General features: G+C 33.2%; 7 protein-coding genes and 1 long non-coding RNA gene across 15 annotated transcripts; 6 read left to right on the top strand and 2 right to left on the bottom strand.

The window, feature by feature from the left end:
- Positions 1 to 4,160: 4,160 nt before the first annotated feature.
- LOC129323047 (beta-amylase 3, chloroplastic-like) lies at positions 4,161 to 7,809 on the top strand. 2 transcript variants are annotated; one of them, XM_054969586.1, is made up of 5 exons: positions 4,161 to 4,321; positions 4,453 to 5,022; positions 5,996 to 6,206; positions 6,306 to 6,416; positions 6,643 to 7,809. In XM_054969586.1, exons 2-5 carry the CDS (start codon positions 4,478 to 4,480, stop codon positions 7,423 to 7,425), a joined length of 1,650 nt encoding a protein of 549 aa, XP_054825561.1. In that variant the 5' UTR covers positions 4,161 to 4,321; positions 4,453 to 4,477; the 3' UTR covers positions 7,426 to 7,809. The 2 variants fall into 2 exon arrangements, with proteins under 2 accessions (XP_054825561.1, XP_054825563.1); XM_054969588.1 differs by having other exon boundaries at positions 4,175 to 4,356.
- Positions 7,810 to 13,670: 5,861 nt separating this feature from the next.
- Positions 13,671 to 17,761, top strand: LOC129322706 (protein KINESIN LIGHT CHAIN-RELATED 1-like). Its single transcript, XM_054969041.1, is given in 4 exon segments — positions 13,671 to 14,627; positions 15,219 to 15,733; positions 15,736 to 16,126; positions 17,261 to 17,761. Coding segments are annotated over 4 exon segments (1,785 nt in total). The 5' UTR covers positions 13,671 to 13,983; the 3' UTR covers positions 17,496 to 17,761.
- A 14,550-nt stretch (positions 17,762 to 32,311) lies between these two features.
- On the top strand, positions 32,312 to 36,833 carry LOC129323089 (bidirectional sugar transporter SWEET4-like). The gene is made up of 5 exons (XM_054969645.1): positions 32,312 to 32,559; positions 32,685 to 32,721; positions 35,752 to 36,130; positions 36,217 to 36,336; positions 36,419 to 36,833. The coding sequence occupies exons 1-5, from the start codon at positions 32,511 to 32,513 to the stop codon at positions 36,626 to 36,628; spliced, it is 795 nt and encodes a 264-aa protein (XP_054825620.1). The 5' UTR covers positions 32,312 to 32,510; the 3' UTR covers positions 36,629 to 36,833.
- Positions 36,834 to 37,522: 689 nt separating this feature from the next.
- On the bottom strand, positions 37,523 to 41,267 carry LOC129323090 (uncharacterized). Its single transcript, XM_054969646.1, has 5 exons — positions 41,027 to 41,267; positions 40,627 to 40,697; positions 40,414 to 40,520; positions 38,323 to 38,357; positions 37,523 to 37,885 (listed from the first exon to the last, which is right to left on the bottom strand). Exons 2-5 carry the CDS (start codon positions 40,627 to 40,629, stop codon positions 37,818 to 37,820), a joined length of 213 nt encoding a protein of 70 aa, XP_054825621.1. The 5' UTR covers positions 40,630 to 40,697; positions 41,027 to 41,267; the 3' UTR covers positions 37,523 to 37,817.
- Positions 41,268 to 41,609: 342 nt separating this feature from the next.
- LOC129321680 (uncharacterized) lies at positions 41,610 to 50,852 on the top strand. Of its 7 annotated transcripts, none has more exons than XM_054967537.1 (14): positions 41,610 to 41,751; positions 41,963 to 42,188; positions 42,363 to 42,434; positions 42,815 to 42,889; positions 43,199 to 43,296; positions 43,540 to 43,780; positions 44,648 to 44,745; positions 44,999 to 45,239; positions 45,693 to 45,812; positions 46,252 to 46,308; positions 46,419 to 46,526; positions 46,650 to 46,714; positions 47,011 to 47,187; positions 49,302 to 50,852. In XM_054967537.1, the coding sequence occupies exons 1-13, from the start codon at positions 41,647 to 41,649 to the stop codon at positions 47,182 to 47,184; spliced, it is 1,680 nt and encodes a 559-aa protein (XP_054823512.1). In that variant the 5' UTR covers positions 41,610 to 41,646; the 3' UTR covers positions 47,185 to 47,187; positions 49,302 to 50,852. The 7 variants fall into 7 exon arrangements, 5 of the variants coding, with proteins under 5 accessions (XP_054823512.1, XP_054823513.1, XP_054823514.1 ...); XM_054967538.1 differs by lacking the exon at positions 49,302 to 50,852 and adding an exon at positions 47,788 to 48,140 and having other exon boundaries at positions 45,696 to 45,812; XM_054967539.1 differs by lacking the exon at positions 49,302 to 50,852 and adding an exon at positions 47,788 to 48,140 and having other exon boundaries at positions 46,659 to 46,714.
- Positions 50,853 to 51,863: 1,011 nt separating this feature from the next.
- On the top strand, positions 51,864 to 54,201 carry LOC129284327 (probable E3 ubiquitin-protein ligase RHA4A). Its single transcript, XM_054919754.1, has 3 exons — positions 51,864 to 52,630; positions 52,763 to 52,848; positions 53,471 to 54,201. The coding sequence occupies exons 1-3, from the start codon at positions 52,412 to 52,414 to the stop codon at positions 53,703 to 53,705; spliced, it is 540 nt and encodes a 179-aa protein (XP_054775729.1). The 5' UTR covers positions 51,864 to 52,411; the 3' UTR covers positions 53,706 to 54,201.
- Positions 54,202 to 58,570: 4,369 nt separating this feature from the next.
- LOC129321350 (uncharacterized) lies at positions 58,571 to 61,430 on the top strand. The gene is made up of 3 exons (XR_008595981.1): positions 58,571 to 58,701; positions 59,335 to 59,397; positions 60,718 to 61,430. It is a non-coding gene; the product is annotated as an uncharacterized LOC129321350 (long non-coding RNA).
- Positions 61,431 to 65,004: 3,574 nt separating this feature from the next.
- On the bottom strand, positions 65,005 to 69,775 carry LOC129322853 (auxin response factor 9). Its single transcript, XM_054969286.1, has 14 exons — positions 69,205 to 69,775; positions 68,983 to 69,101; positions 68,659 to 68,754; positions 68,388 to 68,444; positions 68,135 to 68,287; positions 67,952 to 68,036; positions 67,768 to 67,858; positions 67,473 to 67,637; positions 67,250 to 67,369; positions 67,107 to 67,179; positions 66,867 to 67,020; positions 66,177 to 66,781; positions 65,890 to 66,077; positions 65,005 to 65,758 (listed from the first exon to the last, which is right to left on the bottom strand). The coding sequence occupies exons 1-14, from the start codon at positions 69,245 to 69,247 to the stop codon at positions 65,620 to 65,622; spliced, it is 2,088 nt and encodes a 695-aa protein (XP_054825261.1). The 5' UTR covers positions 69,248 to 69,775; the 3' UTR covers positions 65,005 to 65,619.
- Positions 69,776 to 70,686: the final 911 nt, after the last annotated feature.

The raw sequence follows: 70,686 nt of genomic DNA, 5'->3' as shown, positions 1-70,686 counted from the left end.
TAGGCAAAGCCATAATGGGAGGTTTGAATTCACATGCATGTTATGCGAGATATGGGTATATCCTTCATGATATGCAAGAATTGGAATTTATTGAATTTTGCCTATGCTTATCTTTGTTCTTTGAATAGAAAACAAAGGTGGAATACATATAGAATTAAGGAAATTTAAGTATACACAAACTCCTTTAAAAGACATCAACTTAATGAGAGAGATGAAGCCCTAGCCCACCTTTTTACTAAGGAAATCCAATAGGTCCACTCATTGATATGTAAAGGCTATGATATTGAATTACAATATGCTTGAAGAGAAGTGCTAAGCTGTGTGAAGGCTAACATCTCACTTTTTCATTTGCCTTTAAATGTTCGTCTCCTTATCTTTCACGCTACTCCTTTCCCCCACAATTTGTTTATTCATGTAAATAATCTTAAAACATTAAATACAATTCTTTTCACAGTTCCATGATCATATTTTTTAATGACATTATTATTGAAATTTTAAAGTGAACAGTGATTGTAGTTTATTATTTTTAAAAAATATTTTATATTTATTTCGCTAGTTGCGATGTAGAAAGATTTTCATTGATCATAATCTTTGAACTTCTCCATTCTTGCCTTCCTTCTTAATTTGACCCCATCGGAGACATGACATAGGTGATCAGAGGGGCATGGTTGATTGGGGGCAGAGCTTTTTAAGGTGATACAAAAGCTTAAGAATAAGGTTGAAATAGTTAGTGTTAGTGGACTTAGAGAGAGAAGGGATGTGCTTGTGGTATTAACGTCGAAGGGAGGGAGGCTATTAGGGATGTAATGCTTTACTTATCAACATTCCTGGTCAATTTGAGGTTTATATATATATATATAATTTGTTCTTAACTTTCAATTTCACATACCAATGCCTTCAACAAGAAGACTCTCCAGGCAACCTTCAAGGTAAGAATCATCAACATCAGGAAGACACGGGTCATGTTTCACAACTTTTTCCTTCTCCTCGTTGTTATTTATCAGCTTGCATTGAGCTTGGTAAGTGAAAAGGGAGAGAGATGAAGTGAGAGGGGAAGGGATAGGTAGGTGGAGAATTTGTTGGCCCACACACAACTAATATTTGTTTAAAATCAACTATAAGGGTTAGATTTTTTCACACTCAGTTCGAAATATATAAATTATGAACTTAAGTTTTAAATCGTCCCTAAACTATAATTTAGGATTCATATTATCATTTAACTTTAATACTAAATACCTAAATCCTTTCTTTTATCCAATATGTATGACACCCTAGTTTTTACAACACATTTTTCCAAAAATCATTAACGTAAAAATTTGTCAAGATTTTTTTTTTGGACAATTTTTTTTGTCAAGATTAAACATTGAGATCCCAGAAATATGAACGAATAGGCCCATGCGATATGAAGCCCAATAACATTGGCCTACAAGCCTAGCAATACAAAAAGTCTAAACAAGAAAAATCCATAGCATGATCAGGGTCCTAAGCTCATTGATGGATAAGGAAATAAGTTCTCAAAGCCAGTTATAGAAGTTCACGATGTTCTAGGCCATGGCAATAAAACCAACAAAAGCATACATGCCATGCTTGAAGATAATTAAACGCACACGCTCAATTCAAATTACTTTTGTTTATAAGCTTGAAGTTATGAAAACATGAAATAGAAAAAATAGCAGGAGATCATGGATTCAATGAAAGTTCCAACATAACAAAACTAAGGCAAGTGTGGTAAGAAAGATCTAGACATGGGTATTTGAATCTAAATTTAAGATGTCACGAAGGGAGAGAATGTATGAGGAAAACATGCTTCCATCAATAAAGTGAAGAAAATAAATAGTCTATCATTAGTGTTGTAACACTATTTCTTAAAAAAAAAAAACTTATATGCTTATCCTTATATACTTAATTTATTTTTAATTAAATCAAGACATGTAGATTTTTTATAAATTATTTATTCTATAACAAACTCTAATTATTAATATTACTAATATATTAAAATTTACTTGTCTTAAATTAATTAAATAAAAACATATTAAGTATATAAAATTAGATATTTAAATATTGCCCTTATTAAAATGCTAAATATGGAGAAGATACGAATAGGACATGGAAAAAATTATTGTATTATCAACCCTCCGGAAAAAAAGAAAAAGTTAAGCAAAGAAAAAGCATTAGGAGCTGGTGATTCGAGGGTGGGATTCCAGTTCCTCCAATCTGGTCCTGAACACCATGACACTCACCGCCATTTTCAAGGCTGTAGGCTTTCTGCTACATGTTCTTATGTAAAACAAAATAACTCAATCAAAACAATGCGAGCTTCAATTTTTTTTTTTTTTTTCTTTTGGGTACAATGCTAGCTTCATTTTGTGGCATATATAAATGAAAAACTTTTTTCACCCAGAAAAAGAAAAACTTTTGTGCACGGGAAACCAAAAGATCAGCGCATGTCCAAAAGATTTACGTTATCGGTAAAAACGATTAAGAGACAATAAACTGTTTTTTTTTTTTAATTAAGAGACAAGGATCAATAATCACGTTATCGGTCCTTGGAAGCCGGCTATGGGACCAATAAGAACATGTTATAGGCCTTGTGAAGCCGAAGGTAGTCCACTTTATTTCCAATAACACCCTTGGGAAAAAACTAACAAGATCTAAATTCAACATTACAGGCTACTCTTTTATAATATAATAAATTACTATTTAAATTCTCTTTAAAAAAGACATTTATATTTAATACCCGAAAATATTTTTAATTAAACGATGCATGTAGGCGACTAAAAAAAATAGTTTTTTGATGAAATATCAATAATTAAATAATTTTTTATTTAAATTTTTTTAAAAATAATGAAAATCATAAAATTATTTTAAAATCTTTTTTTTTTATTAAAATTGTCAATTTTTGCCAGATAGTTGTTGATGAAATTGTTCATTTAACGACTAAGCAATGATAATTAACAATTATTGAATAATAATTGACAACTTCAATGAAATGCGTGAAATTTTATAGTAATTTTATATTTTCAAGAGATTTTTTGTATTTTTACTACTTGTACGAGATTTGTGAATGATTTTTCCTAAATGAAATGGAAAACTGGATAATTGATTCTTAGTGAGTTTTTAAAGCATAATTATTCAGTGTTCATTACTCGAGTGTTCTTTGTGAACCTCACAGCCACATAAATTGAAATTAGTCTTGGACGAGCTGAATCTAATGTTATGTTGTGTTTATATTTTCAATGAATTTTTATTTTCATAAAAGCTAAATTTAAAATGGAAATAATCTTCTAACTGTCATTTTTTAATAAAATAATTTTGTTAGTTGAAAATGGATGTTAAAATTTTCAATCTAGCCAATTTAGATCTGACCGCAACAATAAATACTGATATCCATTGTTGGAATGAATACCCAAAAGGATGTTTAGATCTTATATTTTCAAACTTTGGATTTAGTTGTCGTCTCTTGCATTATTATTATTATTACTTTTTTTGTCAAATAGAAAGTCACCACACCTTTTGTTTTTTTACCTCAAAGTCACCACCGTTTTGACTCCTTAATAATATAATAATATTATTGTGCGTCGCCTAGTCAGCTCTCTCGCTATCTCATCAATAGCCATGTTGGCGTCTCATCTAACACCGTGCTTCGCCATTTGAGGGCGTGTCTGGCAATAAATAAATAAATAAATAAGTCAAACTAAAATTACCTTTGATCAGAAGCAGTAACTTGTTTCCAAGCATAGAAACAATGCACTCGTGACTTATTTTTCCTTCTTGTGAATTTGTTTGTCATGAAATGCAAAGGAATGAATTTCTGACCTTTTCCCCAACAAAAAATAGAGTCACGTTATTTATGATTCATAAATATTATAACTTTCCACACTTTTTATATTTAAATAACGTTTAAGGGCTAAAATACACTTCTCAAGGAAAAGTAGAATGAGTATTTCAGTTTGGCCGAAATCATAGAATTAATTTTAAAATCGGTGTAAAATAAATACTGGGATTGAAGACTTGTAATTTTATGAGAATTTGTTTAAATCAAAATTTATGAATTCATTTTATAAAAAATCAATTAAATTCACTATATATATATATATTGAAATTAATGTCCATGATTAAATAATATAGTATGGCCAGAGGATCAATGCCTTTTTAGTGCTAACCATTTCAAGTCACACGATTCAACGAAGGGGAGGAGGGGAAGATCCGGTTCGGAGCTTGTCCAATCTTGGCGGTCGGAGTAACGAGCTCATTCGCTTGAAAGAAGCGGAAACAGATTAAATAATGGTTTCTGGTACACAGTCTTCCCTCTTCATCGCAGGTGAGGGATACTGAGTAGTGCGAATACTGAATACTGTAAATCTTCCATGCCTTGCGCACGCTGCTTTCTCTGTAACTTTTCTTTCTATCACTTCACACTCACAGATTTTTTGTTTTGGTCCAATTTTGCAGACTCCGTTTGAAACCCTAACTTCCAATGGCGATCGCTTCTCCCTCGACTCCGAGCTTCTCACCTTCTTTCTGCTCCACTCGGACCCAATTCACTGGCCTCTCGCGCTTTCCCTTGGTCACCTTGCCTCAGTCTCGTGCAAACCAAACTCGCTCTTTGACTCGTCGGCTTGTCGTATCGTCTCGGCTCAATTCGTCTAAATTCTCCGATGCTGATGGCTTTGTCTCGCCGGGCAATGGAGATTTCCCCTATGAACTCCAACACGATTTTTCACCTCAGCGTCAGAGGAGGGGATCGCCGGTATACGTCACGCTCCCGTTAGATGCCGTGGGCTCGGAGGGGCGAGTGCTGAGGCCGAAAGCTATGACGTTCTCGTTCAGGGCGCTCGCAATGGCTGGAGTAGAAGGCGTGGTCTTAGAGATTTGGTGGGGCTTAGTTGAGAGGAATGAGCCGATGGTTTATAATTGGCGAGGCTATTGGCAACTCGTCAAGCTGGCCGGGACGTGCGGCCTGAAGGTTCGAGTTGTCCTTGCGTTTCACCAGTGCGGCACGGGCCCTACTGATCCTAATTGGTAAGTATTCATTGACATGATTCCACTGATAAGGTCGTGGTGTATCAGGACTTGCTATTTATTTAAACGACGTTTCTATGGAGATTCTAAGATATAAATAATAAGGTGATTCTATGATATCTGATGGAATTACAACTGTGTAGTCATCGGTCTGAATACTTTGGATTTTGATAGCAATGAATATGGGAATTTGGGATAGTTTTGGTTGAGGTTCTTTATTCAAATAGTCCAACATCTCTCCGGTCGTATGACAAACTTGAATATATTTTGGTTTTTATCTGCATTACACTTTGTTTACTGAAATTCCCTGGCTCATGCTGCCAAGAGGGATGGTTACTTTATTAGCTGAGTATGTTTGGAGACAGGGAAGCAAAGCATGACCTGATGAAGTCTATCAGATTCTGTTGCATCTGGTTTGTAGTCCATGTGGGCAATTCAGTGCTATTAAATTTATCGGTTTAGAGAGCACACCCTATAGCTATTGCCCTTCTTGGGGAGTAGTTTCAATGCTTATTATTGAACCACTGCATTGATTAATTTTCATAGTTAATATGCTCTTCTTCAGCTGGAAGAAAAGGGAAACAGTCAAACAGCGAAGGGAGAAATAAAATTAAGTATTGACCGTTCACATTTTTATTTTCCGTCGTTTGGCCATTTTTATAATTTTCTTATAAACGATCCATTTTGGTGGTTGTTCATCATCTGTCACAAAGACTGGATCTTGTAAATCTTTAGATTTTAATGTCTGATTGACAGATAATTAAATTAGTATTTAATAGTGGGTACTGGATAGGAAGGCAATAACCATAACCCAAAGCTTTTCAATCTGATGTTGTATGCCTGCTGTTACTGGGGCAACTGTGATCTTGAAGTGGATTGTTTTAAGGTCTACTCTTGCTGGCAACTACTTTCAATGCCCTTCCTTGTTTCCAAGTTATGAACCTTAAACTCTGGAAGTTTGTCCCCTGTGTAGGATACCTCTTCCTCTATGGGTACTTGATGAGATAAAAAAAGATCCAGAGTTAGTGTATTCAGATAGGTTTGGGACAATAAGTACTGAATACATTTCACTTGGATGTGATACACTTCCTGTGCTCTGTGGACGATCTCCAATTCAGGCATATGCTGATTTTATGAGGAACTTCAGGGACACCTTCAGGCCTTACTTTGGCAATATCATAACAGTATGCTTCTACCAAAACACTTTGGGATGTTAATCTGACAAAAATTGAGGTTTTCTCCTATTAGGATCAGGTGCTCATTATAGTTTGTTCATTTTGCAGGGAATACAGATTGGTATGGGTCCTGGTGGTGAATTAAGATATCCTTTATGCCCTTCCCAGTTAATCCATCCTAGGCGCAGTGAATTTGGAGAATTTCAGTGCTATGATAAGGTTGATTGAAAAATTAGGCTTCTGCAGTTCTGCTGTAAAAGTTTTTGGGTTCTAGTTAACACATTTATGAGGTCTGGGTAATTTCGGCATAACTAACTCACATGCATCATCTTTTTTAGTTTTTCTATTTTTTTTTTCAGGGTCTTGAATCATCCTTGTTTTCAACATTTTTAATTGACCGTCATTCCTTTTTTCTTTCTTCCCTCTCTCCTTGGCTACCTGTCAGTATATGATTGCATCACTAAATGCTTGTGCGAGAGATATTGGAATGCATGCATGGGGACAAGGTCCTCCTCATGGCACCGGAAGTTTGAGGCACAATTTGTTTTCTACTAGTGATTATGGCCCTTGGAACTCGCCACAGGGTAAGTTTTTTCTTGAGTGGTACTCGGGGATGCTGCTACTGCATGGAGAAAGAATTTGTAGGGAAGCTGAAACTATATTTAGGGGTACAGAAGTCAACATATCAGCAAAAGTGGCTGCTATTCACTGGCACTATCTGACTGATTCCCATCCATCAGAGTTAACCGCAGGATACTACAACACTTCTGAGAGGGACGGATACTTACCTGTTGCTCGTATGTTTAGTAAGTATGGATTTGGCATGTGCTGCTCATGTTTTGAAATGCAAGATGCAGTAGAAAATAAGATTAACCCAGTTGGCAGCCCTGAAGGTTTTCTCAGACAGCTGCTGTTGGCTGCCAGGCTCTGTGACATACAACTGGAAGGTCAAAATTTTTCATCCAATTTCAATGACATAGCATTCGAGCAGGTGTTGAAGATGTCAAAGTTTTACGCAGAAGGGGTTGAAAAGCGTCCCTTCTCTTTCAACTTTGTGAGAATGGGAGGGAAAATGTTTGAATCCCGTTTTTGGGATCGATTTACTCGTTTTGTGAGGCAAATGTCAGATGGGAATAGCTTTCGAGCCAGATTAAATTCTGTTGGTGACGTGCGTCTTAAGTCCTTTTCTGGGGTTGCGGAAGTTGGACTGTTGTACCAGCACTGTTAAAATCAAGTTCCGTCTGCTGATATCAAGGTAAATTTTGCTGTAACACATCATTGGATGCATATAATCCGATGACCTCAGATATAGTGTCGTGAAATGTGTATTGTCTAGTAAATGCATATTCTTCTCATGGTTCTTCAATTGCTTTGTCGCAAATAGTTGCTTTTACGAAGTATCGATTTACATTACCCTCCTGATTTTGTAAAAGGGGGGAATATTATTCATCAACTTGTTCCCGCATTGCAAATGAGTTTAGATAGAATATTGAAAAGAGTCTTTGTAATACTTATGCTACATATAAAAGCATAACCTCCCAGCTTCTCAGCTGTTGTATCTTTCTTTCCAACTGGCTGGACCAACTTTAGGATTTGAGGATCAGAATTTCAATTATTGTCTTTTTTGTTTTTTGTTTTTTTGGCTCTTGTCGAACTGTATCCAGGTAAGCTTATATTAACTTATGTACATACTATAATATGCTCACCGGAATGATAAAGTCAGCTAAAGCAGATTCTTTTCCTCATCTGATCTCAGCAGTCAATGTCCTGCGGATCCCTGGGGATCTTATAACCCTAGCGAATGAGGTAAAGTAATTGAACCTATGCTTCTCATTTATACATATGTCCTGTACTCCTTTCTACGTGAGAAAGATCAAAGGCGTGTTTTGATATCATTTCAGGGGATGATTACTAGTTACTACCTTTGACCTTTTTTTTTTTTGGGCCAAATACTACCTTCGAGCTTATTTGCAAGTAACTCTAGCATGTTTTATAATATAAGGTTAAAATGTATATAGTCTTTCAAAACTTTGAGACAGTTGTATATAATTTTCTTCCTTAAACTTTGATCTAATTAATGACTTTAATTGAGGGTAATTTTAAAATTTTAATTGAAATAATTAATTTTAACTAATTTCATTAATTTACATAAAGCTGTTACTAGGGGAGTATTATGTTATGAAAGGGGAAATTTTTAGGCAAATTGGGTGCATCACGTCATTTTTTGGTTTGTTTAATTAAAATGTTTTAAGTTATCTAAATAAAATTTTATGTGATATTATTTTAATTAATTTTATTCTTATAATAAAATGCATATTTAATTTTTTGCTTTCTCTCTTTACTATCATTAATATCATAATTAATTTATATTTAATGTTATCTGAATGTGATATTTTTAGTTATATAGGCCACATAGTGCATTTGGTTTATCTAAAATTTTTTTATTATAAAGGTATTATGATTTAGATTTATATTGCTTTAGGGTCTAAGAATATAATTCTAATCTCGAGAACGGCGCGCCTTGATTTATCAAATTCTTCTTGTCCTTTATATATATATATATATATATATATATGTAGGATTCCTTTATTATAAAATTTTTGTGCGTATATATGTACATGTGGGAAAATAAGTTTCTTTTATACTCTTTACATTAAAAAATATAATATATTATTAATTGAATCTCACCCTTAATTAAATAATTATTTATTTTTAAATTAATTTTATATTTTTATATTTATTCTTATTTAATGTAGTGTCTCATTATAAAATAAATATAAAATAATTTTTTTAATAGGAATATTTTTTTAAAAATAATGATTATATTTTAAAAAATTAAAAATATTTTATATTTTTAAACATTCAACTTTTTAAAAAATATTTTATATTTTTAAATAAAGTGAATATCTCTTTAAAGTTTTCAACCTTAAGTTGGTAATTATTAGCAAGACTAATAAATCCGAACCCTATTTGAGGTAAAGTTAAATGAAGGATAAATCTCTATAATATTTGTTATTATCATGTGCATTATTCTATGGTGTTTTATATTTGTAAAAAGCATATTATTTTTGTGATAATTTTTTTTTACCAGCCATGTGACAAAATTTGGCCCGTTAAATTTATGAAAATTTGGCATATTGAATGTATCAATAAAATAATTTAAGTGAACGGATAAAATTGTACAAATCTAGTAGTACATGGGACAAAAGGCGGCATGGAAACATCTTATTGATTGCACGGTGGACATTACAGATAAGCAATGTGCAATGATATGACAAAATAGGTTAATCAATTTAATTAGCTGTAATGAATGCTTTGCAAAGGGAACGAAACGGCGAAGTTAGTAAGTCAACTTCATGGTTAGTGCTGTGGGGCTCCAAGATGGGACCACCTTCATCCTAGCATTTTCTATCATTAATCATTCACATTAATGTAGTCTCTAGCTTTTTTTTTTTTTTTTGGTTGGTTATACCTTAAAAACCATGAAGTTTGTAAAAGTTAACAATCCATGCATGACTTATCAAAACTAGAGGTTTCATACATCACGTGAAACCTTGTAAACTGTTTCCGTTGTGTGAGAGTAGAATTGAACTTGACATTCCTGTTGATATCAAATAACAGAAGATTTCTTGAAGACAGCCATGTACTTGACAAATAATGTGGTATTATCAAATACAAAACTCAGTTTTGAAAAGCCTCCTATGGAACCTGTAATGACGAACACTTTTTTTTTTAATTCCCATATTTATTGCTTCAAAACACCTTAGCCAAGAAATACTGTGATTCCGGGATGAGTTCTGTTCTTCCAATTTGACTAGGTATTCTATTTAGTTTGCAAGTGTATATCCCCTCTTATAATCATAATTAATTAAATAATTATACAAATCTCGCATGTTTCTTTTGGTCCGACAAGTAAGAAGGAGAAGAAAAGAAAACATGATAGATAACAGGAAGAATTTCAATAAAGATTGCTTGACTACATTTGTTTAAATTCAAAATTTTTAAATTTTTAAACTTATACTAAAGTTTAGGAGTACTAATTTGATATTAAATTTATGAAAAAAAAATAAAAAAATTACCTCTAATTTAAATTAATATCATAAATTTTCTATTTCACTTGTCAATTTATTTATGAAATATTGTTAATTGTCCCACTTAAATTATTTTCATTTTAGGTGTTTAAATCATCTTAAGACAACTTATTAATTTTTATACTTTGTGTTGTTTATTTACTCACGAATTGTTATTCATTACCTTAATTCACTTGTTTATTGTTAGACATTCACTTGATTTTATTTTTGAGAAATGAATAGGTAAAATAAGACAATTAACAACATTCTATGAGTGAATGAGTAAATGAAGTAAGACAGTTTTCATATTAATTTAAATGAAGAGTAATTTTATCATTTTTTTAAAAAAAATTTAATATTAAATGAAGACTGCAATAAAATTTTAAAATTTTAAAGACTTCAAATTAAAATAAGTGTAATCAAAAGGTTTTTTTTATTGAAATTCTCCGTAGATAAAAGATGGACTAGGGATATTTTTTTCACTTAACATGTCAAACAAAATACTTCAATTCCTATCAACAAAGGTTTTCGCTTTTAGTATTTAATTATATTTTAAACATAGTTACCTACAATAAAAAGATATTTGCCGGGCTTGGGGGGGGCTCCAATCATTACTGTATTTTTCTTAATTTATTTATCTATTTCCTTCTATTTATTTGTTTCTCAATTTTTTAACAAAGAAATCATATTGTTGTGTATTGTCCAAAAAATAATCTTAATGATTGCGTAACCTGTCAGGGGGTAGATCCAGGCTCCAGCTGTCTTACTCGTTAAAATCAGCAGTTTGCATGACTACCGCACGAGTACATATTGTAAGCTCATATATCATATATGTATCATCAATCTTTTTTTTTAATCAAATATATGTATTATCAATCTCAACGTGCACTTAAATACAAATTATATTTAACTTCCAGCGTGCAGTTATTATTATAGTGGCATAAATTAAGCTAGGATCTGTCTATTTAATTGCAAAAGGGATAATAAATGCAATACCATGATTGCAAATGTTCAGCTGCATAATCTATTAATCTCTCTGATCTAAAAAAAAAAAAAAAAACTATGAATCTCTAATATCGACTTTGGCTTTTTAACACGAACTAGGGATCACTTCGCGTTTAGGGGAAATAAAACTTCCTTAAAAAATAAGTGAATTGTTTCTGCTTCATTCATTCAATAAAAAAGTTGAAGTTTCATGGAAGTTTGTTTTCTTTTTTGTTTTTTTTGTAAGGGGGCCAAGGAGTTTTAGAAGTTGAAACTTGAAATAACTTTCTTAGTAAAAGTAGGACACAGCATAGCATGCATCCTAACTCCTAAGTGCCTGTTTGTTTTGCGTCCAGAATCAGTTTTTTGGTGTTTGATCGATTTTTAAAACAAAATTAGCCAAACATCCTATAATTACCATAATCGACTTAACATGCTAAAATCAATTTTTTTAAAGCTATTCATACCTGTTTCTGGTTCTCATTTACCATATTAATTTGTCAATATTTTATAACTGTGTTAAATAAAATTTAACAAATTTAATAATATTATATATAATTTATTAATAATTTAATTTTGTATGATAATTGATTATTGAGCTAAAATTAGGTTTTGAAATAAGCTTTGGGAGGTTGTTTACATATTCAATTTTACTATTAAATAGTATATTTTACTTCTTAAATAAATTTTAACAAATTTATTAATATTAAATACAATTTTATTAATTATCTAATTTTAAAAAGTAATATTTTTTATGATAATTTATGCAGTTAAAATTAATTTTAATATTCAAACATATTGTGTTATAACATAATCAATTATAATTAAAATTAACTATATTAATCAATTATTTTTATAATTAATTACATCCAATTGAAATTGAAACAGGCACTAAGTGCTTTATGTTAATCAAAAAATATATTCTAAAGTTGAACCTCTAAAATTTAAAATAGAGATATTTATGTCTTTAATATTAAAAATCAGTATATCTATTTTAAAAATATGTTTAACTTTTTGAGAAATAAAATATTAAACAAGCGATGCATAAAATTTTTGAGAAGTTAATAACTTTCAAGGAACCCGGATAATCTTATAACTTGATGTGTACATAATCACTTTATAAAGTGTAAATGTAGCTAAATATTAATTGTTCACATCCGTTTGTGACTGTGTGTCTCTCTCTAATAAACAAATGCAACTAAATCCGGAATGATATCATTATTAGTTGAACAATAATTGATGTTGATTTGCCTTTTACTTTACTGTTCATTTTATGTATTGGAGGGATGAACGTTGATATGAAATTATGGCCAATGCGATTCACGAGTGAATATCTGGTCGATTGGTACACCTATCTCACTCTCCGAAACTATTTTCAATTAATTATTGAGATTATACTTTATTATATATGTACACACCTTTTTATCAAATGATTTTTCGAATAGAAACTTTGCATGATATTGGATAAATTAAAGCCCCCCCCAAAAAAAAAGAAAATTATAATTCTTTATAAATATGCTATTAAAGAGAAATTAAAAATATGTACAAAATATAATTACTTTACTAGTAATTAAGAAGCTAAGTCAAACTCTTTCACTATTTATGTCTGAAGATACAGTTACAATCTAGTTGTTACTCTACTTCATATATTCCAAATATAGGGCGTGTTTTGCAAAATCTAAGTGTAATTAATATCTTTTTACCTATGATGCTTCTGAGATTATATTAAAATTACTTGCTTTTTACTACTATACTTCACTAGTATGGACCATTCCCCATGCATTTAATGTACACAGTTAGAAAAAATTTTAAATCTCAGTCATCTAATTGTTTTTATTTTTTGTGGATGTGTATTAAGTAAAAGTACCTAATTATATTTCAAACAAAGACAACTTTTACTAAGCAACAAAAATATCATAATGAATTATATAAATTCATTACAGGACTAAAAAATTCATTAGAAGTGTAACATTAAGATTTCTAACTTCTAAGAATAGAAATATCTTTTATAGAGCATCCATCACAAGGGAAGAAATATAATATTTTGTATATTAAATAATTATAAAAATAATCACCGTTTGTTAAAACCAAAAAGAATAATTATAAAAATAGCATAATTAACATTAATAAAAATATTGAAAAAAATATTGTTGTTGATAATCAAAATTAATCTAATAATCATAAATTAAAATTAAAATTTTTATAGAAAAAAATAAATTAAAATTAAAATTAATACAAAAGGCAGATACTTTCCAACTCCCCATAGAAAGGGGGAAAACGTATAAAATGGTTGATTTCCCGTTTACGCTTATCATTTCACCCCCATCCCCTCGCCGACGCAGAAAAGAGAGCAGTGATATTACCGAAATGACCTTGTACAGTGTCATTAATGACATGTTCAGGTGAAAGTGAAACTGTGAAACCTCCCTCATACTTTGATAGCAGAGACATCTGATCTGCAAAACCCAAAACTCACAAATATGGTTGAGAATGGTGCCGTGTTCTAATCGTTACTTGTGTTATCCTCAACATTTATAATCCTCACCTGTTTATTTATTTACTTATTCCCCTTTTTTGCAACCCCGTATTTAAATTTTAATTTAATTAAAGTTTCACTTGTCTGTCTGCTCAGCTTTTTTATAGATTTCAGTCACTGAAACTCATAATCTTCTCTGTGCCTCTGATCTGATCCCAATTTCGGTTTTCCGACTTCTTCCACGATCACGGCCACCATGCCTGGTTTGGTATCCGTTAAAACGCCACCGGACGCTACTCCGCTTCGAATCGCAGTGCCGGAAGCTCAAACTCCACAGAGATCTGACTCCTCTAACGTCAAAACACCGTCTCCACTTCCCAAGAGACCACCTTCTCCGTCACCTTCCCGTGCCAAACCCTCGCCGGATCGCAAAAAGAAGCTCCTTGATTCCCCTAATCCAGCTCTTTCCGAGGCTTCCCTTGACAACCCCGATCTCGGTCCTTTCCTTCTCAAGCTCGCCCGAGATACTATCGCCTCCGGCGAAGGTCCTGCCAAGGCTCTTGACTATGCCATTCGGGCTTCCAAATCTTTCGAGCGATGTGCGGTCGAAGGGGAGCCCAGCTTGGACCTTGCCATGAGTTTGCACGTCCTGGCAGCTATATACTGTAGCTTAAGCAGGTTTGAGGAGGCCGTGCCGGTGCTCGAGCGGGCGATCCAGGTTCCCGACGTCGCCAGGGGTGCGGATCACGCTCTTGCTGCTTTCTCTGGTTATATGCAATTGGGGGATACCTTCTCTATGCTTGGGCAAGTCGACAAGTCGATCTCATGCTATGACGAAGGCCTGAAAATTCAGATCGAAGCATTGGGTGAGACGGATCCAAGAGTCGGAGAAACTTGCAGGTCTGTTAGTTTTCGTGCCTTTTATTATATTTCCCATTCGACGCACTTTGGTGTGTAATTTGCACATTCTCGTTGTATAAAAATTATACACGCAAGCAATTATGAATTTTAATTTCAAAGCTGGAAATTTATGTGGATTACCAAAACCCTTTTGATTTCTTAGACTTCGTTTTAGTATTACTGGAAAAACTCAACTACCTGACTTCCTCTGTGAGTATGCGTGCGCTTGTTACCAAGCGGTCTTCACAAGTATTTATAACGAGAAGTCATCAGAGCATATTTCAACTATCTTGAAAATAATCTTGAGCAGTTGCATCTTCTGGGAGATGTTTGTCACTTCCCACAATCCACTATTCTTTTGTGTTTGTTCAGTTTTGCTTTTGGTCTAAAGGCTAGATGTGCAAGAAATGTAGTAAATTGATATATTCTAGACATATATATCTGCCATTCCCCATCACCAACTTTGTCAAGTGTTTACAGACCCGCACTTGGGGATACTCGTAGCTGCAAGATACCTGTTCAGTTGTAATATGAGGCTTGAATTTTTAAATGAGCTTTCTAATTGAATCAAAATTGTATTTTATATGGCAGATACTTAGCTGAGGCCAACGTTCAAGCAATGCAGTTTGATAAAGCAGAGGAACTGTGCAAAAAAACTCTTGAGATTCACCGAGCACACAGTGAACCTGCATCTCTTGAAGAAGCAGCAGATAGAAGGCTTATAGCACTTGTATGCGAGGCAAAGGGAGATTATGAGTCAGCTCTTGAGCACCTTGTCCTTGCCAGCATGGCAATGATTGCAAATGGACAAGACAATGAAGTTGCTTCCATTGATGTCAGTATTGGGAACATCTATATGTCTCTTTGTCGCTTTGATGAAGCTATCTTCTCCTACCAGAAGGCCCTTACTGTCTTCAAATCATCAAAGGGGGAAAACCATCCTTCAGTGGCATCTGTTTTTGTACGCCTTGCTGATTTGTATCACAGAACTGGAAAATTAAGAGAGTCCAAATCCTATTGTGAAAATGCTCTAAGAATATATTCAAAACCTGTTCCTGGAACGACACCAGAAGAGATAGCTACTGGGTTGACAGAAGTTTCAGCCATTTTGAATCTGTGGATGAGCCAGAAGAGGCTCTGAAACTCCTGCAAAAGGCAATGAAATTATTGGAGGATAAGCCAGGGCAGCAGAGCACAATTGCTGGCATAGAAGCACGAATGGGTGTGATGTTTTACATGATTGGGAGGTATGAAGAAGCAAGGAACTCTTTTGAGAGTGCTGTGGCAAAACTTAGAGCCAGTGGGGAAAGGAAGTCTGCCTTTTTTGGGGTTGTTTTGAACCAGATGGGATTGGCATGTGTACAACTATTCAAGATAGATGAGGCTGCTGAACTATTTGAAGAAGCTAGGGCAATTCTTGAACAGGAGTGTGGTCCATGCCATCAAGATACTCTTGGTGTATATAGCAATCTTGCTGCAACTTATGATGCTATGGGAAGGTGATGTCATTTATAGAACATCCTTGCTTTGTTAAATAAGTGTTTCCATAAGTTATTCTTGTTTGCTGGTGGATTAAAGTAATCTTCTTCTAGTTGATTTCATCTATCAATTTAAAGTTTATCAAGGATAGTATTGTGATATGTGATAGCCTTACGAGTTCAAGTCAGCAAACTAAGTGGTGTCATTTTTTGGGTACCATATTGTTATGCCCCATATTAGAGGGATTTGAGGAGGATCCTGCCTATATAAGTGGGTGCGTTGCACACCCCACTGAGTTAGTTTTTTGGAGAAAGAGTGATAGCCTTGTGATAAAGTGGTATTAGAACTATTGAGTTTGCCTAGTCGGTGAGCTCTTCTAGCTGGCCGCCCGTGACGGGAGCATCATGGATTGGTTAAGGGAGCTGTTAGGTCCCACATTAGAGGGACTTGGAGAGGGTTTTGACTATATAAATGGGTGCACTGCACATTTCATTGAGCTAGTTTTATGGAGTGAGAGTAATGGCCTGTGATAATATGCTTTGCTTGATGGTTGCAGATCTTGTGTGTCTGTGTAAACTGAAGGATGTGACATCTCGAACACCCTCCAAAAAGAATAAAACAAAACACGTCCACTCAAAACTGGAACAGTGAAAGAAGAATTTTATGAACATGTATCTCTATCTTTGATGCTGTATTATTTTTGCATGAGGTGTATCTTCGGAAATCGAATTTGAAAGCTTTTGAATTTTGATTTCATTTAATTTTCGATTTTGAAGCTGATGATTCTGTGCCCGACTTGATCATTATTGGTTTGGTACTCATATCCCAAGACTTTGTTAAGAATCTGTGTATTGCTTGGTGGTTCAGCTGTCTCATCTTTTATACCTGGCTTCCATCACGGACATGAAGCAGGATTTATTTATTTATTTGGGTGAAAATGAAACTCGATTTACAGTACTGCTTCTAATGTTTTGTCTGTGGTATAATTTATTTATTGAATACATCTAACGTCTTTCAAATAAGTTTAGTAATTTGATGGTGCTTAAATTCTGTAATTTCATGCTGCTTAAATCCATGGTGCAAAGGTTTGGATTCTTTGATGCTGAACCATACATCTTTAGTTCCTAACATAATTTGATGGTGGTGTTCTTCAGAGTGGGAGATGCAATTGAGATCTTGGAGTATGTCCTTAAATTGAGGGAAGAAAAGCTAGGAATAGCAAATCCTGATTTTGAGGATGAGAAGCGAAGGCTGGCTGAGCTTCTGAAAGAAGCAGGCAAGACACGAGACAGGAAAGCGAAATCTCTGGAAAATCTCATCGATCCCAGCTCAAAGAGGACAAGGAAGGAAGGGGCAAAGAGGTGGCCAGGCTTGGGTTTTAGAATTTAAACTAGATTTTCACACCTATATATCCAATGCACGTTCTGTAACATAGAATATCTTGTATAGGTTTAAAGATGTAATCTGGGAGCTTTCCTGTTTCTTGTTCTTTGGTGCATTTGTTTTTCTTGGTTCATTGTTTAATCAAATGATTGTGTTGTGACCTTGTAGCTGTACCACAGAATCCCTCCGCTGTTCTCCTTTCTGGCAAGAAAAATGTTGGAGAGAATTTTTATTCGAGTGAATAAGCTGATAAGGGCCTGTTTTATTCTCTATTTTTTCCCCTTCCGTGACAAATTTGCATATATTGATTTTGGTGACATGTTATGTTCTTTCAATGATTTTCCAGCAATTAATTTTCACACGATTGCTGCATGATCTACTCATCGTCATCACTGGGACGATAAAAGCATTAATGCCTTTCATGATTTATTTCCCCCGCTTCATTTTCATTTTCTATTGAAGCGACGTCAAAATATATTAAACATTATAGAAGGTTTATTTTCAAAATTTTGATAATATCATTTTTGTGATATTTTTTTTTGGAGCGCAGCTTTTTAATGTGTATTTTTTAACGGGAGATGATCATATTTTAAATATAGTTGGCTTTTGATTGTAAGTCACTTTTTTAAGGAGAATTTAAACTTTAGTTTATTATATTATAAAGAAGGTAAATATAACTTTTGATTTCCGTATTTTATTTATATTTTGTTTTTGATTTTTATATTTTTTTTTATGTTTTAAGTTCCTACATTCTTGTTTTTTTTTTATTATTTTCGATCCCTTTATGAGTAAAGTATAGAGACATTTGAAAAGATTTAAAATGATAAAAAATAAAAGTGTAAGGGCTTAAAATATAAAAAACTGTATAAAAATAAAAATAAAACGTAAATAAAGTACAATGATTAAAAGATATATTTACCCTTATAAAAAAATAAATCCTTTCACTTGACCTAATATCTATTCAATATAACAAGAGTTTTATTATATCATTAAACAACATATAAAAATAGTAGGAATTTCTAGGCATTCCCTCAAGCCACCACTGAATTAGACATAAAAATGTCTAATGATGAAATGAATATCTACAACAAAAAAGACAAGTATATCCGCCATTATAGACATATGAAGGCACCCACACAAACACACCCACCCGCGAGAGAGAGAGAGAGAGAGAGAGAGAGAGAGAGAGAGAGAGAGAGAGAGAGAGAGAGAGAGAGAGAGAGAGAGAGAGAGAGAGAGAGAGAGAGAGAGAGAGTCACATCACTCGGACGAAGTTGGTAAACATCAACCTTGGACATGCCTCAACCTCTTAAAAAAAATTATTTAGTCAAGAGCTTTGGCATAAACAAATTGATGATGGAAGGCACAAGTGAATTTGTGTTTTTAAAAAAGGTTTTATAGACAGTATTTTTTATAATTATTTAATTTACCTGAAAAGTGAAAATGCATTTTTTTACCCTCGATTACCAAATAACGCATTGACTAATCAAAGTTTTACTGAGTTTCTTTTGGTCTTATTTTATTATATTTATTTTGTCGTTTGGAGGGTTTTCAATTGATGTCAAAATTAAAAACAAAATAAGGTTATGAAAGTTTATTGGGGTTTTCTGGAAAGATGTCAATAATTTTACCAACAAAGAATAGAAATCATCAATTTATCTAGAAAATCATCAAAATATATATGTTATAAAAATATCATTATCATAATTTATAATTCATTTCCAATTTCATACAAAAAAGTGAATAACAAACTATACAAAATCTATTCTATTGCTCGCAATGTCACTATTAAACAATACGACGGTAATAGTATTACACGTGCAAAATAATATACTATAAAAAATTGAGTATACTATATTTTTTAGAAATAGATATATACTTAGCAGTTGAAAAAAATTAGAATTAATTTAAAGTGTATTAACATCTTTTTTTTTTTTTTTTTGCTTTTCATATGTTTTATATTAAAGTATCTATCTTATGGATATAACATTCAAATTAAATCTCTCTCTGATCAAATATTTGACAGTAGGAAAGGTAAATCAGGATTTTTGAAGTTTTTATAGTAAAATTGATATTCTCAAAGTGCAACTGTTTTTTTTGGGGTAGAAAAGAGGGCAAAGGCCAATAGTATTAATTAACTAAATAGAAAGGGGGATTGAGATCCCATACAATCTTTGAGCACTAAATCCTTAACAAAGTAAGGGATACTATGAAAAAAGAAGAGGTGTTTAGTGCCTCTTTGGCAAGACAATCAGCCACAACGTTTTGAAGTTGACATTTGAGAAGTCTTAACCTCCCAGTTGCTATTGAGAAGCTTTGAAATTTCAAGGATGACAAGGTTGTGAGGGGAGAGTTTTTTGGGATCAAACTCAATAGCATCTATTAAGATTTTGCAATGAGATTCAAGCATGACCTTTTTAAAGCCCATGTCCTAAGCAAATTGTAAGTCTTTCGAACAAGTTTAAGATTCAGCCTTTAAAGAGTTACACTAACCCAAATTAAAAGAGAACCTAGCAATTCGAGTTCCTAGATGGTCTGTAATGACATCATCACTCCTTGAGCTGACTAAATAGATAGAACCATCAACCTTCAACTTAATTTAGTCTGGGAGGGGAAGTCCACATAGGATCAGTCAACTTAAAATCTATAGGTTTTGATGTTGTTGCTAGAACCTAACGCATTGAAGGAAAAGGATTTCCAAATTGCCATGAGGTGTGATATAGGTTTTCATGTCTCGGAAGAAAAGCTATTCCTCCATTTCCAAAAATGCCAAATAGAAACACCCTAGAATAAAATCCCATTCGAAATTAAGGTGCAAACCCATATTACTAGTCAGATTGGTATGAACCCAATTAGTAAGGGGATATGGAAAGAAAGTAGAATGGTACCTCAGGTGGATCACTTTAAGCCAAAAACATTGAGCAAGCATACAGTCTCTTATGATATGGAGGACATCTTCATGCTCATAATTGCACCAGTCGTAGAGTGAGGAGGTGTGAGCTCAGGAGCTTTGCCAGAGACTAGTAGGAAGTCTATTGTGGAAGACTTCACATATAAATAGATAAATTCTTTCCACTCCTTTCCATTTCCCAATGAGCGTGAAGGTAGGAGGGTGAGCACAAGGATGGTTATTCTCAATAAGAAAATAAGCACTTCTAAGAGTGAAGATTTCTGTTTGGGTAGCGTTCCAAGTCATAAGATCATTGCTACTTTATGGAGAAGGAGGAAGGACAAAGATTCATTTAAGAATAACGTCGCTAATACTTGCTAGTTTAACAAAATCCCATGAGCCATACGCGACCCAATTAGCCACTCTGCTCCGCTCTTATTCTGAAGTTAAAGGCCTCATACTCAAATATCTTTCAACTTTGCACCAGGAATAAGCCAGAAAGCATCAAAGAAAGCCACACTCAAGCCATTGCGAATTTGCCACTTCATACCATCTTTGATTAAATCGCCTTGTTGACAAATAAATTGCCAAAGTTGGGAATCGCCAGATTTGGTTTGTAAGAGGTTGACCTCATTTCAAATCATGTAGTTATTTTAGAGAACATCAACCCATAAACCATGAAAACTCATAACCAATAATCAAATGTTTATATTTTAAAAATAAAAAAATAAAATGAAAATAACTGCAAGTTGTTTCTTTTTTGTTTTTAAAAACAAAAAATAAAAATATTTTTGAAAACAATTAAATTGAAAACACAGCCAAACAAATTTTTAAAAATTTATATTTTGAAAAACAAAAAATAGTTTTTAAAAGCAAAAAATTAACAAGCCCTTAATTTCTATCACTACATGGCTCTCATCTCCATGTATCTTTCCCTCCTCTCTCTATTAATTCATGATTTTATTTTAATATATTTTATTCTTTCTGACTTATTATATTTCATTCCATTTATTTTCGAACATCTAAACAGGCTCATATTTTTCAACCCTAAAACTAGTTTGAATTGATTGAACTTTGGGGGGGGGGGGGAAGAGAATGTGTGCAATCCATATTTTTATGAGTGCATCATCATGCATATCACTGACTAAATTTGGATTCATTATTTACTTAAATTCACTTATTTAATAAACGTTTCAATTATAATCATTAGATTTTATCAAAAAAATTATCAATATATATTTGTTTTTTGAAAAATTCAAAACAGTTCTCACGATTAAAATGTCCTTCACGAGCATCATCCCTTCCAAAAATTTAGAATGGTTACTAATTTGATTTGCGATTTGATAGAGGTGAGATTTGGTGCTTTCTAAATATTAAATGATAAAATTTTTGACAACTGTCCAATTAAATTGACAATTATTTTGCCACCTGAAACATTTAATTGAATGAGTAGATTTGTACTACTCAATGAATCTAAATTCATCACTCTACCAGCTTCGTTGTGAATCTCAAATCAGAATTGCTTCCTGTTATCTTGATAGATGGTTTGGCAGACAACCTCACCCAACATTATCTCATGTTCCAAAAATTTAGTATCTGCAATCCACATTGAACACCATGTGTCATTATCCTTTTAGTTCCATTCCACCACGCTTATCATTGGCTATTCTCACTACTCAAACGCTCATAGATGGTTTGGTCTAACAGCATTGCCATTCCTGTATATTAATCATATACCCTCCTTTTCAGTTAAACGGTGCATGAACAGAAAACCGACTACAACGATATCATCTTTATGTCACACACAATAATTTTAAAAATCATATGAAAGATCTCCTTTTGATCAAATCAACAATCAATGATATATAGAAAGGAACTAAGAAAGAAGCATCATTAATTAATAATTATCGTTATTATTTCGCTTCTGTATGTCAGTCATAAGGGCGTAGCATTTGAGATTTTTAATTTCTTTTGCAGAATCATCGGCCTAAAAGAGGGGTGGGACATGATCACATTCCAAAGTTAAATCCTCGTTCATGAACTATATATAGGTTTTATGCGTATAATGATATCAAAGTTTCAAGAAGAATTGGCGTACCGACCGTATATATGCTCGCTGGATTGTGATGAGAAACTAATTTGTTGATAAGATCATTCCGAGGAATAAGCTTTCATTAATTTCCCCCTTTTTTTAGGAGGAAACTTAATTTGGATAATATAATACACAAAGAGATAAGGTATTGAGCTGGGTATTACTGCTCATGGACAGAATAAATTACGTCAATTATATATTTTAATAAGAGGCATGTTGATGCGGTGTCAGTATCAGGGTAATTACGATTTCTGAGACGATCAGAATATGTTTGATGGAAAGATGTATCATTTGCCCTTTTGAATTCTAAGTCTTGCACATTAATTCATTTTGGATGCATTTAACTAAGTTAACAAATATTTAGTATTGAAAACCAGGTTAACTTTATCGGTTAAATCGGCAAATCATTGAACCAGCCCTTGGATCAAATTTAATGAAATATTTTGTTCATAACCCGTCTGAACACAGTTGACTATAGGTTTATTAAAACCCTTGAATGGGTTCCATATAATCGATTCAATTATTGATTTGGTTTTTAGTATCTAGCTGGGTAGCTCATGAATGTTTATTGCTTCTTGTAGCTTGGTGTTTTGTAAGCACTGGTTCTTCTTGGTTTCAGTGGAATAAGCAACCATTTCGAATCCCACAAATTTCGCTTCTACTCTCTTACCCATATGATTATCTACGACTACTGTTCTCCCCAACTCATCTCACCACTTGTATCGTTTGCTTTGTTTTATTTTTTTAATTCAAAGTCCATACACACAGTGTTTGCTCATATTATTATATGCATTAGTTTAACTAGCTATATGATGTAAGTGCACGGAATTAATATAGTAATAAATTCAGAGTATTCAAAGTCAAATTCATCAAAGAATAGTGATCTTTGTTATTATAACACAACAAATAATAACCAATTTAAAAAACTGAATAAAGAATAATAAAACGATGGTAATTTATTCAATAACAAAACGTTAAGGATTAGATTCACCTATTGAGACGTTCTACTCTTACTTATCAAAAATTATTTCTGTTCAATTAAAGTAAAAAATGTTATAAAAGTGATTTAATTATCTTTTAGTAGATTAAGTTGTATTTAAGTAAAGTTAAATCAACTGTTGCTTAATTTTAACCCTTTAATTAAACCATTAAATTATGATTAACGATGCCATAAATTTCTAAATTATTTTTAATCTAGTTATTTATAATTATTTTATTAAGTCTAGGCTCACTCTTCTTCCATTAGTTCATCAAGTAAGCCCATGGATAGAGAATATATTAGCCAAATATAAAGTTAGAATTGAAAAATAAAGAAAAGTAAATAAAATTGAATAATTACTCTTAAAAATTTATAAAACAATAAATCCAGAACAACAGGAAATAAAAGCAAGGCAAGAAAAGAGTAGAAATATCTTAGTTAGGATACTTTCTACCTTGACTGAGAATTTAAAAACCCAACATAAAATCAACCATAATAATTCTTAAACCTATTAAACTATTAATAGAACAGGACACAGACAAATAGAATCACTCCCAAATCAAATAGATCAGCCTCCTACTCCTTACTCAACCCTATTAATTGAGTCACTGTCAAAGCATACCTTTCTTATGTGTTACAAGGTCATATTTATAGCCTTTTGCACCCCAAAAAGCCCTAAAACCGAGTGTTTTACGTTTGGTTTAAATTAAATTCAAGGGTTCATATTATTTCATACAAATCAAACTCTCCACATGTTAAAACATTCTATTTATGTGTGGTCATGAGTGTTCGCTCTCAGACAAGAGGGGAGGCGAGCTTTCTTCTGGTGTTTGTTTTGTCCACACGTAGACGTCTTTGTTGGTGGTGTGCCCTGTTGGTATAAGCAGTGTAAAATTTGTTCCAAGTCGTGCCTAAGGACATTGTCCTTAAGAGCAATTCCGGCACAATTGTCAGAGCTCCCTAGGATGAAGCGGAACCCTCCTGTAAAATTGAACAGGGTGATAGAACAGTAGAAATAATTCAAAGAGAAAATTAAACTCAGGAAGCAAGACACTTGAGAGGAAGAGAAAGTGCCCAAGAACTCAAAAAATGCTTAGCCCCTTTTTTTTTTCATGCACACGCACACGCGACTATTTATAAGAATGATTTATGCTTCATGAACAGCACCATGATTTCACCGGTTTCAATAAAACTCTATAAGTAAACATTAAAACAATAACGTGTAAATAAAGACAAATTCACTGTTTAAGGATATTGGAAATCAATACGAGCATATCCGTTTAAAATTTCATCATTGCTTCACATTTTGAATGGAATAAAATATCATCACGGCATGCGGTTTTGAACATTTCAAAAGAATTAAAAGGCTTATTTGAATGTAGTAATTAGATGGCCTATTAGGATATAGCAATGGAAAGTTAAATTATGGCTGACGTTTTCTGACAAGCTAATCAAGGACAATAACTTTATTATTTGAATTTAAATTTAAAGTAAGGTAAATGAAGGGTTTTTTTAAAAAACTTTTTTAAATAAATATTTTTGAATTTTGTCAAAAATATTTCCATAAATATTGTTGAGACCTCTCCTCTCATGTAAGTAATGGGGATTTATCTTTTGACACACTTACACAATAATTACAACATGCCCATGCACGAATGGACTTGAGGCAAGGGGTCTGCTTGAATTTTTGCTCTTTTACTCATGACTGAGTCCTTGGATGATTCATCTGCCCTTGTCAAGTCCTTAAATGATTCATCCTCCCTTGGTCAAAGGTTCTTGGGCCTATTCGTGGGCCTTGAAATGAAACCTCCTGTTGTAATGCCGATTTTGGGCCCTTTTTCCTCTCTTTCCTACATTTTGACAAATAATGAGTCGGTAAGGAGGTTACATGCATCATTTTCCCTTCAATTCACCACAATAAATTGACAAATTTAGATCCAAATAGACTAACAATTAATATAAATAATAAGTTTTATCACTACAGGTTTCTCCAACATTTTTTGTTCCATGTTTTATTAATGGTCGTGTTATTAATGCACACACACATTTTGACAAGGACATACAGATTCTTCGTGAAACAAAATCAAAGTCCTATCTACAAGAAGCACACAAATGCAAGAAAATCTACTCTGAAAATATTGCCTTGGATAATGACATTATCTTCTCCTGTACTCAACAAATTATTAATGACTTGAAACTTTAATCCAAACTCAATCTTCCGAGCAAAGTTGACACCAAACATAAATCTAGATGAAATTAGCCAAATCTTGGGTGGATTAGATTTGATATTGATGATTCTATTAACTTTGATGGTGTAGCTGCTTGTGGAGGCTTTATCAAATATGATAAGAGTGATTGGATTAAGGATTTTTTTAAAAAATTTTGATTATCAACCTAGCATGACAGCTGAGCTTATAGGGATATTGGAAAGATTAAACTTTTGTTGGAATACTAAGATTTTTAGAGTTAATGTTTACTCAGATTCCATAAAGGCTCTGTCACTCATTGAATACAATTCCTTTGATAGCCACCCTCTCTCAACAGTTATCAAAAATATCAAAGATCTCACTATGGAAGACTGAGAGAAAACTTTTGATCATATTTATAGAAAAGCAAATAGACCTATTGACCTTCTAGCTTATAAGGCTTTAAGAGAGAATTTTGATATTAGATTATTTGATAGTCTGTCCACCAATTATAAAAGCCTTTTAGCTTCAAACATGACTTAATCTTGGTCTTTTTATACAGTTTTTACCATAATTTTGTGTTAAAATAAAAATCAAAGTCCTATCCATAGTGTAGTTAGCTGGGCTCTAATTATAGAGAGGATTTTTATCTATAGTAACTTTAATTTCTCCTCAACCAAACATAAAATGTATAGCTTCCATGAATTTTAATTGATTAACAGTCCAATGTTGAATTGTATTGCCCATTATTCGTTCCACAAAAAATACAATTCATTTAAGTCAAGACTGGTCAGTAAATATCACATTGCGTATAGGACTTTATTTCTAGATATTCCAACATATTAATCTATAATATTTGTATAAAAAAATATGAATTAATTCAATTAAATAAGTCATGTCTAATATGATTTATACCCACAAAAAATTTCTCCTTTTTCCTTTTTTTTTTGAAAAATAATATGGGATAAAGGAGCTAACCCTAACTCATCAGGGTAGCTTATATGATTCATGGGTTATATGGTCTGAGCTAAAAAAATTTATTTTTATTTGGATCAATTTTTTAACCCGACTTGACTCTTATGATTGGTTATTCGAGCCAACTTATATAATTAGACCCATATTTCCAGCTCTTCTTGATACATTTATGACTCTCGTATCTTTTTTTATCTCTTATTTATTAAAAAAAAATAAAGTTGTCATTTTTAATTTTTCATTTTTGTTTTAAATCTCAGTTCATTTCTCTTCTTCATTTGAAATTTTTTAAACTATCCAAATAAAGAATTTTAAATATATGGCTTTCAGATGTGATATTTGAAATGTCATATTTCAAATTTAAAATTCAAATCCAAATTTAACAAACGCTAGCTAAATGATTTATGCAAATGAAAAGATTTGTTCCACAGTCACTAATCAAGTTCTGCAGTTGTCCCTTCCTGGTTGAATTGTTGCATATATGTTCTTCCAATGGGCCATTGCTTTACAACTAAGTTTTGAATTCCTACAATCGTGTTTCATGGGATTGGTTTCTTCTCTTTGTGTGCTTCTAATTGTATCAGACTCTACAAGCCGCACTACCATGTTTCTTCATATTTAAACTCTTTCCTTATTCATAATCTTCCCGATAAAATCATGATGATGAGGTCGGAAAACCATTCCTTTGAGTTCATTCTTTTTCTTATTTTTTGCAATGCTTAGTCATAATCTGATGTGGCCAGGATATTTAGTTGATGGTGCACAATCATTGCCGCCTGGGATGAGTTATTAAGGAGAAGGGCCAACTTATAAATGGTGCAAACACTAATGACTGAGATTTGAGAGAGTTATTAGTTTAACAATTGAGTTATAATGAATTATAGTTGAAAAATTAAGTTTTAAGTGAGTCAACACTAAAAGATTAATTTTCCTTATTAATTATTAAGAATAACGAAATACTTTGAGAAGACATCTTGTTAGAACTAGAGAGGGTAGTTTCCTTTTATCATAAATGTACTACCTTTCTTTTAACGTATAAGAGAAACTATTTGTTTTTATTTATAAAAAAAATTACATTTATCAATAAGCATTTATTATACTTTTTTTAAATTACTTCTCATAAATTTATAATTTTCATTCATAAGAAACAATTAATACGGCCTTATTTTGATTAAATGCAAGGATATTTTAGTCTACTTTTTTTATTTATAAACATAACCATTATAGTTAATCAATTTTTTTAAACTATGTAATACAATTATGTTCTCTTATATATAGAAAATAAGGAAATAGGAGTTAATTAGGAAGTTAGTTTGATCATATTTGATTATTTGTAAAACTTCAATATTTTTTTGTCTGCCTTGTTAATTAAATTTTTGTCAAACTACCCCTATCATTTACTCCTTCCATTTAATATTATAAAATATTTTTTTGAAGAATTATGTTAAAAAATTATAAGATATTTTGGGTTGTGTAATTAATAATATTTTTTTTGAAAATACCTTTAATTGGGGATGTAGTTGTTAATAGGTTTTCTAATTGATACATCTTTTTAAATAAATGCAAAACATGAAAATAGTTTATACAAATTTTTAAGATTATTAACTAATTCATTAGAAATGTAACTTAGCTAAAAATATTTTATAATACTGAATGAAGGAGTATTACGCAATTTTGTCCATGCAAAATACTAGAATGAATTAAATTTTATCTTTTCTCTTTGGGAGGGGTATTAATGGTTGATTATGCAACGTGATCATTGTAATTGATTGCCTATAATAATGTGTATTTCCTTCATTAAACAATATAAAATATTTTTAACTGAATTATATTTAAAATAAGTTAGTCAATTATTTTTACAATGATATCATATTTTTATATTTACCCTTAATTAATATAAGATGTCTCACTTAAATGTGAATATTGGTTGAGTAGTTTATTTAATAGAGGTATTTTTGAAAAAAAAAACTTAATTAAAGACATATTAAAAACTTTAACATCTAATCTAAAAAAAAATGGAATACTTATGTTTTTTAATAGATGGAGTACTTATTAGGGCATTTTCACTCGGTGTGTGTGTGCCCTCATACAATGAAAATTGAATGACTTAGCAAAATTTATCATAAGGAAAAAGCAAGCAAGGACCACTGATCAAGACTTATATCAATTAGATTATTTATTGTTAAAATTTAAATAAATAATTACTAATTTAGGTTAATATTTTATTCACAAATATTCATTCAAGTTTTAACAACGTTTTAATAACTCATTTTAAATTAAAAATAATTCATTTAAATTTTTATAACAACTGATCCTTTATTAATATAAGTCTTGATCAGTAATTTTTAATTATTATTTTTCCATTTATCGCACTGTCTTTTGCTCCCCTTCTTGACTTTATTCTCTAGCTTTCTTTTTCTAAAATCTAGTCATTCTAGCACTTTGGTAGGGTAAAAAAACGTAAATTAGCTATAATAACACACACACACACACACAAATTACTGGTTCTCTTCTTTTCTTCTCCTCTCTCTTTTCTCTAAAATTGATATATTGGCTTTTGCTATTCCGAGTACACCTTTCAGTCAATCACATCGAGAAAATTGTGTTTTCTAGGTTGGAAGTTTGCAAGGTAAACGATGATAAACCTTTTGAGAAGTGAAGGCTACAATATTCCCCTCTGAAGTCTCCATCGATCTGATGTAACAAACCAATATATAGGATTTGTCTCAAGATTCTCAATGTAGCAAATGGAACAAATAAATTAAGTGGACCCAACGGAAAAAATGTGTGTTGTTAGGTGGGGAATGAATGTGAGGGATGTCAATATTGAGTGACATTAAGCGCGATTCATGGATGGCGACTTTACTCCCTGTGCCCACACTAATCAATTGACACTCAACATAATTGTTACTTCTCGCTTCTATTATGGCTAGGGAAAAAGTAGCTGAAACTGTTTGTTTTGATCTTATATATAAAAAACATATTAATAATTATTATTTATTTTTATCACTTTACTTTTATTAAAAATGCTGAAAAGATTATTAAAGAATAAAATATTTTATTTTAAAATATGTATATTTAATACTCCATCCGTTTTCGAATGTAAGAGAATTTCAATTAATTCACTTAATTTAAAAAAATTACTTAATTACAATAATGTCTGAAATTGAAATGTTTGAATTAAAATAGCATTGTATTTAATGTTTAATTTCCCCCCTTATATAATTTAAAAATGTAATTAATGCTTCTTAAAATTTGTAATTTTATTTATAATAAAAATATAAGAAAGTTTATTTTATATTTAAAAACTGAGGGAGAATATAGTGGTACATACAATATAATTCACTTTTCACCTCACCAATAAGTGAGATTCTTAGGGGAAAAAAAAAAATCTTCTATCGTAAACTGAGTAAAACTAATGAGCCAACGCGTATAAAGTTAACAAAAAAAAAGTCCAATTATGAGAAAATTGATTTTTTTTTTTTTAGTCAGACTTTTCGAGCTAGCTTGAATACATTTTTTTTTTTAAAAAAAGGCACGTTAAGTTCGTTGAGGTCCGGATTGACTCGTAATCCAAAGCATGCATCTAGTTTTTTTTTAATGTTATTTACTAATTCTATATTGTTTATGTTATGTATTTTTTATTAATTATCATTATTATTATGACCCCACTTCTTTACCACCTCAAAATACATTTTTAAATTTATTTATGAAATTTATTAATAACTACCATTAAATTAAAATGAATTATTTTAATAAATATATAGCTAAAGTAATCACATGTTAATTATTATAATTACAAATTATAAATGGAGATATAATCCAAATTATTTTAAGTATAATAGTACTTTTTCTAAGAACGGACCATTTAATTTTTTTAATATATTTTGAATGTAGAAATTGAGACAGCACTGAAAAAATATTTAAAAAATATCGACAATTTTAGGGCTGGTTCCAATAAGTCGACTCACCGGATTCACCCTCTCTAAAAATGTCTACCTGGCCTACTATTTTATACTGTTCGCATCTAATGATTAATTTTGCATATATGGAATCTGACTGTGTGAAGCAGTTATAGTAATATACTCCGCCCGTTTAGCATAATATTATAATATAATGTACCTTTTTAAAGTGTTAAAAATATGACGCATTTTGATTATTTCAAGATATATAATTAATACTGTTTTTTTAAATGCATTCAATTACAAGTGTAATTAATAAATTTTTTTAATTCAGACAACTTAATAAATAAGGATAAACAAAAAAAAGGACCATGTAATTTTAAATGTTATTAATTAATTTATTGTGAGGTATAAATTAATTAAACGTGCCTCATATTTTTTAATGAAAGGAGTAATAAATACTACTTTCAGTTCAAAATATAAAAAACTTTTGACAATAATTCATGCACACCAATGAAATTTTTATTCTCACGAATATATATTGTTCTTCCCTCTTACTTTTGGTTTCAATTTATGATAACTGAAAAGAACATGTTTAATTCACAATAAATACAAGAATCTAGATTAATAAATATAAAAGATAAAATAAAAAATTATAAATACTAATTTATTTATATTTTGAATCAAGATTAGTTAAAAAAATGACCTATATTTTGGACAAAAGAAGGTAAGATTTTTTGACATGAGTCATTCTTTCATATTCTTTTTTAACATTTATCTTATTATATTGAGTAGAAATTTAAAGTATTATATCAATTTTAAGAAATTTGAACCTTCCACCTTGCATAAAACTAAAGAAATTATTTTTTTTAATCTTGCTTACTCCACATTGGATTAGATTTTTATGATAAAGCTAATTACGTGGAACTTTATACCTTGCTTATAGTTTACAAAACCATTAGAGCTAATAATTTATGTCAAATTTGATAAATTAACTTGAATAAGTCTAATAAATCTTATGATAAAGTTTGAGAGTTAAAAAAAATTCTTTAATTTGAGTTTATTTAAACCACCTGAATAAATATGAAGAAATTTGAGCCACACTCAAACTCATATTCTTTTTATTAATAAAATAATATTAATTTTTATGTTAGTCTCCATTTTACATTCACAAATCTTCTCTCAAATTTCAAATTCTAAATGAAGTTATAATATCCTTTTGTTTTGAATGTTTTTTTAAAAAATTTAATGAAGAATAACTACAAAAAGTTACGTCACATTCTTTCGGTTTTACCTTTTCAAATGCTTGGTTTCATCCTGCTAAGGATAAAAAAATGTTTATAGTGTTATATTACTTAAAAAAAAGTTTATTTTCAAGATGAAAAACTTGAAATTAATTCAAAAACTAAAATAAAAAACATGACAATTCAAATAAATTTATGATGGTATGGTTGAGTTTGACTATATAAATTTTGTATACGTTTGGATACTTTAAACCTCTCTCGGCATAAACTAGAGCAAGAGTGCGCTGAACCCGCGAGCATGTAACAACTAACAAGGATGAAGCAAGCGGCAAGGGTTGAAGCTTGAAGGCTGACAAGACAAACAAAAGTCAGTGGAGGAGAGTGATTGAGCTGATCAATTAAGTCGCTTTCTGGGGAAATGTAAGAGCACCTTAAACACAGTGCCAAGAAGGAAGAGAGAGAGAGAGAGAGAGAGCGCCAGAGGAACTATTGTCTGGCTAGGCTCTATATATAAGAAGACGTGCATCTGCAAGTCACATAACCAGATAACCTTCATCTTATTATTACATGTCATGCATCTGAATATATGCCACCGAACTGCAATTAATCTCTCTCTCTCTCTCTCTCTCTCTCTCTCTCTCTCTCACCGACCCCATCGGCCCATCTTTTAATTTCTCCTCACTTTCAAAACCTCTTTGTCTGTCCACTAGCAAGTTCAATTCCTCTGAGACGACGGCCTCTTCATCATCGGCCACCATGACTGCTGCTGCTTCAGACGTTGCTCGAACAGTTGTCGGTATCTTAGGTACGTTCAATTCACTTCCATTTGATCTGCTTCTTCTCCTGATTTATCCAAAACCCTTCAAAATTTTCTGAGATTTTGGTTACTTATTACTGTGTGTGCATGTTTATTTTATTACCCTACTTCAGGAAACATCATCTCCGGCTTCCTCTTCTTGTCTCCAGTGTAAGATTCATTTACTTGGTACTTAGCTGATGATCCATGATCTTCCTCCCGTCGAAATGGATTGACCGTTTCTGTTTGTGGTTTTATTGGGTAAACTTACACCTAAATTAAAATCTTATTAATTTATTCTCTCAATTTCTATTTATAAATCACCTCTAATATTTTTACTAAAATCAAAAAAAACTTTAAATTTTATTAACTTTATTTAAAAATTTAACAAGCAATTTTTAAATTTATCCTTATATAAAATATTCTATCATTTAATAACATTCTTAATATTTTATATCGATACAATAATTATTGAGATACTCTATAAATAGAACTAAAACAAATACTCTTTTAATCCTATATATAAATAAGACTAGAGGAATAAGATGCATGCACCATACTCACTGACTGAGTCCCTTTAAGATGGATTTATAATTATTAGGGAAAAACTTATATATTTATAATATTTATTTTCAATTAAATTGAGACATATGAATATTTTATAAATTTTTTATTTTATATAAATTCTTGTTATTAATTCAATTAACACATTAATATCCACTTGTAATAAGTTAATTGGATATAAACATATTAAGCACTTCCTCCGTTTAAAAATATAAGGTATTGTTAATTGAATCTTAACTCCCAATAAAGTAGTTATTTACTTTCTAATTAACTTTATTTTTTTATATTTATCCCCATTAAATATTCTATAATAAATATAAAGTTATTATTAATAGGGGTACTTTTAAAAAAAGACGATGATTACACTTTAAAAAACTAAAAGTACTTTATATTTTTTAATATTTAATTTTTTTAAAAATATTTTATATTTTAAAACGGAAGAAGTAAATAAGTTTTACCCTTATTTACTCTCTCATGCGGAAAGCAAATGATTGTTTTGATCTTTTAGGTATGTTGTTGACTTTTTATCATTACAGATTTTACTTCTACTTTTGTTAAATGTTGGTAAGAAAACATAATCATTTCAATTCTTATTATAAAGCACTTTTTAAAAGAAATTGATAGTCATTTGATGGGATATTGATTAAGTTTTTTCAAATGATAACACTATTTAAAGTTATTAACTATGAGAAATAATGTAATGTAAATTTAAAAACTTAATTTCATTTAGATATGAATAAAATTAAAATTTTATTTAATTTGAAAACTTTGATTTTAGTAATGTGGTTAGAAATGCTTTAAAATTAAGATATGATGTTATATGTGATTAAAGCATGAATATTTAATATAAATAAAATTTAAAAATTATTTTAAATTTTTAGACAAAATTATTGTTTTCCTTTTCTTTCTTTCCAAACCCTCTCCTTTAAATTGGAGGGTTGAGAGACATCCCTCCCTCTCTCCCTCTCTCCCTCCTCACCCTTCCTTTCATTTCATTAAAATTTCTCTTTTTTTTTTAACCAAACATAGTGTTAAGGTTTCGCGTGATTTCACTAACAAAATATATTGAAAGTTGGAAATGGTATCACGATATCACAATATTTATTTTAAAAATGAATGCTATAAATTGTATATATATAATAGAATTAAGAATAAGAAATGATTTTGACTCGCGTGTTGCTGCATTATACGTAATCAAATTCAAATTAGACAGAAAAGGCATTGACACATGAGCGCGCATAAGTGGATTTGTCTTTCTTGTGGTGGATTTTGCCGAAGTAAAGTGGCTGGGCCTGCATAACGTTTCTAGATCGATGGTGAATATTACCCCCCTTATTTACTAGACAAGTCTCACATTCATTTTTTTTATTACCTTCAATGCTTCATTAGCAGCGTCATTTTTCATTTAGTATATAATTTTGAATTAATTTAATTAATGGCCATGGAGAATACAATATAGGCTGGCCGGGACCCAGGATAGCCTTTAGTCTATAGAGCTAGACGTTTAGATTTTTAATAATGTTAATTTTATTTTGTATACTTATTAATGTAGTAATTGTTAAATTTTATAATTAGTTTAATCATTTTAACTTGAACTTCTTATACTTACGTGTTAAAAAAAATAATTACAATTAGGTTTCACATAAAAAATTAATTATTATAAGATTCATTAATAATTGAACTAAACTGCATTGACTGTTGTTTAAAAAAAAAAACTGCATTGACTGATGACTATCAATGCAATTTAATTCAATTATCAATGGACATAATCATAATTAATTTTTTTATGTGGGACTTGAATATAATTCTTTAAAAAATATATATAGTGCAATTTACACTTTCTTTTTCATTTTTCAAATATGTGTTGTTTTTATTATAAATAATACAAACTACTAATCATTTCACATGTAATTATACACACAGCAAGCCCGCACTTATATGCAACTTAAGAAGAGTCCACTAGTCATAGTGTTTACGATTAATGAACAATAAACTCGGTGACATTGCGTTCAGTTTTATATTGCAAACCATGACTTATGAATAATATATTTTTCTGTAAACTTATTATATATATACACATATATATGATGGCAAAAATGTGTGCGTGTGTAGGGTAGTAATTAATAATTAAAAAAGGAAGAAAGAAATTAATGGCTTTATGAATCATGACCTTTTAAAACAAAGATGACTAGTTAGGGTAAAACAACATAGAAAATTTGGACGAGGTCAAGGAAGACAAGACAGAAATAGGGATAATATGTCACCCAAAAAGAAAAAAAAAATAGGCACAATAATTAGGTTTTAAAAGATTGAATTAGTGAAGATTAGGTTCCAAACAAATTTTTTTTTTGGAAAATTAAGAGAAGATCTATTTATACAATCATAAATTTTGACTTTTTAATTGTAAATAAAACATTTAAGTTTCAAATGCAATCCTTAAATTATAATTGAGATTACATCTTTTATATGTATGAATAGATATTTATCTAACTCAATTTTTAAAAAATTTTAATGAGAATATAACTATTAATTCAATCTTTTAAGAATTAACTATCATTTGACCAAAAAACAAACAAACTGTCACTCTCTCTTAAAAATATGGAAGAAATTAAAGGAATAAAGGTGTACCCAATGCAGGCCAACATTTGTGGGAATATGGAAGAAAGGGTCGGTGCAGGAATTCTCGCCGGCACCTTACCTAGCGACGCTGGTGAATTGCATGGTTTGGACGCTGTACGGCCTTCCCATTGTCCACCCTCACAGTATCCTTATCGTCACCATCAATGGCTCCGGCGTTGCGATCGAGATCGTCTACATCGTCCTCTTCCTCATCTATTCTCCCCCGAGAAAGAGAGGCAAGGTCCTTGCCTGGTTCGTCCTCGAGCTCGTCTTCATCTCTGCTCTCACCATTCTCACTTTAACTCTCACTCATTCTCACAAGAAGCGCTCCACCATCGTCGGAACCCTCTGCATTCTCTTCAACATCTTGATGTACGCTTCCCCTCTGGCCGTCATGGTTCGTTCTCAACTCTTCATAATCTCCATCTCTTATATGTAGGCACTTAATTAGTAATCTCATGTGTCGTACTCTGAATTGGGCAGAAGCTGGTGATCACCACGAAGAGCGTTGAGTTCATGCCCTTCTTCATCTCTCTTGCCGCCTTTGGAAACGGCGTCGCTTGGACCACCTACGCTCTCATTCGTTTTGATCCTTTTGTCACTGTAAGTGATCTCTCTTTCTTTTCTCTTTCACCGTAAGTAATCGCCGCCTTTAGCTAGTGCTTGTTTCTCTCATTAATTCCAGGTACCGAATGGGCTTGGGACGTTGTTTGCGGTGGCTCAACTTGTTCTATACGCTACTTATTACAAGAACACAAAGCGGCTGATGGCTGCGAGGAAGGCCGAAGGAGAGATGAATCTGTCGGAGGTGGTGGTCGGGAATAGTACACAAGGCCCCGACAAGATTGAAGCTGCTGCTTCCGACGGACTTGGTTCGGAGGTCCGAGCCAAATAATATAATTAACAGAGTGACACCTGCTATGCATAAAATCTAATAATCCTGATGGATCTAGGCAGTCCAATCATGCACCATTATTTTAAATTTCTATATATAATTAGTCCTGCTTAATCCTCCATTTAGCTTTGATCTGAATATATATGAGGTTTTGTGTAAATGCTGAGGAAGAAAAATATAAATAAAGGAAAGCGTGAGTGTTCATATATGCTCCAAGATATATTGAGTGATTTAACTTCTAATACCATTGAAAGAAATTTTATTAGCCTTCTGTATGTTGTGGAATGCACTCTATCAATAACGATCGAAAAACAAACAAGTAGAGCGAGAGGGAACGTGAAAAATGTATGATACAAATAACTGCACGGTTTAGAAGCTCGAGTTACAACTATAGCCTTAGTGAAACAGCTTCTCATCCCTTGGTAGAGAGATCTCTATAATTGTAAACTATTGAATTATATTTGGAGGTTTTAGAGATGCAGTGAGGGGGGGAAAAGGCAGAAGCAGAAGAAGCAATCCAACGCACATCAGGCAGCACGCAAGGCAACCAACCAGTACTTCGTGACAAGTTTCTGCGTATCCCAACTATTCTGTAATTTCCAGACTGCCCCCGTTTTCCTTTTCTGTTTTTGTTTTTGTTTTTGTTTTTGTTTTTTGTTTTTGTTTTTTGGTGTTTCAGAACTCTGGAATCAGATATATCGGGCCAAGTTCATGGCCCTCCTTTGTAAATATCGATCATTGATGTTCTAGTTACATTTCAAGTTTTCCGAGTACTATACCTTTGACGGCTCAATTTATGACTTTTATAGAACCCGAATGTTAGGATTATACGAAGCATCCAAATTATGACAGATAATTGGCCTCTTGCACCTACCAAGAGGAACATCACAAAGAAGCCACAAACATCAACGAACTTTATCAAAGCTCGACAAGCACCAAGTTAACGATCTTAACGAACATGTTCCCCTGTTCAGGAGGGGAATGAACGTTAAATATGCAGAACCTACCTATGAGGTTGCGCCGCAATACAACAAGAAAAACACACTAATAAGCTTCAACCATTCAACTCAGATCCATAATCCTCGTTACATAATATGATTGGGATTTGGGATCGACAGGGCTCAATAGACCACACTAGTCAATGGATGAAGTGACAGAACTGTCTACAACTTTTGCCAACAAAAACCTTTCAGAAGAAAAGGATTGATACACCCATTGTAAAACACCCTGCTGCCACCCAAGGGCTCAAACGTTCACCTGCACAATGTCGCATCACAAAACTAATCAATTACCTACAGTTTAATGAAGACTTCAGCCACTAGAAAATCAACAAACTTTTCACCCTTGCTCAAATAATAAGTGGACTTTCCAAGAAGAAAACAAAAACAAAAAGTAAACCTAACCATGAAATAATGAATGTTCCTAGAATTCACATGCATGCGAATAGGGCTGCTAATAAAAGTATGCTGCGAAGTCTTTAAGACACAAGTAGCATTACATTTTAGGGTGACAAAGGATAGCTGGTGCAATGATCTGCGTTTTACAGGACAAAGCACCAGAGAGCAAACATTGAACAATAATAAAGTCAAGCGCAACAAGAAGCAAAACACCAATTGACCATTCAAGACCTATTCACTATTAAGTCCAAATAACTGACCATTATAGGAATAATTACAACAATCATAAAAACAAACCTATTCTAGCTGCCTTCCAAAAAAATCCCCGAAACCTGCAAGTTGACATCAAAAAATGGTTTATAAAAATAGAACATTACACATGCAACTATACTAATTACCTTAAGCAAGACAAGATTGTTGCATAATTGGAGTCCTAAAGGTACATGAAGGAACACCAAAAGTAAAGTATCCTGAGCTCAAACTACTTATTTTTACGTAAACATGTACATGCATGACACATTTTTCTTGTTGCTTTAAGTCAGAGCATGAGGCTGTGATTAGATTTTGTAATTTAAGAGGGAAAAAGTAATTTTTGGGGATATTTTAATTCTTTATTAAAGAACTAGATATGGACCCCCTCTGCATACAAAGTCTAAGGAATGAATCATACAATCATGGACCATGAATAGTACAATCTGTCATAAATTTTATCTTTTACATTGATTAATTGATTCTTTGCTTGGATTCTGAAGGATGGACTTCTAAATTTTTACTTTTGAGGCAATTTAGTAAGTTAGAAAGAATTGAAATGGTGCGCTACTATGTTCATGACTATGTTAAAACTAATTCTATATGGCTTTCAATCATCAAGAGAAATTTAGTTAACTCTGTTTTCACTCAGGCAGACTGATTTGATTGAAATTAACATCACCAGTCACCGATAGCATTGCCACAAATGAAGAAATCCGTTGGATATTGCTCTTCATTGATGCTTGCTTGCGGGTTTGATTCTGGAGGAATAAAAAGACCTGCAATACAGATTTTGTGCCTCACTTGGACCTTCTCACGACCTAGCTCTTGCATGATTTCTCATGACTAGCACCCATCTCTCTCTTTCTCTCTCTCAAGCATTTTGTCAATGTTCACTTGCCTCCCCCCACCCAACACAGGGATGAGCAGATTAAGTGCTTGATCTTTGGGTCATTTTGAGATAGCAAATGGCAATGCTGTATACATCAGTGGAGTAGGACTTTAACCATTGCTTTGTGTGATAAAACCTGACTCCATTGCACTCAGGTGGCCTTCTTTTAGTCTCATATTACACTTACACTTTATATGTATACTAACCTGATAAACCTAAGTCGATGAATTTTCCTTAAATCCTTCTGCCTTTGAAGCCTTTGTCAAGATTCCTCTCTTCTTATTGACACTAGTCACACTGTGTCATCCATCATAGCTCACTAGTCTTGTCATTTCCAGCCACTTGTATCATTCTTGTGTTGCAATCAAGTGTCCCTGATATTTGATCTCAAGCATTTCTCAAGAGTCTAAGGTATTGATTTCATTTATTTGCTCCTGCTGATACAGTATTGGGAGAAAATCCCTCACATAATAACTCCCTCTCACGTTTCCTCTGCTTTGGATTGTCTCTCCTTCATAGGACACACATCCCATTCAGCTGGACAAACATTGATTAAGGCAGAATAAAAGAAAGAGAGAAAACCCCATCTGAAGTGAAAATCCCCAAAGAAGGGGCAAAAAAGGTTTAATCTTAGAGCCTATTCATTTCCCTCTCTTTGACTTTACCATGTAATTTTTACCATGAGAAGAATGGAATATCGCTTTGTTTTAGTATGTATTTGGGTGAACTTCTGATGGATCTTCAGGTAGAATGATCTAAGGGAAGTAAATTTAGTTCGTACAATTGATACATTTTTCACACCTTCCTCTTATTTTTATTTATCAAGATCATTAAAACTCCTGCATTCTCTCGCTCTAATTTGCAGTTAAGTTTAATTGGATTTATTTTTTCTTTAAAAGACTCCCGTCCAAACCAAACTGACCTAGGCTGGATTGATTAGTTCAATTTTAACCAAAATGAATAGATTGATAATAGAAGATCTCAAGCCATCCAACTAGATTAATTTGCTTGGTGGTGGAGAGCCCTAGAAAGTTAGAACAGACCATTTCTCCAATAGAGTTACATCAAAATTGAAAGGCTGGAAATTACATTTAACTAAGTGTAGACAATTTAATGCAACTGAATATTGAGGAATGGATTACATTATTTAAATCCTATGAGTACAAGTACATTTCTGGGAAAGTTGAAATTGGCAACAGGTATATGATTCATGAAATCACACAGACGAGAAGAGAAAGCAAGCATACCCAGTTTTCTGTTCGAGGATGGTGGGAAACTGCATCTTTAGAAATGTGCACGTACAAATCACCAACAGTACCACCGTCAGAAACGAATGGAAATTAAAAAGAGCAGACTGTGACCGTGAAAAACGGGGGAAAAAGGTAAACTTGTAAATGCCAGCCAGAGGTTGAATCATATGATGATGAAAACAAAATGAAACACTGAGTTAGTGGCATTACCATGCCTGAGCAGGTGGATATAAATTTGATCCGATGCTTCCTTCAATACCGCTTATTGTCTCCCACTGGATCTGCATGGAAGATCGGGGGAAAAAACAGATGTAATCAATTAAAGGTTGAACTTTTTATTATTAAGGGAATCGTAAAGCTAGTTCCATAGGCCTATGAGTTACGACAGATTCCTTTCGCCCCGACACAGATCCGGGGGGGGGGATATTATTCCCGGGCCGACAGCCAAGGGCACAAGCCCCAACTACTGAATTTAGAACACGAGCGTGAGTGAAAATAAAATTTGAGAGAGCAAATTCTTTGTTCCCATTTGCTAAATAATGCTTCTGCACCTCGTGTAAATCCCGTTTCTTGAATGATTCAAGAATTTTTAAGGTGTTAGATGACTAACCAGAAACTCAATCGATGGAGGAGGAAGGAGCTGCTGCCTGAACTCTGCCGTTGTGCCGCAGGGCCCGTCGATCTAGTGGGTTTGCTGTGGGCTGCCCGTGGCCGGTGTCCCTAGACTGAAGATACTTGAATGCGAAGCGAAGGAAGAAGAAATGTACCAGGAACAGTTTGTGGATCGAAAATTTTACAAAGAGAATTGAGTTTCCGCTTTATGGTCCTTGATTATCTGTTGGTTGGGCGGACTGGAAAATCGGGTTAATGCTGGATCATTTGACGCAATTGGACCCTCACTATTTTCTTAACCTATTAACCTTAAAACTACGCCGTTTAGTCCTTGAAGGGTTAAAACCCAAAAAACAAAAAGTCAAAAACCTCGAAGATTGCTTTCTTTTTTTAACTTTTTTTGGCCTGAATTTAAGACTCGAAAAAAAAAAAAAGTGCACAGATGAGCGATGGAATGAAACGGCGCCGTTTTCCACCGAATTCCTCCCACCACTCAGACGGGCAAATTAAACACAATTTTTAAACCTTCCCGCGTCCTGCAGTCTTACTCCGCGAAACATTTTTATCCCTTCAAATTCCAAATCTAGATGGTCAGGTGCAGTAGTATGTGAGGAAACAATGGGGAAAGCGAAACGATGGACTGTGACCTATACGAAGCACATCAAGCAAAAACGCAAAGGATACCAAGATGGTTTTCTAGAAGTCCAGGATTCGACTAACAAGGTATTCTTTTAGCTATGATTTTCTATAATGATTTCATTTACTTCCTGCATCTGGCTATACAATTAGATAGGATTAACGGTGATGGCATTTTCTAGTTACGCATTATTACCTCTATGTTATATTTAGATTCACAGCGGTATTGGAACCCTTCTTGTTATTACTGCTCTTACGCAGAATTTGACAAGTTTCGAGGAACTGAATCTATTTGTAGGTTATGCTTTATGATGAGTGCGACAAACTCTTGGAGTGTAGACTATTGAAGAATGATGAAACTGTTAACCCTGGTGAAACTCTGACATTCAATTGCTACCTTGTTGACATCGGTGATCAGGAGGGAGATAGTAAACCTATTTCTGATTCAAATGTTGATAGAGCACATAAGAATTTTGCACGGCGTCCTAATAGGTTGAGTGGATCAAACTTTAGGACTCCATCAGGTATAAGCTGTCTGATATTTCTTAAAAAATTTTATAGCACTAATTACCAGAAAAAAAAAAAGATTTATCGCATTATTCTGTTTTGGAAATGTCAACATTTCAACTTCCGATTTCTCCATTTACTTTTCCATTCGATCTCTTATTTATTTATTTATTTGTCGTTTTATAATGTAGGCGACAGCAAAACTAATGTAAAGGAGAGCAAAGAACGTCATGCTCTCAGCCCATCACAAAAGATTATTAAAGGTTGACTTACTTTCATAGTTTGATTCATACAACTTCTCGTTGGTGGTCCATATGTTTTTGCTTCCCAGAATTTCCTCGGAAGTGCTTAGAGCTCTATGCTCTTACAAGCTTAATCTATATTTGTATGCATGCACTACTACCATGCGCACACGCGAGCGCACGATCCACATGCACTTTGTGTTGAAATTTTTGTAATGGGCTGAAATGGCCTAAATTGAGTATTCCTATTAAATTCAGCATGTTCTATAGGTATTTTTCTTGGACAAGTATATTTATTTAACACTGCTATTGTCATACTGATGTTGTTACCTGGCAGTAGTTACTTTATGAATTTTTAGTGCAGCATGGTTGCAAATGCATGATAGTTGCTAAAATTGCAGAGTTTAAGAAAAGAGAGCTTCTTAAGTATAAGTCACCGAAGATCAGTCCGGAAATAACGAAACCCAGCACACCAGGTTAGTCTATTAACGCAAATACATGTTCACTTTCTTGCTTATCTACTTTGCTTTCTTTATAGGAGTAGTGTCATACCATGCCTCGAAATAACGGGTTAGCACTGAACAGAATAAATTCTGCCTTTCTACTCTCTCCTATTGAAGCTTAAATTATAAAGAAACTGACAATTAATTGTAAGATATTTGATTTACTTACACACGACTTTCAATCTCCATTTAAGGAATCATTTAATTTCTTGCTGTTCCAATTTTCTGGCAATTTTATCTGCTAACTATTTAACGGTTTTGCACTTTAAATTTTCTGATTAGAGTGGCAGGTTCTGTATACTTCACAAGTGACTCAAAAGGCAAAGAAGTACCATGATGGTTTTTTGAAACTTGTGATTTGTGGATCCAGTACTAGACAGGTTCACTTCTAGACATATCCTTCATTAAAAATAATGCTTTCTTCTGACTTAAGGTGATGGTTGGTGAGGGAGGGAATTTAATAAGTGCAATATTTCATAATTTCTCTATCTCGTCCGCTCCCTTGCCAACTCCAATAATGTGATTAGAGGTCCTTATTTAATCACCTACACAGTTGCAGTAAAAATTAGATACTCAGTACAACGAATGCTTAGATTCCCTCCCCCCCGCCCCCCACATTTCAGGTAATGCTGTTTGATGGAAGCAGGAAACTTTTGGACAGCAAATTCCTTAAGAAAGATGACGTAATTGGACCTGGCGAGTCACTTGCATTTGATGCATATTTGGTTGATGTTTGTGAAGATCAAGGAAATCATGAACCAGATTCCAATGTTCGTGGTAAAAAATGCACTGATGCTGAGGAAATCAGGAAGATGCACTGGCAGCAATCTTGTCATGACACCCATGTAACTGGTAGACAAAGTGGTTAGTTGACTTGATTTGGGAATTTTTTAGCTGGCGACTTCATGGTGTATTGGTTTTACTTATTTCTTTTTCGCTTTCGTAATATTTTTAGATTTATAGATATAGTTTGCCTTTTGCCTTTCCAATCAAGTCTTAGATAATAAACTAAATCTACTATTCTCGTGCTGCTGGCTTCTGATATAATTATCTTTTCGCATTCCTATTTGTGTCTGAGCTGTACTTAGTAATCTTTACTAGCTAGCTCAAGCTTGTTAGTTTGTCTTATATGAAAGGAAGGAAGAAGTATAAAAGGGAGGGAAAAAAAAGAGCAGAGTATGCTTGTCTTCGTTTTGTAATTATTCTATATATCTAACGCCGCAGATTTAAATTACAAAATATTTTATTTTAATTCTAGTTTAAAAAGGTTCTTTTAATGTTTTTTAATATACGTGATTTTACAATTGAAGTGTGATGTGATCATCTTCCTGATGAATCCTATTGGTAATATTGTATTTGTTGACTTTTGAATGAACATTACGTGGGAAAATTGTATGTAAACTCTGCTGTCAGTTTAAGACATAGAAATTGCAACTTCATAGGGTATGTAATTCTTATGGCGCTGTCGTCCAGTGTGCATCGGCATATTTTTGTCCGGGTTAAATTTAATTTAACATCAATTCGCTGAAACTGATTTGTCTATTAGAGGGCCTTTTCCTTGCTTGTTTTTATTATAAGAAAATTATATCTTCTTTTATGGTTGATGTTCTTCAATTTCTCTGGAGTAAGTTGCCTCCGGTTATGTTCATAATTATATTCTCCATTTATTTTAATCTTCAATTTTCCATCTTCTTTCAAAGGCCACCAATATCACTTTAATTTTCAATTTAGAGTGGCAGGTGATATATTCAACGCGGTCCACTAAAAAATCCAAGAGTTACCACGATGGTTTTTTACAACTTGAAATTTTTGGATCTCGAGGGAGACAGGTTAGTTTTCACTCTTATAGTTTTCTGGTTGGTCTCTTTAATTTGTCCATTCTTTTTCTAAATCCATCAGTGTCTTTATCTGTTGTCAATTTGTTTCGCTTCCTGTTTATTTCAATATTGAATCTTCAACAATAAATTGTACAGCCTTTTCGATCATTAGACTGAACATTAGGTAGGATATGAGTATGTTTTCTTTGATTGGCATTGTATTAAGTTATTAATTTTGCTTCCTTTGGTGTTCGATTCTTTTCAGGTCGTTCTTTGTGATTTGAATAAAACACCTATAGAGCGCAGGTTCTTAATGAAAGATGAAGTTATAAGACCTGGTGAATCAATATACTTCGATGGCCATTTTGTTGATGTAGGAGAGCCCAAAGAAAGCCATCAATCTCCGATGAATGCTGATGAGAAAGGAACTGGTGATAATTTTGTTCAGAAAAACATAAGATATGAACACCACGGCTGTCTAAAGGCCAACCCGATTGTCGTCAAAGGTTATTATTTGACTTCAAAAATTTTATCTTTTTAGTGGACTTGGTATGGACATAAAGTTTTGTCCATGTCATTTAAATCTTTTTTTAAATACTAAATATCTTACTCATCTCCATGCTTCGATCATCCCTGGTCTTGTTATTGTAACCCTTTCTTTCTTGTGCATTCTAGACATCTTTTTCATGATTGGTCTATCTGTGCTTCAGTCCAGTCTGTTTTATCAGTTATGTGACAACCATTCATTCGGGAAATTGATCTTGGGAAAAAAAAAAAATCAGTAATGAATTATATGTCTCCTTGATTACTAGTAAAGATAGCAGTTAAGATTGCGTCTACTATTTAGTGCAATTAACAGATGCACAGATTTCAAGTTAGAGCACATCCTGATTCTCTTGCTATTTTGACCTAATAATGTCTTTATATTTTTCCCTTCAATGTTTTTTGGCCTCACTCAGCAGGTGAGCCTCACAGTAACGCTTATTTAGCGAAAGAAGCAAACTTGAACTCCCTTTTCTCTGGGTCAGATGTGATCAAATCAAGCATGATGGCCCTACCAGCCAAACCTTTACGTGACAGTGCGTATTGTCTAATCACTCTGTTTTATCCGTGTGACATTCTTCTTCTTTTTTTTCGTATTGAATCATCTTATCATAGATCTTTTCTTTGCATGTATTTTCTCTATGCTTGCTTAAAAGTGTTATTGAATTATGTCGTTTCGTGATTTCAAATTCAAGATGTAGCTTCCACAAAAGACTTGGCTGTTTCATGCTCTATTGCTTGATATTGTTATTGCTTGACTGGTTCACTGGCTTGTATAAAATTATGAGAGGGATGATCGTTCACAAAAACTGCTTGAGCTTCAATGGAATTGGAGCATGTACCTTAGATGTAGGCTAGGCTTGACATGCCTTTGATGTCACAAGAATCTCCTTTTCGTCTTATTGATAAGCTTTTCTGACCTTAATCCGTTGCTTTATTACTCTAATATGTGATTGATTTCTGCTACTTCCGCAGCCCATCAAATATTGTCTCTTTTGCAAAACCGTGTGGCTCCAGAGAGCAACGTTAAAGGTAAGACATGAAACCTCACCAGAAAACGTCCTACCTACAAGCCACAGAGGTCTTGACAATGCAACTAATTTTCTTTTGGTGAAAATAATGCAACGATAGAGTTTATACAGGTGTTGGGCCAACAATAGACTCAGCGCCCAGTCACGGTTCATATGAAAATCTTCAAGATATGGAATCCATTGAGACCATGAAGTCTTCCAATGTCTTGCCTTCTAAAGGCAAGTGTGATGGAATTCGTGAATTTCCAGCACTTCAATTTTCTGATCTTTAAGACAATAGATTTCATGACACCAAAACTTTTTAAGATGCTCATAACTATTTGTTGATTCTGCTTAAAGTAGATTCTTCAGGAGCAAGTGGTAGCGCCAGCTTGCAATCACCCAATAATATCGGAAGTCCCCAGCAGGTCTGGTCTCAAATTAATTATCATTACCTCAAGGCTCAAGTGCCATTTATCTCAGCTGAGCTCTATGGTCGAAATCATATAGCTTAGAATTTTTGATGTCTGTATCACAGAAAGTTCAAGTGGTCTCAAAAGTCAAAATAATTGGTTGTATTTTCCAGGTTTTCTTTTCCGTGTTTCGAAATAAGTTCTGTAAAAAGCCCACAAAGAGTTTGCGCGAATAATTTGTTTTATATATTGGGGACAAACCTTCAGCTGTCTTGAATTAATGTGTTTCATTTGCAATTTGCTTTCTGTAGCCCGATCCCTGCAAGGAAGCTCAGACAAATAAGAGTGAGGCAGTTTCTGATTTTTCCAAGTCAAGTTCGGGTGTGCACTCTTCTTGTTCTGTTACCAGCGAAGGTAAGAGAAATGAGGAGTTCTCGCGTTCAAAGGATATGGATGATTGCCCAAGCTTTGGCCTTGGGTTTTGACAGGTAACGCGTTGAAATTTCTCTTTACTATATCCAAGGCCATTTCACTCATTTGCTCGCAATCGTTTGGTACGAAAACAATTGCATTGCCTAATCGTTCAGATTGGAGATATAGTGAAAGACGCCGAAATCTTGAATTGTCATACCATACAGGGTACAAACAAATATTTATGAAGCTTAGAAAAGATAAATAAAATAACCAATCGAATCTACTAGTAATTTTACATTTGTTTTAATTGAGACTGAGAAGGGAAATAAAATAAATATGTTCATGCATGGTAACTCGTGACTTCAATCTTGCCCCGATTAAGCAGCTTAAAACTGCCCCTGATGTTTGGCCATGCTTTGGAAAATAAACTCACATAATTTGAGTTATTTCCTGTTGATATAGAAGTTAAGCCTGAGTCATTGCTGAAAACGATTGGGCTGAAATAATATGAATTAAGGGCCAAGGAGAGACCGAACAAAATCTGATTCTGATTATGCTTAAGTATGCCTTCACTTGCACTTGATTGCAATATGGTCCATCCATTTCAGATGCCTTGTATGAATATATTTGTGAGATGCTGCTTTTGAGTTTTGACTTTTGAGACTTCGTTCCAGGGAATATGGTTCTATGCGGTTGTGGTTGAATACTTGACGTATCACTTTCTGTTCTGTGGAAGCCTGATAGGGTGATAAGTAGCAGGTTATGTTTCTTTATAATAAAAAAAATGGTTGAATGCTATGTGCAGTTGTGGGCCCTGAGGTCAGAGGGGCTTATCAGATCACACGTGATACAATAAATTTTTTTTTTTTTTTGGCCAGTGTGATACAGTAAATTCACGGAACGTAACGCTGACCTGACGAAAATGTAATTCTAAGGAGATTGTATATTTTTTCAAATACAAAGTAACGGAAAAACATGCAAGGAAATAATTAGGTCATGCGAGAGCAAATGGTATTTAAATTTTGTACCCTCTGAGTGGATTAACAAAAATTGTAGTATTTAAATAGTCATTAAGTGTATGACAAGCAAACCAATTGTTCACCTATTCGCTTCTTTAAAAATGTGCCCAAATATTATAATCTAATCTTTCATGATTAAATTTATGATTCTATTAATAGTATTAAAGAGGATGATTTTAATTGTAATTGTATTTAATAAGTGTAAGAATTTTAATTGAATTAAAGTAGACATTAATTTAGTGAAATCTCCATTCCAACATGGGCCAAGTTTTTCCAAGATATTTATAAGGGAGAATTTCATTTAAGAAGCACAATAGAAATATAATTATTAGTCTGTTTTAGAGGAAAAAAGTCAAAATGATTTTAATGATAAAAAGATTAAAATATTTTTTACTTGTTATGTAAGATGTTAATTTTCTTATGTATTTATTAATTTATTAATATTATTTATAAATTACATTTATTTGTTGGATAATTAGTAACAGTGATTAATTTGTTAACTTTATTTTTTAATTTACTAATATTAGTTGCAGATTATAAGATCTATCAATAATTTATAATTAATGTCAGTAAATTATAATATTTGTCAATAATTCATAATTAATATTAGTAAATTAACAAATAAAGTTAGCAATTTAACAATTAATATTGTTGCTTATGATTGATCAATTGGTGTCAAGTTTTATATAATTATTAAGATGTCAATTTATGTAATTTGCAATTCATTCGTGCATTAATAAATGGAGTAAAAAAATTAACATATAGTAATTTTACATAATAAGTAAATAGTATTTTAATTTTTTTATTGTTGAAATTCTTTTGATTTTTTTTTCTTGAATTGAACTAAAATTTTAAATTTTTTTTAAATCCATTAACAATAAAGTTTTTACAGTGATTCTTAATTGAGATTTTTTATATTCATAAGTTTTGTTGTAGTATTGGGGTAGTACCTCTTATCTAACTTTCCTAATCATTGCAAATGAGCCCTCCACCAAAAACTGAGCGGTTGGCGTCCACCAACCTATTAATATCTTGAGATTTGCAAGAAAATATTTGAAGGAAGAGGGAAATTTTGAGTTTTTTAATATGATACAATTACATCCTTTATGTCACTTTCTACAAATGTACAAATAAATGATTATAGATTATTGGGCTTTTTCTTGTTTTAGGCAAATGTTCGCGGGTCTTGGATTTTTCTCAACCTTCGAATATATTAACTCGAGTGCTGTTATGCCTTGACCTCTTTGAATTGTCCCAGCTGAAGCAATGTCTTTGTTTCACAATCACGATCTTTCACCTTATAACACCAATGGCCACCATGTGACCCAGCTCTCTGCCTTTTAAGCTCAACTGATGTATAAATGTGGGAAGCCGCTATTTCTGGAGATTACTAGGGCAATAAAAATTTTAGCACTTTTTTTTTATTAAAAAAATGTTATAAATGAGATAGCAGTGAGTGTGATGAGATTTCGGAGTTTTAGATCTGAGTCATCTGACCCCAATCCCCAAACTCACCGTGGGTGGCTGGGTACGTGAGGGATCGAGATAGAGATATACAGAGATTGCTTCAGTATCCACTAACAACAGTAAGATAGATCTCCCACCTCGATTCTTCACAAGATGACAAGGAAGCAAAAGTTGAACTACTTAGCAACTATCTCAGTAGGAACTAGTGGCCCAATCGGTACAAGGAATAACAGGAAAAAAAATGGAATGCAATGATGATTGTCGAGCATTTATTCGGTGAGGCATTTAGGAATTGCTGGATAACATTTGCTTTTTGAATTTAATAAAATAATAAAAATATATAAAATGACCAAACTACCCACAAAAAATAGGGAGCCCTTCCACATCTTCATCTTGCAGGATCCCGACCAGCATCTTCTATTCTTCTTCACTGAACCAAGGCCAGCGTCAGAATTTTGGGTCTTCCTTCCACCATAAATCTAGCACCATCTTCTTTTTCCTTGAACCCTGATTTGAAATCGGAATCTTGCCTCTTCTTTTCTATCAGAAATCTAGGACCATCTTCCTTGAACCCAGACCCGTATCGCATAGCCAACAAAAATCTAACCCCTTCACCAACCTTCATGGGGCTTAAAAAATCCCCATCCCTTCTTCTTCCTCTTTTTTTTTTTTTTTGCTTTGTTTTTACAAATTTAGATCAACGCCAGATCTAAAAGGAATAAACGACAGGGGTGGTGAGAGCAAAACTCAACCAAGTTCAAATCTGATGAAGATGAACGACGGCAACTAGGGAAGAATGATGACACAGCTCGGCGGTGCCAATGGAGGGCATCTTCGTGATCCGATGTTTCTGCAGAAGGTTGTGAACGCCGGGTCGCCGACGTCATTGCCGAAGATGGAGAGTGGGTGGGGAAGATGGAGGAAGGGTCGACACATTGGTTTGGCATTTTTAAGGGCAAAAATGTATTCTCTCAGCGATTAGAAGAGGTCTGCATCCTCGTTCATAGGGTCTGATCATGTAATCTGGGATGCAGGCTTAATGGAATGAGGTAGCCATCATGTAATCTCCTTTTCATTACGAAGGTGCAACCAAACGCCAAGAATCATGCACATGCATCAGGATTATAGGTCATCGTTATGCAGGGAATTGAACCGAACGGCGCATAGGTGTCCCAAGGGAGAATTTTCTTTTTTCCCCTAAAAAATTATCAGTAGGAATTAGGAGTGCAAAAGCAAATTTGGCAGTGGAGAAAGTGAGAAAGGTTGCACAACAGTTGAGTATTGAACAGACCAAGATACGTGCTCTTTGCTAGCCAGGACAGTCTATTTAATTTAAATCACATTTGGTTATTAAAATAAAATAAATTAAATTAAATTAAAAAATAAAGATAAAAATTAATTAAATCACCCTCCTCTCTAATGATAAAATTTATTAATATATACTATAAATATGAGAATTATCACTCTTTAAAAATTTCACAAATCGTGATTTTCAACTTCATAAATTAAATGATTTCTTTCTTTTATAAATGTGTTCATTTATTTTTTTAGATTATTTTATTTTTATCTTTATTTTTTTAATTTATTTCATTTTATTGTAGTAAGCAAACATAATCTTAAGGTGTCTTTCTTTCTCTTGAAGGTCTCTCCACAGTCCATACAAATTTATGAACTTTCTGAGATCGTTTTATCAAATTAAAAGTATTTGGTTCGTGATTATATTCCTTTATCTAACATGAAGCTAAAGTTTGAAAGATAAGTCTGATCTTTTTGGTCTTTTCTTTTTCTCCTGATTAATCTCTTCGAACTCAAACAAATAAACAATGGGAAAAGGGCTTATTAGCTTTTATTCGAATTAAATAAAGCTCGTCAGTGAAGCGTAAGGTTTAATGCTGCATGCAAAGTTTACGCTTTAATACAAAGTTATTGGAGGAATATTTCTTATTGGTCTCCACTCCCTCGCCAAATAGGAAAGAATAAGTTCTTTGGTTATTATAATCAGTAATGCTCCACGTTAATTCATCATCTTTTAAGATCACTGATTAATTAATATAACAATTGATGATGATAGGCTTAAGGAATAAATTTGTAAAACCAATGGATATGGCAGAGCTAATTGATACGATAAAGATAATTACAGGCCTATTGATCATCATCAATGACCCTGAAATCAAAACTAAGCGCAAAATCAGATTTATATGGTACCCGATAATCATATAGGCATATTGGAGATGACATTCAGCAATGTATGTCGTATTAGTGCCATGAATCAGTTTCACTTCGCTAATTCACCTTAGAACTCTTCCTTTTAGAGGAATAATAATATTACTAATATTAATATTAATAAATATTAGGTGTGGTATCAGTTATAAGTATTAAAAAAAAATCAAAAAGCAAGATTTTGTGAGATAGTTAGCAGTTAGCACTGAAAGAATGCGGTGAGATGCTTGGGCCCATGGAGATAGAATAAAGACAGCTGGGCTTAAAATACAAAGAGGGGTGAGGGTCCATTTCTGAGTGGAGAGTCATGAACATGTTCCATCATTTTGAAAAAGAATTGAATTTGTACCATCCATCTCAGAGTTCTACTTGCTACCTGCAAGCAATCTCATCATTTAATTAAATGATTGAACACAACAAAGATTTAGATAAATGAATTTAGCCCTTTCTCCCTCCTAAGGGCAATTTTTTGTGTTCCTCTCCTCGGTCAAAAACAGATAAACAAGAGTAGCAGAAGCAGTATATGAAGTATATGAAGATGATGATGATGAGTAAAAGTAGAGAGGAGTGAGTGAAGTAGGAATTAATTACAATGGGTGTTCCTCAAACTCCAACCACATCACCAAATCTGTATCCAGAAGAACTTCAGCTAAAACTATACCAGGCCTTCATTTTCTCGATTCCAATTCTATTTTCTATCATTCTCTTTCTCTTGTTTTATTTGTTCTACCTCAAGCGCAGGGCTTCCTCTCTTTCTTCCCCTCCACACTTTCTTCCCACCACTGCACCTTCAACTACCTATCATTCCACCGTAAGTCTAACTCTTCCTTCTTCATCTCTCTTTCTCTCTCTACTTGTCATTTCAATTTCTACGTATATATGCCTTTATTCAGTTCTAGGGATTTCGATTGATATACTTAATCTCCCTCTCTTATTTTGGCAGCCTTGTCGTTTGGATCTGACCCCTCAGTTCCTTGACACTCTTCCAAAAGTTTTATTTGATGAAGAATTGAAAGCAAGAGATTCACAGTAAGTGTTTCCATCTTCATTTCTCTTTTCTTTGCTCATCTTCCCTGATAGATAGTTTGGTCTATATATTGTTGTTCTTTTGCTATTGGTGCTAAACCAGAGTGTTTTGATTGCTATCTCCTAAAAATTGAAGTACGCGTACAGTATTTGAACTCTGGAAGCTTCTTGTTATATCCCATCACATGCATGTCTGTGAGATTAGTTCAAAATTGTTAGGAACAGTTGCTGTATGAAAGGTGGAAAAATATTGACAGTATCTTCAATTGAATTCTCAATTTCTTTCTCTTCCCATCCCCCCCCCCCCCGAGACTCACATGTATGGCGTCCACTATTTTTACAAAAAGAGCTACAGCCAAAGGAAATAAAAAAAGATAAGTGGAATGTATGAACAATGACATCTCTTGGATTTCAGCACAGGAAAGAAAAGATCAACATGTCTGAAGATGACCCAAATGGAATAAAGAATCCTACACGTGTCTGTCGATTTATAGTGGATAGAACAACCACCCCAAACAAACAAAAAAAGACATAATTTGTGTGTGACTGTGTGTTGGAAATATCATTGATTAAAGTATTGCGTGAACTGTTCTGAATTGAACTGATTTGAAAAATGCTGAAACAGATGTTGTGTATGTCTTGGAGAATTTGAGATGAAAGAAGAGGTATTACAGTTCCCCCAATGCAAGCATGTATTTCACAGAGATTGCATATACCATTGGCTCCATTCACACTCCACTTGTCCACTGTGTAGGTGTTGTATCATCCCAGCCACTAAGTTTCTGAATCCACCAACCCTCCATACTCATCCTCCTCCTCTTGCAGATGAAGCTGCTTCAGCTTCTGCTTCTTCCAACTAAACGCAACACATTTTGCAATCCAGGGCCTCTTTCAATCCCACACATTTGTCAACTTCTTCATATTTATACGCCCCCATGCATGCATGATTCATCAAATAAACCAAACCCTTTTTTTGTTTTTGAGCCATTGCCTCTGTACATTGGATTTGGAATATTCTAACTTGACAATAAGCAGAGGGACATGTCCATGGAGGTGAAAGACAGTTGAGGAAGCCTGGTAATGGAGAAACATTCCGGCATGCAAAGGGTTGCCATCTTGCCGTTACTTGTTAAACCAATTTCAAGCAGAGTTTTCTACACTCCCTTAAGCAGTTAAGCTAGCACGTGTATAATTAATTATTAGCTTATATTTCTATGACGTTGTATATTCTATCTGTATGTTGCTTGGCGTTTCCTCTGTCTTCTTTGGCGTTTTATATAATACATACGATATGTCTATATGATATATGTACGTATGTACACAAGCAAAAGAATAGCGGCAAGCACGGTTATAACTTGTTAGTCTTGCATTTGGAATGAGTACTCTTCAGCATGAGAAAACAAAAATTAAGAGAATAACAGTTAGGTCTAAAAATATTAAATTAATAATAGTTTGGTTTTTAATAAAATAATTTGCAAATATCAATTGTAAATAAATATTTAAGTATTAAATGTAATTTTTATATTGTAATAAAAATTTATATTTATAACTGTTTGAATTAATATTTATAATTTATTTTAAAAAAATTGTCAAAGACTTAACTATTATTAAATTAACATTTTGGGACTTAATTTTTATTCTTTCAAAAAAAAATTCCTTGGGATTGTGCTAATTTTAAATCAAATTGGTCTTTTTCCATACTCTCCTCGGTTTTCTAAAATTATTTTTGCTATTCTTTTGGTAAAAAAAAGCATTATTTGGTATTTGAATATTGAATAGTTTTTATAATTAATTTTTAACTATGCTTTTACTTTGTTTATTATATTTTTTAAGAAAATAATCTATTAAAATTTTAATGGTCATTATTAAAATATTTAATGAGGATATAATTAAAAAATATATTATAATTTTTAGAAAATTAAAATTTCAACTAATTTTTTTAAAAAAATATAAAATAGTTATCAATATATTTTATATTATGGAAGAGAGAAGTAGGCAAGACATTAAAAAAAAATGAGAATTTTAGTTAAGGACCATGGCAGCTACTTAATTATAGGTGGGTCCAAAAAAATTTAAAATTTTAGTTCAAGTTATGAAAGAAAAGTCAAAAGAATTTTAACAGTGAAAAGATCAAAAGACCCTTCACTTATTACATAGAATCACTCATTGTTAATTTTCTTACTTCACTTATTAATTTATCAATATCACTTATAAATTACATCTATTTGTCAGACAATTAGTAACATTAATTGTTAATTTGCTAACTTTAGTTGTTAATTTATTAACATCAATTGTAAATTACAAGACCTATTAGTAGTTTACAAATGATGTTAATAAATTACAAGATCTATCAATAATTTACAATTGATATTAGTAAATTAACAAATAAAATTATCAATTTAACAATTGATGTTGCTACTTATGATTGAACAACTGATATCAAGTCTTATATAATTATTGACATGTCAACTCATGTAATTTTGCAACTCATATTAGTAAATTAACAAGTAGAATAAGAAAATTAATAATTAATAAGTGAAGAATATTTTGATCTTTTTATCATTAAAATTCTTGAGATTTTTCTCCCTTAAACTGAGCTAAACTAAAATTTTAGAATCTTTTTTAACTCACTTGTTTGTAATTAAGTAGTTGTTGTGCTCAACTGAAATTTTCCCTCAATGAAAACATCCCATTCCTGTATTCATACAATCGTTGTCTCTAGGGGTGTTATATACCCGGCCCGATTGACCCGTACCGGCCCGTGCTCGTCCCGATCATATTGGGACGAGTCTGTCCCGGCTTGAAAAAATCTAGGACGGGACTTTTATAGGACAGGGCCAAAAGAGAGACGGGACGGGACTTGGGCCAGCCATCAGGACGTCTCGTCTTGTCCCATTTATATTCACCATATATGATATAACTATATATATATATATATATTAAATTTAACCATTATTTATTTATTTTAATTAAACTAATTTTTTATGGTAAACCGACTGAGACACGCTGCACACGCATGTGGCAGGGCAGGGAGTTCATTTTTTATTTTGCCCTTTCCAGTTTCCACTTTCCAGATCTGGTTCCCACTTTCCAGCTTTCCCTTTCAAAGCTCCAGCTCCAAGCCTCCAACGTTCAGCCGTAGATCAGTCGCATAGCTCAGCAAACCTTTAGTCCTTCCGAGTTCTGGCTAGAAGATGAGAGCTCCGACTAGAAGACGAGAGCTTTCAGACACACAGCTCAGCAAGCTTCCACATCTTTCTCTATTTTGAGTTTCGACGCACGAAGACGAGAGCTGCACAAGTCGCATAGCTTCACGCCTCTGCCTTTGTGACCTCAACTACGCCTCCGTCTCCACCTCCACGTGACGCGGCTGTAAGGTATTTGTTGCCTCAACCGAGATCTCTACCCAAATCTTCGTCCCAAGCTCCCAAGCCCAGCTTTATCTCATATTTCCACAGTTGTTATTCTCTTTGACCCAGATGCAGTGGTGATCAATTCCTGGTGGTCATTGAGTCTATACGAGGTGCTCCAAGTCAAATCCATCGTTCTCCTTATCGTCCTCAGATCTGGTGCGTTTCATTGCTGATTTGTTGTCTTGCTGAATACTAAGAAATAAATTAATAGGGATGGTTGAGCTTGTGCTTGGCATTTCGAGTTAATAAAGTAATGCCCATGTATATCCTCTTCTGTGCATGAGATTTCACGGTTACATTGCTAAAGGCAAATACTATTTATATTTGAAATATATATGCCTATGTATAAACTATTTATATTTGTAGATTGACAAAAATAGATACTTCATTACAAATGTAGTATATATATTCATGTTTTAATTAAGTTGATTATATTAATTTACGTGTTAGAATTCTATTTAACAAGAACAAGAAGTGGTGGTGCTTCCAACCGAACCTGTTACATGCACACTTTTATTTGCATCCTCTAGATTAAGTAAAGCAAATATTGACCATATAAATTATTTAAGTATTTGGTTACATGATTTAGATTATTTGCATGTGTGGAAATTTAATGCTCTTGATTTTTATGCATGCCTATTTGAATATTTAATATGAGGTTTTAATCAGTTAAGGGTAGTTGTTGTTGCTGCTGTTGGCCAAATCTACATTGCAAAGAAAAATGGCTACTACACCCACCCTTCAAGAAAATGTTGAAACAATAGAAGGAGATCCTGAAAATGCTTCATCACCTAATACTGAAGAGGAAAATGAGTCAAAGAATGAAGGAGAAAGTGGAAGAAAGAGACGTAAATTAACTATCTGGGCGCATTTTGAAAGGTTACCATTGGATAAAACTAATGGAGAACCCCGTGCTAAGTGCAAGTATTGCCCAACAACAATTAGTTGTGACTCTACAAGACATGGGACAAATGGAATGAGAAAACATGTAAAAAGATGTCCCAGAAATCTGAACAAAGCAAACAAGTTGGCACAATCTTTGCTATCGAGCTCTCAATCAGGGTTATCTAAAACTTTGAGTCATCATCTATTTAATCAACTCGATTGCAGACAAGCCATTGCTATATTTGTGATATTGGATAAAATGCCTTTTAATGTTGTGGAAGGTGATGGTTTTAAAGAGATGATGAGAAGGTTAGAACCTCGCTTTCAAGTCCCTTCAAGAGCGACAGTTACTAGAGATTGCTACAAGTTATATCTTGAAGAAGCTAGAAAGTTAAAAAGGTATTTTAAAAAATCTTAAATCTGTGTTTCTCTCACTACTGATACTTGGACTTCCAATCAAAATACCAATTATATGTGCTTAACTGCCCACTGGATTGATGAGCATTGGACATATCAAAAGCGAATCTTGAATTTTTGTGTAGTTGAAAATCATAAGGGAGAAACAATTGCTCAAAAAATTAAGAAATGCTTGCTGTTTTGGAGCATTGATAAGGTGTTTACAATCACAGTTGATAATGCTTCTTCTAATAACACTGCTTTGGCATCTTTAAAGGGGGTCTTGAGGCATTGGAATGGTTTAGTTTGTGATGGGGAGTTCTTGCACTTGCGTTGTTGTGCGCATATCTTAAATTTGATTGTTTCTGATGGTGTGAAAGATATGCATAAGTGTATTGAAGGCATTAGGAATGCTATTAAATATGTGAGATCTTCTCCATCAAGGTTTCATAAATTCAAGGAGCTTGTGGAAAAAATGAAAATGGACTCAAAGAGGCTAATGAGCATGGATTGTCCAACTAGATGGAATTCAACTTACATCATGTGAGAGAGTGCAATTAAATTTTGCAGTCTTTTTGAAAGGATGGAGCAGCAAGATAATGATTATAGAAACTTCTTCTTGGATAAAAATTTGATTGGTCCCTCTAATGAAAATGATTGGAAGGATGCAAAAGATTTTGTGATCTTTTTGAAGGTGTTCTATGATATTACTTTGCAATTTTCAGGATCACTTTATGTGACCTCAAATGTGTGCTTTCAACAGATAGTTGATGTCTTTGCAATTTTATATAAAAGTGCAAACAATTATGATTCCTTGCTTTGTGATATGGCTAAGAGCATGTTGACCAAGTATAATAAGTATTGGGGAAACTTAGAGAAACTTAATCTTTTGTTTGTGGTAGCAATAGTACTTGACCCAAGGTATAAAATGAAATATTTATAGTTTGCTTTTGAGGATATGTTTCCTGAGGCTACACAACGTGAAACTATGACAAAAAAGGTCTCAGATGTCTTGTGGAGGGTAAGATCATTTTTTATAATTGATTATTTCTTTTAATATGATTTAACTTTTTGTTTATCTATATTTAATAATTTTTATTTATATTGTGTTTATTATTTTATTTTCAGAAGAATCATTGGCTTCAAATATCTCAGTTGAAAAGTAAGAGTAATGACTTGAAGTTGAAGTTATGCTTGGGCCTTAAATTGTTGATTCTTGACTTGTTGTTGCACTTATCACTTGGAAGTTACTTGTCTTTGTTGAGTTGTATTTGCTGAACTGTTGTTGATGTTTGTCTTTTGAATATTGCTGCTGAAATGTTCTTCTTAGACTTGATTTAATTTGATTTTCTGTTACTGTTTTTTTTCTTTTAATGGGAAATCTTGGTATTTTCAAAAGCATTCTTTTTCTTGAATTTTTTTTCTATATGACTAAGCATATTCTTGTGGGAAAGATGGCGGCATCACTAGTTGAGACTACATTATATGAAGAAGGTCAAGAAAAAGTTCTAGGTTTAGTACCTTGACACATTGTCCTCTAATTCATTTCATTCTTTCATTTCTTTGCCATAGCAATTTTTAAGTATCAGGGTTATGATTTGAAAGAGCTGCCTAAAGAGTACAGTGAACCACTTATAAATTATAGGGGCACGCTAAAAGTAGCTTTTTTCTCAAAACTTTAATGTATTTTTACAGTAATTTCAGTTCTGCAATTAATGATAAATTAATTATAGGAATACTTGAGTCAAACAGCAAGATTGAATTTTTTTTATTTCAATATGATTTTGCAAGGAAGGAATTTGAAGTGATCGAGAATATGGGAAGAATTCAAGTGCCGTTCAAATGGAAGTAGTATGAGGTAATTTTTCTCTCTCCAAATCTCCTATAAAAGTAGGACATTGTTAAGAAATATTTTCAAAGAAAAAGATCTAGGTGTTGAGTTGTGAACAAAATTTAATTTATATGGTTTAATTCTTTTAGTCTATCATTACTTCTATGATCAACCATATTCATAATGAAATTTGCATTAAACTTTTTTAGGGTTCTAATTAATGTAACATATGCTTTTTCTTGTTAAGTAATAAGTTGAAAGATTGTAACAATTTTGTTGATGTGCATTCAGGACGTCCCGGTCCCGTCCCGACTCCTTTCGGGACGGGACAACTTTCGGGACGGGACGGGACGGGACACGAGATAAATTTTGAGTCCCGATCATTTTTTGGGACAGGCCACGGGACGGGGGTGTCCCGATCTCGTCCCGTGAACACCCCTAGTTGTCTCCAAACATGGGCTTCCTAATTCTCATGCGCAACTTTTGAAAGCAAGAATCACGAGACATGATATGACATGACTATTAATAAAATAAAAGTACATAATCATGTTGAGATCATGTGAGCAGAGGGAACTTAGGAAGACCCATGATAATTGTCTAGTAGGGGGGAACAAGAGCTACATCCTGTTTGGATAGGTGGTTCATTGTACGCCAAATACGAATGTGTAGGATCAAAAATTCCCAGCATTCACCCAAAAAAGAATATGTCAAACACTCGGAGAAGTATCACACAAGTTTGGGATGTTTTCTTGAAAGGATTGGAAAATAAGTCAATAGTGAAAGAAATACTTTTTTTTTGTGGGATTTATGGTCAAGTCTGGATGAGCCTCTAATCCCATATGTTGGTAATAATATGGCTAGGTTAAATCCGTGAGCAAAAGTGAGGGATTTTATTAATGAGAACAATGAATGGAAGATCTTAGATTGGCAACCATTCCTTCCACCACAAATCATTGAGAAGCTTAAACAATTTAGACTACTATTGAGTGAGAATCTAGATCAGTTTTGCTAGAAAAATGGAAGCGAGGGCCTTCATAGTCAATGCAACTTATGAGTTTGTAACCAAAATGCAAGAACACCGACCAAACTTTATTTGGAATATAATTTGAAGGCTACTTGTTATAGAGAAAATCAAAAATTTCCTATGGCAAGCTAGCCATGGGAGGCTCCAAATGAACCACCTAAGAGCTACTGGGGGTTTGAGTGAGAGTAGTAATTTCTCTTTTGGGTGCTCTAGTAAGGAATCCATTATGCATATTTTGAGAGAATGTACTGTTTCTCAACATTTTTGGCTTCTCTTAATTAACGCATTATACTTGCGTAAATTTTTTTCTTTGTGTTTGCAAGATTGGGTTAGATGGAACCTTAAGAAGGATATTGGGTGTGGTGGAATTACAAATTGGCCTTAGAAGAGAGTTTTTAGCTTTGTATGCCAGATCCTCTGAAAGAACATATGCAAAGGAGTATTTGAGCAATGAAGACTCTCTGCTCAACAATTGCACCATTTGCAACTTCACCAACTAATGGAGAAGAGTGCTTTGAAGGCATCAAGGAGAATTTTATTAAACAAAAGATGCTATGAGGACACGCACTAGATACCACCACCAAAAGGCGAATTGTGGTTTGATGTTGATGGGTTTATAACTACAGAAAGACATGCAACTTATGAGGGAGTATTAAGGGACTAGCGAGGTAATTGGATATTGGGTTTTAAACAAAACTTGGGTATCCTAAATCCTTTAGCTACAGAGTTAATGGCAATTTATAATGCTTTTCTCATCATCAGAGAATGTAATATGCAAGATGTCACTGTGTTCACTGATTCTTTAAGTGTGATAAATTTGCTAATTAGAGATGATAGACTTCATCATCCACTTGATGACACTATGAGAGAACTCAAACAAATTTGGTTAGAGATGCCTCGTGTCATGATCACTCACATTTATTATGAATGAGTTAGATGTGCAAACCAACCTATAAAGAATGCTCATGAAGGAGGGTTTGAAGTGACTATTATTCCCTCAATGCCATTAGAATGTCTGAATCTTTTTATTTTTGAACAGAGTTTGTTTTGTCTTTTATTTTTTCAAGCTGTTAAGCTTGCCTTGTCTATTCCAAAAAAAAAAATTATGCAGTAAATATATTTACAAATAAATTTTATAAAATTTTAAAAACAATAATTAGATTTTTTTGTAAGATTTAAATATAATTTAAAATTATGATACAAAGACAGCAATGCCTCTATTAAAAATATATTATATCAATCAAATAATTTACAACTAATTCATTAATAATTCATTAATAATTTACAATTATAATTTTAACTTTTTACAACTGTAACTTTACATATTTAATAGTTAAACCAATCATACATTAAAGTTTATTATTAATTATATACAACTACCTCATCAATAATTTAAAACTATCACTTCAATATTTTACAAAGGTAACTTTGCTTCTAGTAGTTATATCAATTATGCGCTACTAATAAAGTTTAACAGTAATTATTTTCAATTACCTCATCAATAATTTACAAATATCATTTTAATATTTTACAACTATAACTTCAGTATTTTTAATAAGAGCAATATTGTTTTTGTAACACAATTTTAAATTATACTCAAGTTTTAAAAAACTTGGCTATGATTTTTAAATTTTGTGAGATTTATTTATTTTTAAATTTTGTGAGATTTATTTATAAATAAATTTGTCTTATAAGACCCATATGTAATTTTGTCATGATTTTAATTGTTTTCAAAATTTTTTATTTTTTAAAAAATAAAACATCTTACAATTGTTTTCATTTTATTTTTCTTGTGTACAAAATACATTGTATTTGGTAATTAAAACTTACAATCACCTTAACTAATGATCATCATAAACTATTACCATTAACCGCCAGTGACTATCATTATCAATCAATTTTTTAATTTTAAAATTATTTTTAAATTAACACAATCAAATATATTATTTTATCTTATTTTGAAAAATAATTTTAAAAACTGCACTGTAAAATAATTTTTTAAAAACAAAAAAAAAGATCACAAACAAACATACCCTTAGTTCGAGAAAATGAATTTAATTATATTACAATTAAGTACCAAAAATTCTGAGCTATCAAAAAAGTTTTGAAGGTTCTAATGTAAAAACATTAAATTGAAATGATAGAATTGCCAGATATTGTTCATCAAACTTCATTTGCAATTCGGCTTTCTTTTATTTTTTATTTTTTTTGCCAAAATTTACAATTCGGCTTTCTATTAATATATCTTTGAAAGAAATAATTTATTTTTTCAATTTTATATTTTAAAAAAAACTAGAAATACATCCGAGAGAAAGGTGTAATCATAATACTTTATTAACGTAAAGGGCATTTTTGGTTATCAAAATGCTTTATTCTCTTCTTTTGAAGCCAAATAATAGGAGCAAAGACTCTCCTCATCCTTTTTTTTTTATATATAAAATAATGCAAGGGGAAGAAAACAAATATACTCTTCCCGGGTCAAAAAGGAAAAAAAAAATTACACTCTCAAACCTCCCGACAACTAGGATGTACAATTATAAATGGATTTGACCTCACATCAAAAATACCATATTAAATATTTTTGAAATTGATAATTAATATAAAATAAATAAGAATGATCCATAACCTTAAAGCATGAGCTTGCTTCTGATGAAAGGGGCTTGTAGTTGAACTAAGATATTTTCTCTTCATCTTTTTTATTGAAAAAACTATCACTTTTAATTTATATTTTTTTATAAACAAAATCATTTATTTTAATAAATATTTATTATATATTTTTTAAATCACCCATCATAATTTACATTAACAAAAAATAATTAATGTACAGTAATGTTAATTAATATAAGGAATTTTAGTTTATTTTTTTATTTTCAGACATAATTATTGTAATTAATTGATTTTTTTATAGTGTATGATACAGTTTTTTTTCTCTTATACTCCTCTGATCTTATTTATAAGTCACTTCCAAACATATTTCACTAATAGTAAGAAAAATCTTAAAACTCATTAACTCTATCTTAAAATTTAATAAGTTTTCAACTTTGCCTCTATTAAATATACATACTTTAATAATATATTTTCTCTCTTTAATATTTAATTGAGAAAAAAATTATTATAAAAATTTAATAACATGACTCATAAATAAGATAGAAATTTTTTTTTTATTTTATAAATAAGATTGAAGAGAGTTTATAAAAACGGAGGAAGTAGTATTTTTCGTCATTCCTGTCCATATGTATTTTCCTCTCGTTTACAAGTCTCGTAACACCAAGCAATATTCAACATCACCTTTGATATCTTATGGGAATTTTTTTTTTTTTTGGTCGACCTTGATGGTATCAAATGATATAACAAGTAGAAGAGATTACATCGTGTTCCTTGCATACATTTTTCCTCTTCGTCATCCATGTCTTCCACAGAGAATGATTGAAGGTGCAACTCCGAACATTCATATGCATGTTTGGTTAGACTCAATTATAAGCAACTATGTTTTTTTTTTTTGGGGGGCGAATCAAATGTCATTGCCCTGCCGAGTATGGATTTGGAACAGATAAGATGAGACATTTGGAGATGTCGGAAAAAGGTGAGATGTCACGTAGAGATGAGAGGGATGGATGAGGCTGTCATGTCTCTCTCCAAAACTGACCATACCAAACCATACAAACATGGCTGCCTTCCTAAAAAGCACCATACCTACGCCTCACCCGATCAGGCCCCGAGACTCTTATCCACATTACTTTTTCTTGTCTTAAATTCATGGCAAATCATATTCACAAATTATAAGTAACACTGGCCATTTTTCATACGTGTTTAATGCAAATGCAAGAGATTACATGAAAGAGTCAAAATTCAGATATTGATTTGGACCTTCTGATTTGGACCTTTCTTACATTCCTCAGTTGCAGTCGCACAATATTTTGAGAAAATTATATTAAAATTTTATATAAAAAAAGTAATTACTATAAAATTTATTAATAAATAAAATAAGGTCATTAACAACTGATAACTCTCCCTAATATTTCCTCACTTTGCGCTGATGCATTCATTATGGCAGCAGAGTGTTTAGATGCTTATTATTTCTACCCAAGATTTTCTATTATCAAATTCTCGCACCATCTTTAAATTCCAGAGCTTTTTCTTCAATTTTGTTGGTTGTCCTACAATTTCTTATTATTAGTCGAATATAATTACCTTACCCCACCCATCAAAACAATATTAAAAAAAAAATTTACTCAAGTGTAAGAAATTTACGATTTTTCTACATTTACCATCATTACATGCACTGAACTCTCTCATCCCACCATAAATTATTATAATAATATGTAAGATACTTTAAAAATATTTGAACACTCCTTCTAAGAGCATGAGTTATAATAGGCAATGGAGCGAGTACACTTAAAAATTCCATCCTTTCGTTAACTCAAGTACACCCATCGTAAGAAAATTGATGGTTACGACTGCTAAGGTTCGAACCTTAAAAATCCTGCAGAAATAAATTATAATCAACCCTGCCGGACCAATATCAACATTTAACACTCGTCAGACGAGTGCCAAGGCAGAAGTTACATATTGATCAACATTCCCAGGGCTTGCGAAGGATGAAGGAAGAATTTATAGGCACAAATTTTAGATAGATAGAACATAACAGAAATTAAAGTTTCAACGGATTCCAGCCCTAGGCGTCAACAAGGAGTTATTAGTAATTGCACAAAAATCAATAACCTGATAGCCACCAACACAATAACCTGATAGCCACCAACACAATAACCATGTTTGTTGAGTGGGTGTGCCATTGAACATTACTACTCAAGTCAGATGCTCCCAACCCGCCAGACTCTAACCATCCGTCAAACTTCAAATGACACCAATAAATATCCAGCCGACCAGGTTAGATCTTCCCTATCGCAGATAGACCTTTGACCAACTAGGATTCACATTCTCCCACCCATCATTAAGAGTCTAACATGAACATTCACACTTCACAGACACTAAAGCCTACACATTTGCCTTCCCCCATAAACGCACTATATTATTCTATTCAGATCTTAAAAGCCCCATGATGCCTGGAGCTTCAAGTAGCACTAAAGCTTGAGCTTCGAGTAGCCAATGTCCTTCATGTCCTGATTACACAAACTTCCTATGCCTAAATAAACCAAATTCCTTCCCCCAAACAACTACTACTACAACAACAACAACAGAGACTAAACCAAAGATCAATATTAGCTTCAGGTTTCAGCTGTGTTCCCGCTTATTACAGTTCCATCACCTTCCATCGATGAAATAGGCAATTTGCTTCCTGTACTCATCTTCTTCACATCCTGGCTGGAACAAATGAAGATTCTCCTGACCATATTACAGAATTCACTGCAAGAAAACAACAGAATTAAAGAGGGAGATATTAATATTGTGAGAGGTTCGAGCTATTGAGTAAAATATGCTAAGCAGTACAACAATTCAAGATATGAACTTGAGACTTTATTCAAAGGAATACTCACGGCCACGGATCATCACCCACAAGCATCATATCCCCTTCATCATCAGTGAAGACAATTTCCCATTTCTTCCGGTCTTTAAGTTGTCCTTTTATGTCAAACAACTCCTCCAACTCATCTATGAGTTGATCATAACCATCCAACGTGGCCAAGTCCACAGCACGACCCACGGCAACCCCCTGCATTTGAACCTTTTGCAGGTTTTGAATGCCAGTGAAAAGCATCAGAATTTCTGATTAACCTACAAAATATTGAAATTATTATCGAAATAAGTAATCAACATTTGGAACCTTGGTGCGACTTCTGGAACATATTTGCTTGCTCTGAGTCTCCTTTCCTTGCAACTGTTCTTGTTTCCCCTCAAAGGAAGCCTTTGAGATGTTATGCTTACGGTCTGAATCAGTTCCAAAAAAGACATTGACATGACGTTCAGAAGGGCCATTAAGGATACCTGCTGCATGTGCAGGTGCCTTCTCCATGGCAGTTGAATTTTGGAAATGACCAATAAGCTCAATTCCAAATAATCGACAGCTTGTAGCAGTCTCAACTTTATTCTCCTTGCCAGCTTGTTCAAGCACATGATCATTGTTCAATCGTGATGAGTGAGGTGCCGAGTGAACAGAGTGAACAGGCCAGGCAGAGACGCACTTGCCATCATCTGTCGTGTCCTGCAACAGTTGCGGAGGACTGCTTGAATGGGGAGAAGATAGCCAACTCCCTTCAGTTTGATTCCTTGAGAGATTGTTGCTGCAGCTTTTGCTATTCATTTCAGTTTGACTATGATGCCACATGCCCGAATTATCACTCCTATTGCTTTCAGCCACAGCCCCGACTTGGGTAATATCAGATTGCATCAGCTCAGAATTCCAGAATGCAGAGGCAGTGGAAGTTGTGTCTAGTTTTTAATTACAACGTAGAGGTCAAGAAAAATTTACTCAATCGCTATGAGAACTGAAGAGTTAAACAAAAACATTTCTCACCAAGATCTGGAATTTCACTGGGTGGTCGAGGTCTCTTAGTCTTTACAATGGAAGGTTGAACCGAAGCCGACGTGATTGGAGCCAGAAAAGGTTCCACTTCCCATGGAGAAACTTTATCTGGTCTTGGAACAGCTGCAGGTTCATCCCACTGAACCTGTAAGATAGATAGAAAAGATATGATTACAACACAATCACTTCAGATATGAAGGCAAACGACTTCAAAGTGACAACAGAAAATACCTTGACTGATCGCCAGCTTGAATTTACCCAGTGAGGAGAAATATCTTCCACTCCAATAATAGTGCCTGAAAATCTGGTCAACCAAGTATGAGAATCTCCATGTAAAGGATCAGTTGAACAAACTACAACAATAAATTCAGTACCTTTTGTCAGTTTCTGGAGACTCGTCTCCTTCAAACCTCATCTTGAACCTCATACCCACAGTAAACTTATTGTTGATAGCCTCTAAATACTTGTTCACGCTTATGATAAATTGACTTGTCCTAATAAATTCAGGATAATCAAACAAAAATCCTATGTCAGGAATCATCCCCATGTATCAAACACTTACAAATATCTCGTCCTTAAAGCAAGTAAAAAGTCTACCTTGGTTTGTAGTATACAACAAAAAGAGTTTGGGTTGCAACGGCATGAGAGGCAGTTGCAAGAACTCCTAGGTGCATACTCTGACTGGAAATTACAGATGATGGCATGCTACTCTGCTGACGAGCATGACGCCTCACTCCAACACGCAAGTCTCCATTGACCCCTCTACATAAAGGTTACAGAATCTTATTCAAGCTAAGGTTTGTATAGTTATATAGATAATAAGGATGCTGCTATACAAGATTTCTGAGCCATGCAGTGACATAACCATGACAAAAGAAAACAGCAAATGAACCTTAAAAACACAAAGGTATCTCCAGCAACTAATCTCTTTGAAGTAACAAAAGTACTCCATCCGGTTGTGAGCAAATGTCTACGAGGCTGACCTGGTGGCAAACATAAACATTAATGAAAAGAAATTAGACAACCAGAAAGATAAATTGCAAGGACTAGATTAAAAATCTACTTATGTCCTTTACCTCTGAATATATGCTTAAAGCGCCATTCATAACCGTGAAGATCTTTGGCAACCAATTCCTGCGTAGGAGTTGGTTGGGACATATCCTAAATGAAATCCACGCATGGTAAATTCAATCAGGGCAATGACCTGGAAGTAGAAAGCAGAAACCAAGAAGATATTGGACAATTTCAAGTGTCGTTACCAGAGGAGGAAGGCATTCAGTGGCATGTTTTCTTAGAACAGAGAATCCACCATGGGTGCTTGTATCAGATGCCGTCAAGACCTTGCTGAATGAGTGAACTGCTGGCCTTGGAAGTTCAGCAGGGCATGGATCTGGGCTAGTAGGCTCGTTTTGCTGACATGTTTTTCCATTAGAATCAAAGCAATAGTATAAAGAATCTAAGGTTGACCATGAAATTTTTTTCAAATAAAAAAGAAGCCAGCTACATCCTTACATTGGATTCTGGCACCAGAGTAATTTGTGCATAAACTTCGTCAGTTTCTTGTTCAGCCTAAATATATGAAAATTAAAGGTAAGTTTTCAACTCCAATACAACATCTAAGTGATAAAATTTAAAAGGTGCTATGAAGTTTAAAAGATGTTACTTGAAACTACACAACACATTGTATAGATAGTACCAGAGTTCAGATGATCATTTTCCCAGTAAACATAAATAGTATTTTCAGGGGGAGAAAAAAAGGAAGGAGGGGTAAGAAGAAAATTACCAGTAGATGGACGTTCACCACGCGACAAAGGATCTTTGAGGGAAGGTTGAACACGGGAATCCTATGATTAAGTTCTTGATTTGTTGATGCCTCCAACTACAGCAGATGACAAAAAAAGTAAAATTTTGAAAGGAAAAAAAAAATTGAACCAAGTTTGCTACATTCTTATATCTCCAAGATAAATAAGGAGGCAATTCCAACTTTAAACGCAAATTAACGGAAGCATATCTATCTCAGAAAGAGGAAATAAGTAACTTAAAATTATTCCCTCCAAAAATAAAATTGAAAGGGTCAGGAAAAGAAGAAATTATGAAAGCAAATTACTTGCTCCATGTGTCCTTGTGGAAAATAGAACACCCTCTCGCCGGCCAGAGGAACGTCGACAAGAGGTCCCGCACAAGCCTTCCATAGTTCTTCATACAGATCATCCCCTCCACAAACACCTGCTTAACAGACCGCAAAAGAAAACCAAACTTGATGGTTTACTTCTGTAAACTGCCCGAAGAATCCAAAGAAAGAAAAGCAAGAACCATCTGATTCTCTCACCTTCAGCCGAAGACATCGAAAAAGACCCTCCGCGATTCAACATCACTCAACTCCCACGTCAACAACAAAGATTCAAAGAGGTCCAGAAATCCTTTCAACGAATCTGAATCCTCATTATATGTGCACAACCATCACGCTTAGAAGCGCTATAAAAGAATCGGAAGGAACCGTTAAACAAGAATTTATCAAACAATCAGAAAAGCTCCGACTCTTGAAATCCACAATCACGCTTTACACACGGCGTAACGATCCCCGCCGGAAATGTAACGCAAAACCGGCAATACTCGCAGCAATCGTTACAAAACCGCCCAAGCAGTTCCTGAGGCCACTAATACTCAAGTGATTCACGAGTCAGAAATGATGGTCTCTCTCTCTCTCTCTCTCTCAAAGTGTTCCAAGATTGCAAAGCTTTCTCCAAGGAATCCAGGAAACGGCGTCACAAAGAATCACCAAAACCACTTGGCGCGCGTCTTATTATACATAACAAAAAGGTCGCCAGGCAACTCGCTTCGCGTGTGTTTGTGTGTATCTCTCTACCCCCCCTCACTACCAGACACCGCACAAACCGTGGTTAGGATATTTAACAGCAGAGCTAGTTAACCGGACGGCGTTGGTAACGGTAATGGATCTGGATTGTCGGGGACGTCGTGAAGGATAACGGCTAAGAGTCGGATGAATGGAAGGGGTGCATCGAGATGCGTTAGGCAGGGGTAACGGAAACCGTTGGGGAAGAACCGTCACCGTCAGGTGCCGTCTGTATCGTTGTCTGCTTCGAAGCAGGCAACAGGATTGGCTGGAGTTACCCCGGCAGAATTTTGGTATTCGCTGCGACCTTTTATTTCCTTTTTTTTTTTTTAAATTTTGTAAATATTTGGAGGGGGAAATTAAATGATATAGTGCTTGACCTGCCAGGTGTGAGTGGTGTGCTGATCAATCATAATTCCCCACCCCCAATTCTCCCCCACACTGTTCCTGTGGGCCCCACTTACATTTCTCCAATTTTCTACAATTTTAATTTTGACTTTGTTTATTTCTGTGGGGGGTAAATTATTTCCAAATTATGTTGAACACTCGAACTTTTGCGCTGCGGGGGGCTCGAAACTAGAAGTGGCACTATTATTATAGCTTTGTATTGATTGAATTGATGGGATCCGGGCATCGTGAACTATTCTAACTTTGTAAATTGGATAATTTCAATAGCTTATATATATTAATTTATTTCGAATTTACACTCTTCTATGGTTCCTTGTTAAGTTGAGTCAGGTAAAGGATTAAAAATTTATTAAAACTATGAAAATTAGAATTCAAATGGCTTTTCCTTAAATATCACTACTTGACATTCCTTTTATATAAAATTTATTAAATCACCATTAATTTTGTATCATGTTTGTTAAAATGTACAATATTTTCTAAATATTTTTTCCTTAACTAACTCATCTAAATTTTTCATTATGCATGAAAAAAATAATTATGCATGTTCAC

The sequence above is a fragment of the Prosopis cineraria genome, unplaced genomic scaffold, assembly GCF_029017545.1.
Source record: "Prosopis cineraria cultivar Desert tree isolate PC_DT_omini unplaced genomic scaffold, ASM2901754v1 PC10, whole genome shotgun sequence".
Lineage (NCBI taxonomy): Eukaryota > Viridiplantae > Streptophyta > Magnoliopsida > Fabales > Fabaceae > Prosopis > Prosopis cineraria.
This window is presented reverse-complemented; position numbering and strand designations above follow the sequence as displayed.

Bases quoted from the DNA above. Each gene is read 5' to 3' on its own strand.
- LOC129323047 (XM_054969586.1), top strand. From the start codon at position 4,478: ATGGCGATCGCTTCTCCCTCGACTCCGAGCTTCTCACCTTCTTTCTGC. The intron at 5,023-5,995 runs GTAAGTATTCAT...TCCCCTGTGTAG, and splicing joins GGCCCTACTGATCCTAATTG to GATACCTCTTCCTCTATGGG. The intron at 6,417-6,642 runs GTTGATTGAAAA...GCTACCTGTCAG, and splicing joins AATTTCAGTGCTATGATAAG to TATATGATTGCATCACTAAA.
- LOC129323089 (XM_054969645.1), top strand. From the start codon at position 32,511: ATGACTGCTGCTGCTTCAGACGTTGCTCGAACAGTTGTCGGTATCTTA. The intron at 32,722-35,751 runs GTAAGATTCATT...TACCCAATGCAG, and splicing joins TTCCTCTTCTTGTCTCCAGT to GCCAACATTTGTGGGAATAT. The intron at 36,337-36,418 runs GTAAGTGATCTC...CATTAATTCCAG, and splicing joins GTTTTGATCCTTTTGTCACT to GTACCGAATGGGCTTGGGAC.
- LOC129323090 (XM_054969646.1), bottom strand. The intron at 38,358-40,413 runs GTATGCTTGCTT...GTCAACTTGCAG, and splicing joins ATCCTCGAACAGAAAACTGG to GTTTCGGGGATTTTTTTGGA. The intron at 37,886-38,322 runs GTTTGTTTTTAT...GACATTGTGCAG, and splicing joins TTGGAAGGCAGCTAGAATAG to GTGAACGTTTGAGCCCTTGG.
- LOC129321680 (XM_054967537.1), top strand. From the start codon at position 41,647: ATGGGGAAAGCGAAACGATGGACTGTGACCTATACGAAGCACATCAAG. The intron at 42,189-42,362 runs GTATAAGCTGTC...TTTATAATGTAG, and splicing joins AAACTTTAGGACTCCATCAG to GCGACAGCAAAACTAATGTA. The intron at 46,309-46,418 runs GTAAGACATGAA...GAGTTTATACAG, and splicing joins TCCAGAGAGCAACGTTAAAG to GTGTTGGGCCAACAATAGAC.
- LOC129284327 (XM_054919754.1), top strand. From the start codon at position 52,412: ATGGGTGTTCCTCAAACTCCAACCACATCACCAAATCTGTATCCAGAA. The intron at 52,631-52,762 runs GTAAGTCTAACT...TTATTTTGGCAG, and splicing joins CAACTACCTATCATTCCACC to CCTTGTCGTTTGGATCTGAC. The intron at 52,849-53,470 runs GTAAGTGTTTCC...ATGCTGAAACAG, and splicing joins TTGAAAGCAAGAGATTCACA to ATGTTGTGTATGTCTTGGAG.
- LOC129322853 (XM_054969286.1), bottom strand. From the start codon at position 69,247: ATGTTGAATCGCGGAGGGTCTTTTTCGATGTCTTCGGCTGAAG. The intron at 68,288-68,387 runs GTAAGGATGTAG...AAAACATGTCAG, and splicing joins CTCTGGTGCCAGAATCCAAT to CAAAACGAGCCTACTAGCCC. The intron at 67,370-67,472 runs GTAGACTTTTTA...TGAATTTATTAG, and splicing joins GTTGTATACTACAAACCAAG to GACAAGTCAATTTATCATAA.